The sequence below is a fragment of the Hemitrygon akajei genome, unplaced genomic scaffold, assembly GCF_048418815.1.
Source record: "Hemitrygon akajei unplaced genomic scaffold, sHemAka1.3 Scf000115, whole genome shotgun sequence".
Lineage (NCBI taxonomy): Eukaryota > Metazoa > Chordata > Chondrichthyes > Myliobatiformes > Dasyatidae > Hemitrygon > Hemitrygon akajei.
The window spans coordinates 212,449-273,396 of NW_027332001.1; the positions used below are offsets into that span (position 1 = coordinate 212,449).

General features: G+C 53.0%; 2 protein-coding genes across 2 annotated transcripts; both read right to left on the reverse strand.

The window, feature by feature from the left end:
- Positions 1-29,675: 29,675 nt before the first annotated feature.
- LOC140723497 (ribonuclease inhibitor-like) lies at positions 29,676-32,445 on the reverse strand. Its single transcript, XM_073038063.1, has 4 exons — positions 32,279-32,445; positions 31,953-32,123; positions 31,630-31,797; positions 29,676-31,465 (listed from the first exon to the last, which is right to left on the reverse strand). The coding sequence occupies exons 1-4, from the start codon at positions 32,443-32,445 to the stop codon at positions 31,378-31,380; spliced, it is 594 nt and encodes a 197-aa protein (XP_072894164.1). The 3' UTR covers positions 29,676-31,377.
- Positions 32,446-36,796: 4,351 nt separating this feature from the next.
- On the reverse strand, positions 36,797-60,676 carry LOC140723479 (NACHT, LRR and PYD domains-containing protein 3-like). The gene is made up of 5 exons (XM_073038051.1): positions 60,517-60,676; positions 57,570-57,741; positions 57,406-57,471; positions 52,139-53,888; positions 36,797-36,887 (listed from the first exon to the last, which is right to left on the reverse strand). Exons 1-5 carry the CDS (start codon positions 60,607-60,609, stop codon positions 36,797-36,799), a joined length of 2,172 nt encoding a protein of 723 aa, XP_072894152.1. The 5' UTR covers positions 60,610-60,676.
- Positions 60,677-60,948: the final 272 nt, after the last annotated feature.

The following is a 60,948-nucleotide window of genomic DNA, read 5'->3' on the forward strand; positions in this document are numbered from 1 at the left end:
CTGCCCAGACCACTTCCTTCGGCAGCTCCTTCCACAGACGGACCACACGTATCCCTCTAAATCTTTCCTATCCATGTTCCTGTCTGAGTGTCGTTAATGTACCTGCCTCGATCACTTCCTCTGGCAGTTCCTTCCACAGACGGACCCACCCGTATCCCTCTAAACCTTTCCTATCCGTGTCCCTGTCCGAGTGTCGTTAATGTACCTGCCCCGACCACTTCCTCTGGCAGCTCCTTCCACAGACGGACCACCCGTATCCCTCTAAACCTTTCCTATCCGTGTCCCTGTCCGAGTGTCGTTAATGTACCTGCCCCGACCACTTCCTCCGGCAGCTCCTTCCACAGACGGACCACTCGTATCCCTCTAAACCTTTCCTATCCGTGTCCCTGTCCGAGTGTCGTTAATGTACCTGCCTCGACCACTTCCTCCGGCAGCTCCTTCCACAGACGGACCACCCGTATCCATCTAAACCTTTCCTATCCGTGTCCCTGTCCGAGTGTCGTTAATGTACCTGCCTCGACCACTTCCTCCGGCAGCTCCTTCCACAGACGGACCACCCGTATCCCTCTAAACCTTTCCTATCCGTGTCCCTGTCCGAGTGTCGTTAATGTACCTGCCTCGACCACTTCCTCCGGCAGCTCCTTCCACAGACAGTCCACCCGTATCCCTCTAAACCTTTCCTATCCGTGTCCCTGTCCGAGTGTCGTTAATGTACCTGACTCGACCACTTCCTCCGGCAGCCTCTTCCACAGACGGACCCACCCGTATCCCTCTAAACCTTTCCTATCCGTGTCCCTGTCCGAGTGTCGTTAATGTACCTGCCCCGACCACTTCCTCCGGCAGCTCCTTCCACAGACGGACCACTCGTATCCCTCTAAACCTTTCCTATCCGTGTCCCTGTCCGAGTGTCGTTAATGTACCTGCCTCGACCACTTCCTCCGGCAGCTCCTTCCACAGACGGACCACCCGTATCCCTCTAAACCTTTCCTATCCGTGTCCCTGTCCGAGTGTCGTTAATGTGCCTGCCTCGACCACTTCCTCCGGCAGCTCCTTCCACAGACGGACCACACGTATCCCTCTAAATCTTTCCTATCCGTGTCCCTGTCCGAGTGTCGTTAATGGACCTGCCTCGTCCACTTCCTCCGGCAGCTCCTTCCACAGACGGACCACACGTATCCCTCTAAATCTTTCCTATCCGTGTCCCTGTCCGAGTGTCGTTAATGGACCTGCCTCGACCACTTCCTCCGGCAGCTCCTTCCACAGACGGACCACCCGTATCCCTCTAAACATTTCCTATCCATGTCCCTGTCTGAGTGTCGTTAATGTACCTGCCTCGATCACTTCCTCTGGCAGTTCCTTCCACAGACGGACCCACCCGTATCCCTCTAAACCTTTCCTATCCGTGTCCCTGTCCGAGTGTCGTTAATGTACCTGCCCCGACCACTTCCTCTGGCAGCTCCTTCCACAGACGGACCACCCGTATCCCTCTAAACCTTTCCTATCCGTGTCCCTGTCCGAGTGTCGTTAATGTATCTGCCCCGACCACTTCCTCCGGCAGCTCCTTCCAAAGTAGGACCACTCGTATCCCTCTAAACCTTTCCTATCCGTGTCCCTGTCCGAGTGTCGTTAATGTACCTGCCTCGACCACTTCCTCCGGCAGCTCCTTCCACAGACGGACCACCCGTATCCCTCTAAACCTTTCCTATCCGTGTCCCTGTCCGAGTGTCGTTAATGTACCTGCCTCGACCACTTCCTCCGGCAGCTCCTTCCACAGACAGTCCACCCGTATCCCTCTAAACCTTTCCTATCCGTGTCCCTGTCCGAGTGTCGTTAATGTACCTGACTCGACCACTTCCTCCGGCAGCCTCTTCCACAGACGGACCCACCCGTATCCCTCTAAACCTTTCCTATCCGTGTCCCTGTCCGAGTGTCGTTAATGTACCTGCCCCGACCACTTCCTCTGGCAGCTCCTTCAACAGACGGACCACCCGTATCCCTCTAAACCTTTCCTATCCGTGTCCCTGTCCGAGTGTCGTTAATGTACCTGCCTCGACCACTTCCTCCGGCAGCTCCTTCCACAGACGGACCACACGTATCCCTCTAAATCTTTCCTATCCGTGTCCCTGTCCGAGTGTCGTTAATGGACCTGCCTCGACCACTTCCTCCGGCAGCTCCTTCCACAGACGGACCACACGTATCCCTCTAAATCTTTCCTATCCGTGTCCCTGTCCGAGTGTCGTTAATGGACCTGCCTCGACCACTTCCTCCGGCAGCTCCTTCCACAGACGGACCACACGTATCGCTCTAAATCTTTCCTATCCGTGTCCCTGTCCGAGTGTCGTTAATGGACCTGCCTCGACCACTTCCTCCGGCAGCTCCTTCCACAGACGGACCACCCGTATCCCTCTAAACCTTTCCTATCCATGTCCCTGTCTGAGTGTCGTTAATATACCTGCCTCGATCACTTCCTCTGGCAGTTCCTTCCACAGACGGACCCACCCGTATCCCTCTAAACCTTTCCTATCCGTGTCCCTGTCCGAGTGTCGTTAATGTACCTGCCCCGACCACTTCCTCTGGCAGCTCCTTCCACAGACGGACCACCCGTATCCCTCTAAACCTTTCCTATCCGTGTCCCTGTCCGAGTGTCGTTAATGTATCTGCCCCGACCACTTCCTCCGGCAGCTCCTTCCAAAGTAGGACCACTCGTATCCCTCTAAACCTTTCCTATCCGTGTCCCTGTCCGAGTGTCGTTAATGTACCTGCCTCGACCACTTCCTCCGGCAGCTCCTTCCACAGACGGACCACCCGTATCCCTCTAAACCTTTCCTATCCGTGTCCCTGTCCGAGTGTCGTTAATGTACCTGCCTCGACCACTTCCTCCGGCAGCTCCTTCCACAGACAGTCCACCCGTATCCCTCTAAACCTTTCCTATCCGTGTCCCTGTCCGAGTGTCGTTAATGTACCTGACTCGACCACTTCCTCCGGCAGCCTCTTCCACAGACGGACCCACCCGTATCCCTCTAAACCTTTCCTATCCGTGTCCCTGTCCGAGTGTCGTTAATGTACCTGCCCCGACCACTTCCTCTGGCAGCTCCTTCCACAGACGGACCACCCGTATCCCTCTAAACCTTTCCTATCCGTGTCCCTGTCCGAGTGTCGTTAATGTACCTGCCTCGACCACTTCCTCCGGCAGCTCCTTCCACAGACGGACCACACGTATCCCTCTAAATCTTTCCTATCCGTGTCCCTGTCCGAGTGTCGTTAATGGACCTGCCTCGACCACTTCCTCCGGCAGCTCCTTCCACAGACGGACCACACGTATCCCTCTAAATCTTTCCTATCCGTGTCCCTGTCCGAGTGTCGTTAATGGACCTGCCTCGACCACTTCCTCCGGCAGCTCCTTCCACAGACAGTCCACCCGTATCCCTCTAACCCTTTCCTATCCGTGTCCCTGTCCGAGTGTCGTTAATGTACCTGACTCGACCACTTCCTCCGGCAGCCTCTTCCACAGACGGACCACTCGTATCCCTCTAAACCTTTCCTATCCGTGTCCCTGTCCGAGTGTCGTTAATGTACCTGCCTCGACCACTTCCTCCGGCAGCTCCTTCCACAGACGGACCACCCGTATCCCTCTAAACCTTTCCTATCCGTGTCCCTGTCCGAGTGTCGTTAATGTACCTGCCTCGACCACATCCTCCGGCAGCTCCTTCCACAGACGGACCACAGGTATCCCTCTAAATCTTTCCTATCCGTGTCCCTGTCCGAGTGTCGTTAATGGACCTGCCTCGACCACTTCCTCCGGCAGCTCCTTCCACAGACGGACCACACGTATCCCTCTAAATCTTTCCTATCCGTGTCCCTGTCCGAGTGTCGTTAATGGACCTGCCTCGACCACTTCCTCCGGCAGCTCCTTCCACAGACGGACCACCCGTATCCCTCTAAATCTTTCCTATCGGTGTCCCTGTCCGAGTGTCGTTAATGTACCTGCCTCGACCACTTCCTCCGGCAGCTCCTTCCACAGACGGACCACCCGTATCCCTCTAAACCTTTCCTATCCGTGTCCCTGTCTGAGTGTCGTTAATGTACCTGCCCAGACCACTTCCTTCGGCAGCTCCTTCCACAGACGGACCACACGTATCCCTCTAAATCTTTCCTATCCATGTTCCTGTCTGAGTGTCGTTAATGTACCTGCCTCGATCACTTCCTCTGGCAGTTCCTTCCACAGACGGACCCACCCGTATCCCTCTAAACCTTTCCTATCCGTGTCCCTGTCCGAGTGTCGTTAATGTACCTGCCCCGACCACTTCCTCTGGCAGCTCCTTCCACAGACGGACCACCCGTATCCCTCTAAACCTTTCCTATCCGTGTCCCTGTCCGAGTGTCGTTAATGTACCTGCCCCGACCACTTCCTCCGGCAGCTCCTTCCACAGACGGACCACTCGTATCCCTCTAAACCTTTCCTATCCGTGTCCCTGTCCGAGTGTCGTTAATGTACCTGCCTCGACCACTTCCTCCGGCAGCTCCTTCCACAGACGGACCACCCGTATCCATCTAAACCTTTCCTATCCGTGTCCCTGTCCGAGTGTCGTTAATGTACCTGCCTCGACCACTTCCTCCGGCAGCTCCTTCCACAGACGGACCACCCGTATCCCTCTAAACCTTTCCTATCCGTGTCCCTGTCCGAGTGTCGTTAATGTACCTGCCTCGACCACTTCCTCCGGCAGCTCCTTCCACAGACAGTCCACCCGTATCCCTCTAAACCTTTCCTATCCGTGTCCCTGTCCGAGTGTCGTTAATGTACCTGACTCGACCACTTCCTCCGGCAGCCTCTTCCACAGACGGACCCACCCGTATCCCTCTAAACCTTTCCTATCCGTGTCCCTGTCCGAGTGTCGTTAATGTACCTGCCCCGACCACTTCCTCCGGCAGCTCCTTCCACAGACGGACCACTCGTATCCCTCTAAACCTTTCCTATCCGTGTCCCTGTCCGAGTGTCGTTAATGTACCTGCCTCGACCACTTCCTCCGGCAGCTCCTTCCACAGACGGACCACCCGTATCCCTCTAAACCTTTCCTATCCGTGTCCCTGTCCGAGTGTCGTTAATGTGCCTGCCTCGACCACTTCCTCCGGCAGCTCCTTCCACAGACGGACCACACGTATCCCTCTAAATCTTTCCTATCCGTGTCCCTGTCCGAGTGTCGTTAATGGACCTGCCTCGTCCACTTCCTCCGGCAGCTCCTTCCACAGACGGACCACACGTATCCCTCTAAATCTTTCCTATCCGTGTCCCTGTCCGAGTGTCGTTAATGTACCTGCCTCGACCACTTCCTCCGGCAGCTCCTTCCACAGACGGACCACCCGTATCCCTCTAAACCTTTCCTATCCGTGTCCCTGTCCGAGTGTCGTTAATGTACCTGCCTCGACCACTTCCTCCGGCAGCTCCTTCCACAGACAGTCCACCCGTATCCCTCTAAACCTTTCCTATCCGTGTCCCTGTCCGAGTGTCGTTAATGTACCTGCCTCGATCACTTCCTCTGGCAGTTCCTTCCACAGACGGACCCACCCGTATCCCTCTAAACCTTTCCTATCCGTGTCCCTGTCCGAGTGTCGTTAATGTACCTGCCCCGACCACTTCCTCTGGCAGCTCCTTCCACAGACGGACCACCCGTATCCCTCTAAACCTTTCCTATCCGTGTCCCTGTCCGAGTGTCGTTAATGTATCTGCCCCGACAACTTCCTCCGGCAGCTCCTTCCAAAGTAGGACCACTCGTATCCCTCTAAACCTTTCCTATCCGTGTCCCTGTCCGAGTGTCGTTAATGTACCTGCCTCGACCACTTCCTCCGGCAGCTCCTTCCACAGACGGACCACCCGTATCCCTCTAAACCTTTCCTATCCGTGTCCCTGTCCGAGTGTCGTTAATGTACCTGCCTCGACCACTTCCTCCGGCAGCTCCTTCCACAGACAGTCCACCCGTATCCCTCTAAACCTTTCCTATCCGTGTCCCTGTCCGAGTGTCGTTAATGTACCTGACTCGACCACTTCCTCCGGCAGCCTCTTCCACAGACGGACCCACCCGTATCCCTCTAAACCTTTCCTATCCGTGTCCCTGTCCGAGTGTCGTTAATGTACCTGCCCCGACCACTTCCTCTGGCAGCTCCTTCCTCAGACGGACCACCCGTATCCCTCTAAACCTTTACTATCCGTGTCCCTGTCTGAGTGTCGTTAATGTACCTGCCCAGACCACTTCCTTCGGCAGCTCCTTCCACAGACGGACCACACGTATCCCTCTAAATCTTTCCTATCCATGTTCCTGTCTGAGTGTCGTTAATGTACCTGCCTCGATCACTTCCTCTGGCAGTTCCTTCCACAGACGGACCACCCGTATCCCTCTAAACCTTTCCTATCCATGTCCCTGTCTGAGTGTCGTTAATGTACCTGCCTCGATCACTTCCTCTGGCAGTTCCTTCCACAGACGGACCCACCCGTATCCCTCTAAACCTTTCCTATCCGTGTCCCTGTCCGAGTGTCGTTAATGTACCTGCCCCGACCACTTCCTCTGGCAGCTCCTTCCACAGACGGACCACCCGTATCCCTCTAAACCTTTCCTATCCGTGTCCCTGTCCGAGTGTCGTTAATGTATCTGCCCCGACCACTTCCTCCGGCAGCTCCTTCCAAAGTAGGACCACTCGTATCCCTCTAAACCTTTCCTATTCGTGTCCCTGTCCGAGTGTCGTTAATGTACCTGCCTCGACCACTTCCTCCGGCAGCTCCTTCCACAGACGGACCACCCGTATCCCTCTAAACCTTTCCTATCCGTGTCCCTGTCCGAGTGTCGTTAATGTACCTGCCTCGACCACTTCCTCCGGCAGCTCCTTCCACAGACAGTCCACCCGTATCCCTCTAAACCTTTCCTATCCGTGTCCCTGTCCGAGTGTCGTTAATGTACCTGACTCGACCACTTCCTCCGGCAGCCTCTTCCACAGACGGACCCACACGTATCCCTCTAAACCTTTCCTATCCGTGTCCCTGTCCGAGTGTCGTTAATGTACCTGCCCCGACCACTTCCTCTGGCAGCTCCTTCCACAGACGGACCACCCGTATCCCTCTAAACCTTTCCTATCCGTGTCCCTGTCTGAGTGTCGTTAATGTACCTGCCCAGACCACTTCCTTCGGCAGCTCCTTCCACAGACGGACCACACGTATCCCTCTAAATCTTTCCTATCCATGTTCCTGTCTGAGTGTCGTTAATGTACCTGCCTCGATCACTTCCTCTGGCAGTTCCTTCCACAGACGGACCCACCCGTATCCCTCTAAACCTTTCCTATCCGTGTCCCTGTCCGAGTGTCGTTAATGTACCTGCCCCGACCACTTCCTCTGGCAGCTCCTTCCACAGACGGACCACCCGTATCCCTCTAAACCTTTCCTATCCGTGTCCCTGGCCGAGTGTCGTTAATGTACCTGCCCCGACCACTTCCTCCGGCAGCTCCTTCCACAGACGGACCACTCGTATCCCTCTAAACCTTTCCTATCCGTGTCCCTGTCCGAGTGTCGTTAATGTACCTGCCTCGACCACTTCCTCCGGCAGCTCCTTCCACAGACGGACCACGCGTATCCATCTAAACCTTTCCTATCCGTGTCCCTGTCCGAGTGTCGTTAATGTACCTGCCTCGACCACTTCCTCCGGCAGCTCCTTCCACAGACGGACCACCCGTATCCCTCTAAACCTTTCCTATCCGTGTCCCTGTCCGAGTGTCGTTAATGTACCTGCCTCGACCACTTCCTCCGGCAGCTCCTTCCACAGACAGTCCACCCGTATCCCTCTAAACCTTTCCTATCCGTGTCCCTGTCCGAGTGTCGTTAATGTACCTGACTCGACCACTTCCTCCGGCAGCCTCTTCCACAGACGGACCCACCCGTATCCCTCTAAACCTTTCCTATCCGTGTCCCTGTCCGAGTGTCGTTAATGTACCTGCCCCGACCACTTCCTCCGGCAGCTCCTTCCACAGACGGACCACTCGTATCCCTCTAAACCTTTCCTATCCGTGTCCCTGTCCGAGTGTCGTTAATGTACCTGCCTCGACCACTTCCTCCGGCAGCTCCTTCCACAGACGGACCACCCGTATCCCTCTAAACCTTTCCTATCCGTGTCCCTGTCCGAGTGTCGTTAATGTGCCTGCCTCGACCACTTCCTCCGGCAGCTCCTTCCACAGACGGACCACACGTATCCCTCTAAATCTTTCCTATCCGTGTCCCTGTCCGAGTGTCGTTAATGGACCTGCCTCGTCCACTTCCTCCGGCAGCTCCTTCCACAGACGGACCACACGTATCCCTCTAAATCTTTCCTATCCGTGTCCCTGTCCGAGTGTCGTTAATGGACCTGCCTCGACCACTTCCTCCGGCAGCTCCTTCCACAGACGGACCACCCGTATCCCTCTAAACCTTTCCTATCCATGTCCCTGTCTGAGTGTCGTTAATGTACCTGCCTCGATCACTTCCTCTGGCAGTTCCTTCCACAGACGGACCCACCCGTATCCCTCTAAACCTTTCCTATCCGTGTCCCTGTCCGAGTGTCGTTAATGTACCTGCCCCGACCACTTCCTCTGGCAGCTCCTTCCACAGACGGACCACCCGTATCCCTCTAAACCTTTCCTATCCGTGTCCCTGTCCGAGTGTCGTTAATGTATCTGCCCCGACCACTTCCTCCGGCAGCTCCTTCCAAAGTAGGACCACTCGTATCCCTCTAAACCTTTCCTATCCGTGTCCCTGTCCGAGTGTCGTTAATGTACCTGCCTCGACCACTTCCTCCGGCAGCTCCTTCCACAGACGGACCACCCGTATCCCTCTAAACCTTTCCTATCCGTGTCCCTGTCCGAGTGTCGTTAATGTACCTGCCTCGACCACTTCCTCCGGCAGCTCCTTCCACAGACAGACCACCCGTATCCCTCTAAACCTTTCCTATCCGTGTCCCTGTCCGAGTGTCGTTAATGTACCTGACTCGACCACTTCCTCCGGCAGCCTCTTCCACAGACGGACCCACCCGTATCCCTCTAAACCTTTCCTATCCGTGTCCCTGTCCGAGTGTCGTTAATGTACCTGCCCCGACCACTTCCTCTGGCAGCTCCTTCCACAGACGGACCACCCGTATCCCTCTAAACCTTTCCTATCCGTGTCCCTGTCCGAGTGTCGTTAATGTACCTGCCTCGACCACTTCCTCCGGCAGCACCTTCCACAGACGGACCACACGTATCCCTCTAAATCTTTCCTATCCGTGTCCCTGTCCGAGTGTCGTTAATGGACCTGCCTCGACCACTTCCTCCGGCAGCTCCTTCCACAGACGGACCACACGTATCCCTCTAAATCTTTCCTATCCGTGTCCCTGTCCGAGTGTCGTTAATGGACCTGCCTCGACCACTTCCTCCGGCAGCTCCTTCCACAGACAGTCCACCCGTATCCCTCTAAACCTTTCCTATCCGTGTCCCTGTCCGAGTGTCGTTAATGTACCTGACTCGACCACTTCCTCCGGCAGCCTCTTCCACAGACGGACCACTCGTATCCCTCTAAACCTTTCCTATCCGTGTCCCTGTCCGAGTGTCGTTAATGTACCTGCCTCGACCACTTCCTCCGGCAGCTCCTTCCACAGACGGACCACCCGTATCCCTCTAAACCTTTCCTATCCGTGTCCCTGTCCGAGTGTCGTTAATGTACCTGCCTCGACCACTTCCTCCGGCAGCTCCTTCCACAGACGGACCACAGGTATCCCTCTAAATCTTTCCTATCCGTGTCCCTGTCCGAGTGTCGTTAATGGACCTGCCTCGACCACTTCCTCCGGCAGCTCCTTCCACAGACGGACCACACGTATCCCTCTAAATCTTTCCTATCCGTGTCCCTGTCCGAGTGTCGTTAATGGACCTGCCTCGACCACTTCCTCCGGCAGCTCCTTCCACAGACGGACCACCCGTATCCCTCTAAATCTTTCCTATCGGTGTCCCTGTCCGAGTGTCGTTAATGTACCTGCCTCGACCACTTCCTCCGGCAGCTCCTTCCACAGACGGACCACCCGTATCCCTCTAAACCTTTCCTATCCGTGTCCCTGTCTGAGTGTCGTTAATGTACCTGCCCAGACCACTTCCTTCGGCAGCTCCATCCACAGACGGACCACACGTATCCCTCTAAATCTTTCCTATCCATGTCCCTGTCTGAGTGTCGTTAATGTACCTGCCTCGATCACTTCCTCTGGCAGTTCCTTCCACAGACGGACCCACCCGTATCCCTCTAAACCTTTCCTATCCGTGTCCCTGTCCGAGTGTCGTTAATGTACCTGCCCCGACCACTTCCTCTGGCAGCTCCATCCACAGACGGACCACCCGTATCCCTCTAAACCTTTCCTATCCGTGTCCCTGTCCGAGTGTCGTTAATGTACCTGCCCCGACCACTTCCTCCGGCAGCTCCTTCCACAGACGGACCACTCGTATCCCTCTAAACCTTTCCTATCCGTGTCCCTGTCCGAGTGTCGTTAATGTACCTGCCTCGACCACTTCCTCCGGCAGCTCCTTCCACAGACGGACCACCCGTATCCATCTAAACCTTTCCTATCCGTGTCCCTGTCCGAGTGTCGTTAATGTACCTGCCTCGACCACTTCCTCCGGCAGCTCCTTCCACAGACAGTCCACCCGTATCCCTCTAAACCTTTCCTATCCGTGTCCCTGTCCGAGTGTCGTTAATGGACCTGCCCCGACCACGTCCTCCGGCAGCTCCTTCCACAGACGGACCACCCGTATCCCTCCAGACCTTTCCTATCCGTGTCCCTGTCCGAGTGTCGTTAATGTACCTGACTCGACCACTTCCTCCGGCAGCCTCTTCCACAGACGGACCACCGGTATCCCTCTAAACCTTTCCTATCCGTGTCCCTGTCCGAGTGTCGTTAATGTACCTGACTCGACCACTTCCTCCGGCAGCCTCTTCCACAGACGGACCCACCCGTATCCCTCTAAACCTTTCCTATCCGTGTCCCTGTCCGAGTGTCGTTAATGTACCTGCCCCGACCACTTCCTCTGGCAGCTCCTTCCACAGACGGACCACCCGTATCCCTCTAAACCTTTCCTATCCGTGTCCCTGTCCGAGTGTCGTTAATGTACCTGCCTCGACCACTTCCTCCGGCAGCTCCTTCCACAGACGGACCACACGTATCCCTCTAAATCTTTCCTATCCGTGTCCCTGTCCGAGTGTCGTTAATGTGCCTGCCTCGACCACTTCCTCCGGCAGCTCCTTCCACAGACGGACCGCACGTATCCCTCTAAATCTTTCCTATCCGTGTCCCTGTCCGAGTGTCGTTAATGGACCTGCCTCGACCACTTCCTCCGGCAGCTCCTTCCACAGACGGACCACACGTATCGCTCTAAATCTTTCCTATCCGTGTCCCTGTCCGAGTGTCGTTAATGGACCTGCCTCGACCACTTCCTCCGGCAGCTCCTTCCACAGACGGACCACCCGTATCCCTCTAAACCTTTCCTATCCGTGTCCCTGTCTGAGTGTCGTTAATGTACCTGCCTCGATCACTTCCTCTGGCAGTTCCTTCCACAGACGGACCCACCCGTATCCCTCTAAACCTTTCCTATCCGTGTCCCTGTCCGAGTGTCGTTAATGTATCTGCCCCGACCACTTCCTCCGGCAGCTCCTTCCAAAGTAGGACCACTCGTATCCCTCTAAACCTTTCCTATCCGTGTCCCTGTCCGAGTGTCGTTAATGTACCTGCCTCGACCACTTCCTCCGGCAGCTCCTTCCACAGACGGACCACCCGTATCCCTCTAAACCTTTCCTATCCGTGTCCCTGTCCGAGTGTCGTTAATGTACCTGCCTCGACCACTTCCTCCGGCAGCTCCTTCCACAGACAGTCCACCCGTATCCCTCTAAACCTTTCCTATCCGTGTCCCTGTCCGAGTGTCGTTAATGTACCTGACTCGACCACTTCCTCCGGCAGCCTCTTCCACAGACGGACCCATCCGTATCCCTCTAAACCTTTCCTATCCGTGTCCCTGTCCGAGTGTCGTTAATGTACCTGCCCCGACCACTTCCTCTGGCAGCTCCTTCCACAGACGGACCACCCGTATCCCTCTAAACCTTTCCTATCCGTGTCCCTGTCCGAGTGTCGTTAATGGACCTGCCTCGACCACTTCCTCCGGCAGCTCCTTCCACAGACGGACCACCCGTATCCCTCTAAACCTTTCCTATCCGTGTCTCTGTCCGAGTGTCGTTAATGGACCTGCCTCGACCACTTCCTCCGGCAGCTCCTTCCACAGACGGACCACACGTATCCCTCTAAATCTTTCCTATCCGTGTCCCTGTCCGAGTGTCGTTAATGGACCTGCCTCGACCACTTCCTCCGGCAGCTCCTTCCACAGACGGACCACCCGTATCCCTCTAAACCTTTCCTATCCATGTCCCTGTCCGAGTGTCGTTAATGTACCTGCCTCGATCACTTCCTCTGGCAGTTCCTTCCACAGACGGACCCACCCGTATCCCTCTAAACCTTTCCTATCCGTGTCCCTGTCCGAGTGTCGTTAATGTACCTGCCCCGACCACTTCCTCTGGCAGCTCCTTCCACAGACGGACCACCCGTATCCCTCTAAACCTTTCCTATCCGTGTCCCTGTCCGAGTGTCGTTAATGTACCTGCCCCGACCACTTCCTCCGGCAGCTCCTTCCAAAGACGGACCACTCGTATCCCTCTAAACCTTTCCTATCCGTGTCCCTGTCCGAGTGTCGTTAATGTACCTGCCTCGACGACTTCCTCCGGCAGCTCCTTCCACAGACGGACCACCCGTATCCCTCTAAACCTTTCCTATCCGTGTCCCTGTCCGAGTGTCGTTAATGTACCTGACTCGACCACTTCCTCCGGCAGCCTCTTCCACAGACGGACCCACCCGTATCCCTCTAAACCTTTCCTATCCGTGTCCCTGTCCGAGTGTCGTTAATGTACCTGCCTCGACCACTTCCTCCGGCAGCTCCTTCCACAGACGGACCACCCGTATCCCTCTAAACCTTTCCTATCCGTGTCCCTGTCCGAGTGTCGTTAATGTACCTGACTCGACCACTTCCTCCGGCAGCCTCTTCCACAGACGGACCCACCCGTATCCCTCTAAACCTTTCCTATCCGTGTCCCTGTCCGAGTGTCGTTAATGTACCTGCCCCGACCACTTCCTCTGGCAGCTCCTTCCACAGACGGTCCACCCGTATCCCTCTAAACCTTTCCTATCCGTGTCCCTGTCCGAGTGTCGTTAATGTACCTGCCCCGACCACTTCCTCCGGCAGCTCCTTCCACAGACGGACCACTCGTATCCCTCTAAACCTTTCCTATCCGTGTCCCTGTCCGAGTGTCGTTAATGTACCTGCCTCGACCAATTCCTCCGGCAGCTCCTTCCACAGACGGACCACCCGTATCCCTCTAAACCTTTCCTATCCGTGTCCCTGTCCGAGTGTCGTTAATGTACCTGCCTCGACCACTTCCTCCGGCAGCTCCTTCCACAGACGGACCACACGTATCCCTCTAAACCTTTCCTATCCGTGTCCCTGTCCGAGTGTCGTTAATGGACCTGCCTCGACCACTTCCTCCGGCAGCTCCTTCCACAGACGGACCACCCGTATCCCTCTAAATCTTTCCTATCCGTGTCCCTGTCCGAGTGTCGTTAATGGACCTGCCTCGACCACTTCCTCCGGCAGCTCCTTCCACAGACGGACCACACGTATCCCTCTAAATCTTTCCTATCCGTGTCCCTGTCCGAGTGTCGTTAATGGACCTGCCTCGACCACTTCCTCCGGCAGCTCCTTCCACAGACGGACCACCCGTATCCCTCTAAACCTTTCCTATCCATGTCCCTGTCTGAGTGTCGTTAATGTACCTGCCTCGATCACTTCCTCTGGCAGTTCCTTCCACAGACGGACACACCCGTATCCCTCTAAACCTTTCCTATCCGTGTCCCTGTCCGAGTGTCGTTAATGTACCTGCCCCGACCACTTCCTCTGGCAGCTCCTTCCACAGACGGACCACCCGTATCCCTCTAAACCTTTCCTATCCGTGTCCCTGTCCGAGTGTCGTTAATGTACCTGCCCCGACCACTTCCTCCGGCAGCTCCTTCCACAGACGGACCACTCGTATCCCTCTAAACCTTTCCTATCCGTGTCCCTGTCCGAGTGTCGTTAATGTACCTGCCCCGACCACTTCCTCCGGCAGCTCCTTCCACAGACGGACCACTCGTATCCCTCTAAACCTTTCCTATCCGTGTCCCTGTCCGAGTGTCGTTAATGTACCTGCCTCGACCACTTCCTCCGGCAGCTCCTTCCACAGACGGACCACACGTATCCCTCTAAATCTTTCCTATCGGTGTCCCTGTCCGAGTGTCGTTAATGTACCTGCCTCGACCACTTCCTCCGGCAGCTCCTTCCACAGACGGACCACCCGTATCCCTCTAAACCTTTCCTATCCGTGTCCCTGTCTGAGTGTCGTTAATGTACCTGCCCAGACCACTTCCTTCGGCAGCTCCTTCCACAGACGGACCACACGTATCCCTCTAAATCTTTCCTATCCGTGTCCCTGTCTGAGTGTCGTTAATGTACCTGCCTCGATCACTTCCTCTGGCAGTTCCTTCCACAGACGGACCCACCCGTATCCCTCTAAACCTTTCCTATCCGTGTCCCTGTCCGAGTGTCGTTAATGTACCTGCCCCGACCACTTCCTCTGGCAGCTCCTTCCACAGACGGACCACCCGTATCCCTCTAAACCTTTCCTATCCGTGTCCCTGTCCGAGTGTCGTTAATGTACCTGCCCCGACCACTTCCTCCGGCAGCTCCTTCCACAGACGGACCACTCGTATCCCTCTAAACCTTTCCTATCCGTGTCCCTGTCCGAGTGTCGTTAATGTACCTGCCTCGACCACTTCCTCCGGCAGCTCCTTCCACAGACGGACCACCCGTATCCATCTAAACCTTTCCTATCCGTGTCCCTGTCCGAGTGTCGTTAATGTACCTGCCTCGACCACTTCCTCCGGCAGCTCCTTCCACAGACGGACCACACGTATCCCTCTAAATCTTTCCTATCCGTGTCCCTGTCCGAGTGTCGTTAATGGACCTGCCTCGACCACTTCCTCCGGCAGCTCCTTCCACAGACGGACCACACGTATCCCTCTAAATCTTTCCTATCCGTGTCCCTGTCCGAGTGTCGTTAATGGACCTGCCTCGACCACTTCCTCCGGCAGCACCTTCCACAGACGGACCACCCGTATCCCTCTAAACCTTTCCTATCCATGTCCCTGTCCGAGTGTCGTTAATGTACCTGCCCCGATCACTTCCTCTGGCAGTTCCTTCCACAGACGGACCCACCCGTATCCCTCTAAACCTTTCCTATCCGTGTCCCTGTCCGAGTGTCGTTAATGTACCTGCCCCGACCACTTCCTCAAGCAGCTCCTTCCACAGACGGACCACCCGTATCCCTCTAAACCTTTCCTATCCGTGTCCCTGTCCGAGTGTCGTTAATGTACCTGCCCCGACCACTTCCTCCGGCAGCTCCTTCCAAAGACGGACCACCCGTATCCCTCTAAACCTTTCCTATCCGTGTCCCTGTCCGAGTGTCGTTAATGTACCTGCCTCGACCACTTCCTCCGGCAGCTCCTTCCACAGACAGTCCACCCGTATCCCTCTAAACCTTTCCTATCCGTGTCCCTGTCCGAGTGTCGTTAATGTACCTGACTCGACCACTTCCTCCGGCAGCCTCTTCCACAGACGGACCCACCCGTATCCCTCTAAACCTTTCCTATCCGTGTCCCTGTCCGAGTGTCGTTAATGTACCTGCCCCGACCACTTCCTCTGGCAGCTCCTTCCACAGACGGACCACCCGTATCCCTCTAAACCTTTCCTATCCGTGTCCCTGTCCGAGTGTCGTTAATGTACCTGCCTCGACCACTTCCTCCGGCAGCTCCTTCCACAGACGGACCACCCGTATCCCTCTAAACCTTCCCTATCCGTGTCCCTGTCCGAGTGTCGTTAATGTACCTGCCCCGACCACTTCCTCCGGCAGCTCCTTCCACAGACGGACCACTCGTATCCCTCTAAACCTTTCCTATCCTTGTCCCTGTCCGAGTGTCGTTAATGTACCTGCCTCGACCACTTCCTCCGGCAGCTCCTTCCACAGACGGACCACCCGTATCCCTCTAAACCTTTCCTATCCGTGTCCCTGTCCGAGTGTCGTTAATGGACCTGCCTCGACCACTTCCTCCGGCAGCTCCTTCCACAGACAGTCCACCCGTATCCCTCTAAACCTTTCCTATCCGTGTCCCTGTCCGAGTGTCGTTAATGTACCTGACTCGACCACTTCCTCCGGCAGCCTCTTCCACAGACGGACCACTCGTATCCCTCTAAACCTTTCCTATCCGTGTCCCTGTCCGAGTGTCGTTAATGTACCTGCCTCGACCACTTCCTCCGGCAGCTCCTTCCACAGACGGACCACCCGTATCCCTCTAAACCTTTCCTATCCGTGTCCCTGTCCGAGTGTCGTTAATGTACCTGCCTCGACCACTTCCTCCGGCATCTCCTTCCACAGACGGACCACAGGTATCCCTCTAAATCTTTCCTATCCGTGTCCCTGTCCGAGTGTCGTTAATGGACCTGCCTCGACCACTTCCTCCGGCAGCTCCTTCCACAGACGGACCACAAGTATCCCTCTAAATCTTTCCTATCCGTGTCCCTGTCCGAGTGTCGTTAATGGACCTGCCTCGACCACTTCCTCCGGCAGCTCCTTCCACAGACGGACCACCCGTATCCCTCTAAATCTTTCCTATCGGTGTCCCTGTCCGAGTGTCGTTAATGTACCTGCCTCGACCACTTCCTCCGGCAGCTCCTTCCACAGACGGACCACCCGTATCCCTCTAAACCTTTCCTATCCGTGTCCCTGTCTGAGTGTCGTTAATGTACCTGCCCAGACCACTTCCTTCGGCAGCTCCTTCCACAGACGGACCACACGTATCCCTCTAAATCTTTCCTATCCATGTCCCTGTCTGAGTGTCGTTAATGTACCTGCCTCGATCACTTCCTCTGGCAGTTCCTTCCACAGACGGACCCACCCGTATCCCTCTAAACCTTTCCTATCCGTGTCCCTGTCCGAGTGTCGTTAATGTACCTGCCCCGACCACTTCCTCTGGCAGCTCCTTCCACAGACGGACCATCCGTATCCCTCTAAACCTTTCCTATCCGTGTCCCTGTCCGAGTGTCGTTAATGTACCTGCCTCGACCACTTCCTCCGGCAGCTCCTTCCACAGACGGACCACCCGTATCCCTCTAAACCTTTCCTATCCGTGTCCCTGTCCGAGTGTCGTTAATGGACCTGCCTCGACCACTTCCTCCGGCAGCTCCTTCCACAGACAGTCCACCCGTATCCCTCTAAACCTTTCCTATCCGTGTCCCTGTCCGAGTGTCGTTAATGTACCTGACTCGACCACTTCCTCCGGCAGCCTCTTCCACAGACGGACCACTCGTATCCCTCTAAACCTTTCCTATCCGTGTCCCTGTCCGAGTGTCGTTAATGTACCTGCCTCGACCACTTCCTCCGGCAGCTCCTTCCACAGACGGACCAACCGTATCCCTCTAAACCTTTCCTATCCGTGTCCCTGTCCGAGTGTCGTTAATGTACCTGCCTCGACCACTTCCTCCGGCAGCTCCTTCCACAGACGGACCACAGGTATCCCTCTAAATCTTTCCTATCCGTGTCCCTGTCCGAGTGTCGTTAATGGACCTGCCTCGACCACTTCCTCCGGCAGCTCCTTCCACAGACGGACCACAAGTATCCCTCTAAATCTTTCCTATCCGTGTCCCTGTCCGAGTGTCGTTAATGGACCTGCCTCGACCACTTCCTCCGGCAGCTCCTTCCACAGACGGACCACCCGTATCCCTCTAAATCTTTCCTATCGGTGTCCCTGTCCGAGTGTCGTTAATGTACCTGCCTCGACCACTTCCTCCGGCAGCTCCTTCCACAGACGGACCACCCGTATCCCTCTAAACCTTTCCTATCCGTGTCCCTGTCTGAGTGTCGTTAATGTACCTGCCCAGACCACTTCCTTCGGCAGCTCCTTCCACAGACGGACCACACGTATCCCTCTAAATCTTTCCTATCCATGTCCCTGTCTGAGTGTCGTTAATGTACCTGCCTCGATCACTTCCTCTGGCAGTTCCTTCCACAGACGGACCCACCCGTATCCCTCTAAACCTTTCCTATCCGTGTCCCTGTCCGAGTGTCGTTAATGTACCTGCCCCGACCACTTCCTCTGGCAGCTCCTTCCACAGACGGACCACCCGTATCCCTCTAAACCTTTCCTATCCGTGTCCCTGTCCGAGTGTCGTTAATGTACCTGCCAAGACCACTTCCTCCGGCAGCTCCTTCCACAGACGGACCACTCGTATCCCTCTAAACCTTTCCTATCCGTGTCCCTGTCCGAGTGTCGTTAATGTACCTGCCTCGACCACTTCCTCCGGCAGCTCCTTCCACAGACGGACCACCCGTATCCATCTAAACCTTTCCTATCCGTGTCCCTGTCCGAGTGTCGTTAATGTACCTGCCTCGACCACTTCCTCCGGCAGCTCCTTCCACAGACGGACCACACGTATCCCTCTAAATCTTTCCTATCCGTGTCCCTGTCCGAGTGTCGTTAATGTACCTGCCCCGATCACTTCCTCCGGCAGCTCCTTCCACAGACGGACCACTCGTATCCCTCTAAACCTTTCCTATCCGTGTCCCTGTCCGAGTGTCGTTAATGTACCTGCCTCGACCACTTCCTCCGGCAGCTCCTTCCACAGACGGACCACCCGTATCCCTCTAAACCTTTCCTATCAGTGTCCCTGTCCGAGTGTCGTTAATGTACCTGCCTCGATCACTTCCTCTGGCAGTTCCTTCCACAGACGGACCCACCCGTATCCCTCTAAACCTTTCCTATCCGTGTCCCTGTCCGAGTGTCGTTAATGTACCTGCCCCGACCACTTCCTCCGGCAGCTCCTTCCACAGACGGACCACCCGTATCCCTCCAGACCTTTCCTATCCGTGTCCCTGTCCGAGTGTCGTTAATGTACCTGACTCGACCACTTCCTCCGGCAGCCTCTTCCACAGACGGACCACCCGTATCCCTCTAAACCTTTCCTATCCGTGTCCCTGTCCGAGTGTCGTTAATGTACCTACCTCGACGACTTCCTCCGGCAGCTCCTTCCACAGACGGCCCATCCGTATCCCTCTAAAACTTTCCTATCCGTGTCCCTGTCCGAGTTTCGTTAATGTACCTGCCTCGACCACTTCCTCCGGCAGCTCCTTCCACAGACGGACCACACGTATCCCTCTAAATCTTTCCTATCGGTGTCCCTGTCCGAGTGTCGTTAATGTACCTGCCTCGACCACTTCCTCCGGCAGCTCCTTCCACAGACGGACCACACGTATCCCTCTAAATCTTTCCTATCCGTGTCCCTGTCCTAGTGTCGTTAATGGACCTGCCTCGACCACTTCCTCCGGCAGCTCCTTCCACAGACGGACCACACGTATCCCTCTAAATCTTTCCTATCCGTGTCCCTGTCCGAGTGTCGTTAATGTACCTGCCTCGATCACTTCCTCTGGCAGTTCCTTCCACAGACGGACCCACCCGTATCCCTCTAAACCTTTCCTATCCGTGTCCCTGTCCGAGTGTCGTTAATGTACCTGACTCGAACACTTCCTCCGTCAGCTCCTTCCACAGACGGACCACCCGTATCCCTCTGAACCTTTCCTATCCGTGTCCCTGTCCGAGTGTCGTTAATGTACCTGCCTCGACCACTTCCTCCTGCAGCTCCTTCAACAGACGGACCACCCGTATCCCTCTAAACCTTTCCTATCAGTGTCCCTGTCCGAGTGTCGTTAATGTACCTGCCTCGACCACTTCCTCTGGCAGCTCCTTCCACAGACGGACCCACCCGTATCCCTCTAAACCTTTCCTATCCGTGTCCCTGTCCGAGTGTCGTTAATGGACCTGCCTCGACCACTTCCTCCGGCAGCTCCTTCCACAGACGGACCAGCCGTATCCCTCTAAACCTTTCCTATCCGTGTCCCTGTCTGAGTGTCGTTAATGTACCTGCCCAGACCACTTCCTCCGGCAGCTCCTTCCACAGACGGACCACCCGTATCCCTCTAAATCTTTCCTATCCATGTCCCTGTCTGAGTGTCGTTAATGTACCTGCCTCGATCACTTCCTCTGGCAGTTCCTTCCACAGACGGACCCACCCGTATCCTTCTAAATCTTTCCTATCCGTGTCCCTGTCCGAGTGTCGTTAATGTACCTGCCTCGACCACTTCCTCCGGCAGTTCCTTCCACAGACGGACCCACCCGTATCCCTCTAAACCTTTCCTATCCATGTCCCTGTCCGAGTGTCGTTAATGTACCTGCCCCGACCACTTCCTCCGGCAGCTCCTTCCACAGACGGACCCACCCGTATCCCTCTAAACCTTTCCTATCCGTGTCCCTGTCTGAGTGTCGTTAATGTACCTGCCCAGACCACTTCCTCCTGCAGCTCCTTCAACAGACCGACCACCCGTATCCCTCTAAACCTTTCCTATCCGTGTCCCTGTCCGAGTGTCGTTAATGTACCTGCCTCGACCACTTCCTCTGGCAGCTCCTTCAACAGACGGACCACCCGTATCCCTCTAAACCTTTCCTATCCGTGTCCCTGTCCGAGTGTCGTTAATGTACCTGCCTCGACCACTTCCTCTGGCAGCTCCTTCCACAGACGGACCCACCCGTATCCCTCTAAACCTTTCCTATCCGTGTCCCTGTCCGAGTGTCGTTAATGGACCTGCCTCGACCACTTCCTCCGGCAGCTCCTTCCACAGACGGACCCACCCGTATCCCTCTAAACCTTTCCTATCCGTGTCCCTGTCTGAGTGTCGTTAATGTACCTGCCCAGACCACTTCCTCCTGCAGCTCCTTCAACAGACGGACCACCCGTATCCCTCTAAACCTTTCCTATCCGTGTCCCTGTCCGAGTGTCGTTAATGTACCTGCCTCGACCAATTCCTCTGGCAGCTCCTTCAACAGACGGACCACCCGTATCCCTCTAAACCTTTCCTATCCGTGTCCCTGTCCGAGTGTCGTTAATGTACCTGCCTCGACCACTTCCTCTGGCAGCTCCTTCCACAGACGGACCCACCCGTATCCCTCTAAACCTTTCCTATCCGTGTCCCTGTCCGAGTGTCGTTAATGGACCTGCCTCGACCACTTCCTCCGGCAGCTCCTTCCACAGACGGACCACCCGTATCCCTCTAAACCTTTCCTATCCGTGTCCCTGTCTGAGTGTCGTTAATGTACCTGCCCAGACCACTTCCTCCGGCAGCTCCTTCCACAGACGGACCACCCGTATCCCTCTAAACCTTTCCTATCCGTGTCCCTGTCTGAGTGTCGTTAATGTACCTGCCCAGACCACTTCTTCCGGCAGCTCCTTCCACAGACGGACCACCCGTATCCCTCTAAACCTTTCCTATCCGTGTCCCTGTCTGAGTGTCGTTAATGTACCTGCCTCGATCACTTCCTCTGGCAGTTCCTTCCACAGACGGACCCACCCGTATCCTTCTAAATCTTTCCTATCCATGTCCCTGTCTGAGTGTCGTTAATGTACCTGCCTCGATCACTTCCTCTGGCAGTTCCTTCCACAGACGGACCCACCCGTATCCCTCTAAACCTTTCCTATCCGTGTCCCTGTCCGAGTGTCGTTAATGTACCTGCCTCGACCACTTCCTCCTGCAGCTCCTTCAACAGACGGACCACCCGTATCCCTCTAAACCTTTCCTATCCGTGTCCCTGTCCGAGTGTCGTTAATGTACCTGCCTCGACCACTTCCTCTGGCAGCTCCTTCCACAGATTGACCCACCCGTATCCCTCTAAATCTTTCCTATCCATGTCCCTGTCTGAGTGTCGTTAATGTACCTGCCTCGATCACGTCCTCTGGCAGTTCCTTCCACAGACGGACCCACCCGTATCCCTCTAAACCTTTCCTATCCGTGTCCCTGTCCGAGTGTCGTTAATGTACCTGCCCCGACCACTTCCTCTGGCAGCTCCTTCCACAGACGGTCCACCCGTATCCCTCTAAACCTTTCCTATCCGTGTCCCTGTCCGAGTGTCGTTAATGTACCTGCCCAGACCACTTCCTCCGACAGTTCCTTCCACAGACGGACCACCCGTACCCCTCTAAACCTTTCCTATCGGTGTCCCTGTCCGAGTGTCGTTAATGTACCTGCCTCGACCACTTCCTCCGGCAGCTCCTTCCACAGACGGACCACACGTATCCCTCTAAATCTTTCCTATCCGTGTCCCTGTCCTAGTGTCGTTAATGGACCTGCCTCGACCACTTCCTCCGGCAGCTCCTTCCACAGACGGACCACACGTATCCCTCTAAATCTTTCCTATCCGTGTCCCTGTCCGAGTGTCGTTAATGTACCTGCCTCGATCACTTCCTCTGGCAGTTCCTTCCACAGACGGACCCACCCGTATCCCTCTAAACCTTTCCTATCCGTGTCCCTGTCCGAGTGTCGTTAATGTACCTGACTCGAACACTTCCTCCGTCAGCTCCTTCCACAGACGGACCACCCGTATCCCTCTGAACCTTTCCTATCCGTGTCCCTGTCCGAGTGTCGTTAATGTACCTGCCTCGACCACTTCCTCCTGCAGCTCCTTCAACAGACGGACCACCCGTATCCCTCTAAACCTTTCCTATCAGTGTCCCTGTCCGAGTGTCGTTAATGTACCTGCCTCGACCACTTCCTCTGGCAGCTCCTTCCACAGACGGACCCACCCGTATCCCTCTAAACCTTTCCTATCCGTGTCCCTGTCCGAGTGTCGTTAATGGACCTGCCTCGACCACTTCCTCCGGCAGCTCCTTCCACAGACGGACCAGCCGTATCCCTCTAAACCTTTCCTATCCGTGTCCCTGTCTGAGTGTCGTTAATGTACCTGCCCAGACCACTTCCTCCGGCAGCTCCTTCCACAGACGGACCACCCGTATCCCTCTAAATCTTTCCTATCCATGTCCCTGTCTGAGTGTCGTTAATGTACCTGCCTCGATCACTTCCTCTGGCAGTTCCTTCCACAGACGGACCCACCCGTATCCTTCTAAATCTTTCCTATCCGTGTCCCTGTCCGAGTGTCGTTAATGTACCTGCCTCGACCACTTCCTCCGGCAGTTCCTTCCACAGACGGACCCACCCGTATCCCTCTAAACCTTTCCTATCCATGTCCCTGTCCGAGTGTCGTTAATGTACCTGCCCCGACCACTTCCTCCGGCAGCTCCTTCCACAGACGGACCCACCCGTATCCCTCTAAACCTTTCCTATCCGTGTCCCTGTCTGAGTGTCGTTAATGTACCTGCCCAGACCACTTCCTCCTGCAGCTCCTTCAACAGACGGACCACCCGTATCCCTCTAAACCTTTCCTATCCGTGTCCCTGTCCGAGTGTCGTTAATGTACCTGCCTCGACCACTTCCTCTGGCAGCTCCTTCAACAGACGGACCACCCGTATCCCTCTAAACCTTTCCTATCCGTGTCCCTGTCCGAGTGTCGTTAATGTACCTGCCTCGACCACTTCCTCTGGCAGCTCCTTCCACAGACGGACCCACCCGTATCCCTCTAAACCTTTCCTATCCGTGTCCCTGTCCGAGTGTCGTTAATGGACCTGCCTCGACCACTTCCTCCGGCAGCTCCTTCCACAGACGGACCCACCCGTATCCCTCTAAACCTTTCCTATCCGTGTCCCTGTCTGAGTGTCGTTAATGTACCTGCCCAGACCACTTCCTCCTGCAGCTCCTTCAACAGACGGACCACCCGTATCCCTCTAAACCTTTCCTATCCGTGTCCCTGTCCGAGTGTCGTTAATGTACCTGCCTCGACCAATTCCTCTGGCAGCTCCTTCAACAGACGGACCACCCGTATCCCTCTAAACCTTTCCTATCCGTGTCCCTGTCCGAGTGTCGTTAATGTACCTGCCTCGACCACTTCCTCTGGCAGCTCCTTCCACAGACGGACCCACCCGTATCCCTCTAAACCTTTCCTATCCGTGTCCCTGTCCGAGTGTCGTTAATGGACCTGCCTCGACCACTTCCTCCGGCAGCTCCTTCCACAGACGGACCACCCGTATCCCTCTAAACCTTTCCTATCCGTGTCCCTGTCTGAGTGTCGTTAATGTACCTGCCCAGACCACTTCCTCCGGCAGCTCCTTCCACAGACGGACCACCCGTATCCCTCTAAACCTTTCCTATCCGTGTCCCTGTCTGAGTGTCGTTAATGTACCTGCCCAGACCACTTCTTCCGGCAGCTCCTTCCACAGACGGACCACCCGTATCCCTCTAAACCTTTCCTATCCGTGTCCCTGTCTGAGTGTCGTTAATGTACCTGCTCAGACCACTTTCTCCGGCAGCTCCTTCCACAGACGGACCACCCGTATCCCTCTAAATCGTTCCTATCCATGTCCCTGTCTGAGTGTCGTTAATGTACCTGCCTCGATCACTTCCTCTGGCAGTTCCTTCCACAGACGGACCCACCCGTATCCTTCTAAATCTTTCCTATCCATGTCCCTGTCTGAGTGTCGTTAATGTACCTGCCTCGATCACTTCCTCTGGCAGTTCCTTCCACAGACGGACCCACCCGTATCCCTCTAAACCTTTCCTATCCGTGTCCCTGTCCGAGTGTCGTTAATGTACCTGCCTCGACCACTTCCTCCTGCAGCTCCTTCAACAGACGGACCACCCGTATCCCTCTAAACCTTTCCTATCCGTGTCCCTGTCCGAGTGTCGTTAATGTACCTGCCTCGACCACTTCCTCTGGCAGCTCCTTCCACAGACGGACCCACCCGTATCCCTCTAAATCTTTCCTATCCATGTCCCTGTCTGAGTGTCGTTAATGTACCTGCCTCGATCACGTCCTCTGGCAGTTCCTTCCACAGACGGACCCACCCGTATCCCTCTAAACCTTTCCTATCCGTGTCCCTGTCCGAGTGTCGTTAATGTACCTGCCCCGACCACTTCCTCTGGCAGCTCCTTCCACAGACGGTCCACCCGTATCCCTCTAAACCTTTCCTATCCGTGTCCCTGTCCGAGTGTCGTTAATGTACCTGCCCAGACCACTTCCTCCGACAGTTCCTTCCACAGACGGACCACCCGTACCCCTCTAAACCTTTCCTATCCGTGTCCCTGTCCGAGTGTCGTTAATGTACCCGCCTCGACCGCTTCCTCCGGCAGCTCCTTCCTCAGACCGACAACCCGTATCCCTCTAAACCGTTCCTATCAGTGTCCCTGTCCGAGTGTCGTTAATGTACCTGCCCCGATCACTTCCTCCGGCAGCTCCTTCCACAGACGGACCACTCGTATCCCTCTAAACCTTTCCTATCCGTGTCCCTGTCCGAGTGTCGTTAATGTACCTGCCTCGACCACTTCCTCCGGCAGCTCCTTCCACAGACGGACCACCCGTATCCCTCTAAACCTTTCCTATCAGTGTCCCTGTCCGAGTGTCGTTAATGTACCTGCCTCGACCACTTCCTCTGGCAGTTCCTTCCACAGACGGACCCACCCGTATCCCTCTAAACCTTTCCTAACCGTGTCCCTGTCCGAGTGTCGTTAATGTACCTGCCCCGACCACTTCCTCCGGCAGCTCCTTCCACAGACGGACCACCCGTATCCCTCCAGACCTTTCCTATCCGTGTCCCTGTCCGAGTGTCGTTAATGTACCTGTCCAGACCACTTCCTCTGGCAGTTCCTTCCACAGACGGACCACCCTCTGTGTGAAAAATTTTCCCATCGGGTCCCCTATTAAATCTCTAAAACCTGTGCCCTATGATTCAAGATTCCCCCCTACGCTCCAGGGAATGAAGTCCCTACCTGCCCGACCTCTCTCCATAACTCAGCCCCTCGAGTCCCGGCGACACCCTCGTAAATCCCTGTGAGCTCCCGCCTCCGGTACATGGTGCCCTGTCCGACAATGGCGGTCATGCCAAACGCCGCCTTCACCGCCCCGTCTGCCTGTGACCCCACTTCCAGGGAACCATAAATCTAGGAAAATCTAGGAATCTAGGAATAATGGTACATAGTTCCCTGAAGGTGGAATCTCATGTGGATAGGGTGGTGAAGAATGCTTTTGGTAGGCTGGCCTTTATAAATCAGAGCATTGAGTATAGGAGTTGGGATGTAATGTTAAAATTGTACAAGGCATTGGTGAGGCCAGAATTTGGAGTATTGTGTACAGTTCCGGTCACCGAATTATTGGAAAGATGTCAACAAAATAGAGAGAGTACAGAGGAGATTTACTAGAATGTCACCTGGGTTTCATCACCTAAGTTACAGGGAAAGGCTGAACAAGTTAGGTCTTTATTCTTTGGAGCGTAGAAGGTTGAGGGGGGACTTGATAGAGATATTTAAAATTATAGGGGGGTAGAGTTGACGTGGATTGGCTTTTTCCATTGAGAGTAGGGGAGATTCAGACAAGAGGACATGAGTTGAGAGTTAGGGGGCAAAAGTTTAGGGGCAACACGAGATGGAATTTCTTTACTCAGAGAGTGGTAGCAGCTTCCAGTAAAAGTGGTAGAGGCAGGTTCGATTTTGTCATTAAAAAAATGGACAGGAAAGGAATAGAGGGATATGGATTGAGTGTAGGTCGGTGGGACTAGGTGAGAGTAAGCGTTCGGCACGGACTAGAAGGGCCGAGATGGCCTGTTTCCATGCATTAATTGTTATATGGTTATAAACCAAAACTTGGTGTGTTCCGTGAATCGAAGGCTAAAGTTCTCCGTCTCTCACCCCTCTCCCTCTTTCACCCCTCTCCGCCTCTCACCCTGTCCATGTCTCACTCTCTCTGTCTCTGCCCCTCTCTGTTTTCCACCCTTCTCTGCCTTCCCTGTCCGACCTCTCTCATCTCCTGCCTCTCACCTCTCTCTCCCCCATCTGACTCTCATGTCTCTCCCTCGATCAACTGTCCTCTGCCACCTCTCTTCATTCTCCCCCTTCCCTACCCCCATCTCTCTCCCACTCACCCCCTCTCTTCCTCACCCATTGCCCCCCTTCTCTTCCTCCCCGTCTGGGTCTCTCCACCTCCGCCTACCCCAATACCCACTCTCCCTCACCCCTCTCTCTTCCCCGGCCATCTCCACCTATGCCCCTCCCTCCCTCTCTCTCTCTCCTCTCTGTCTCTCACCCCATTTCTCTTTGTCTCCCCCCCCCCACCCTCCACTCCTCTCTTTCCGTCTGGCTCTCTCCCCCCTCCCATGCTCCCTCCGCTCTGTCCCTCCGCCAAACACCGAATCTCGCAGAGGTTTGTCAGCGGGATCACGGTGATCTTGCTGGTCAACTGCCTGGTCTCGCTGGTGATGTCCGTCCTCACGGCCATCGCCAACTGCAGGGACCTCGAGTGCTGCGCCGCACAGCCTCCGGTGGTGAGTGGGATCTTCCTGTGCACGGGGTGTGTGTGTGTGTGTGTGTGTGTGGGCGGCGAGGGATGGGGCATGGTGACAAGAGATGGGGGAGGTGAACAGCGTGGGGAGGGAACAAGAGAGTGGAGGGGTAGAGAGAGATGGGGGCAGAAAAGGAATAAAAGGGTGGGGAGAGGGGTGGAAAGAGGAGGATGGGTGGAGGGGGTGGAGACAGGAGGATAGGGTGGGGAGAGGGGAGGAGAGAGGAGGATAGGGTGGAGAGAGGATGATGGGGTGGGGTGAGGAGGATAGGGTGGAGGGGTGGAGAGAGGATAGGGTGGGAAGGGTGGAGAGAGGAGGATAGGGTGGAGAGGGGTGGAGAGAGGAGGATAGGGTGGGAAGAGGGGTGGAGAAAGGAGGATAGGGTGGAGAGGGGTGGAGAGAGGAGGATAGGGTGGAGAGGGGTGGAGAGAGGATGATGGGGTGGGGAGAGGAGGATAGGGTGGAGAGGGGTGGAGAGAGGATGATGGGGTGGGGAGAGGAGGATAGGGTGGGAAGAGGGGTGGAGAGAGGAGGATAGGGTGGAAGGGGTGGAGAGAGGAGGATAGGGTGGGAAGAGGGGAGGAGGATAGGGTGAAGAGGGGTGGAGAGAGGATAGGGTGGGGCGAGGAGGATAGGGTGAGGAGAGAGAGGTGGGGGAAGAGATGGAGAGAGAAGAGGGGACAGAGGGGACTGAGAGGGTCTCATCTCCTCTCCTCACTTTATCTTTCTTCCCTCATCGATCTGACCCCTCCCTCTCCCCCACCCTGCAGAAAATGGTGGTGATCCACGCCAACCAGCCCGCACCGCCAGACCTCGCCTCCGTCTTCTCCGGCAAGCCGGCGCCCACTCCTGCCTTTGACGGGCCCCAGTGACGACACGTCCCCCTACTCTACGGGACAGCCTGAAGGATTCGGGCCGAACGATCTGAGGCTCAGCCCGAAAGAAAAGTCAAAGCAGGACTTTCGAGACTGAGGAGGGGAGGGGAGGGTAACGATGCTAGCCTCTTCCCGTAGTCATATTCCTCCCCCGTGGGAACCCCGCAGTTCCATCTCCCTTGTTACGAGCCGCCCTCTCCCACCCTCGGCTCCCGTCACTCCTGAAACACTCCGCTCTCTGTCCCCTCGCTCTCCCCTCTATCACCGCCCATTTCACCCTGGCTGGCGGCCATTTTGTGATGGTTACCATTGACAACCGCTCTCCCCGCATCATAGAATGGGGCAAACCCTTTTCCTCACCTTCCACTCACTTCCCTCCCTGTTTATTCAATCTCAACTCCTCATCCCTCCTCTCCTTCCCCTCGGTGCCCGCTCTCACATCTCTCCATTTAACCTTCTGCCGACTGCCATTGTGTGACAGACAGACCCTCCTTCCCACTCCCTCACACTCACCATCTTGTCACCCTCCTTCCCATCCCATCACTCGCAAACCCCTTCCCTACCTCCCCTCGCTCTCCTCTCCCCGCCATCTCGACGCTCTGCATCGTATGTTGGTTGGGGCTGCCATGTTGCGATGCCAATCTTCACCTCTCCTCATTGCCCTCTTTCTCTCTCTCTGTTACCCAGTGAGTCACTCCCGTACTCACCCCGTCACTCCTGACACCCTTTCCCCTCTCTGGCCCCTTGCCCTTTCTCCCGCCATCCACCACATTTTGGTGAACATTTTCTGATGGGAAATTTCGCTCCCCCACCCAATCCCTTCTCCCCCGTCCGTTGAGTGAGTCACTCCCCTCTCCCTCGTTGAGACAATGAACTCCCCGACCCATCAGCCCTGACCGCGTCCCCGACCCCCGCTCCCCCTTTCTCCTTCCGACGCCCCACTTTTTTGCTTCTCGTCTTATTTGTGAAGGGAATGTCACCACCCATTCATCCCCCACTATTGAAAACGTCACTACCCCACACCCCACATCCTGTCCAATCAGACCACTCCCTCCCGTCCCATCACTTCCCCTCTCTCCCCGTCCCATCACTCCCGCTCCCTTCCAGTCGTTTCACTCCTCCTCACCCCGTCGTTGTCTTCTCCACGTCGGCCACCAGTTTGTGACAGGAACTTTCGCCCCTCCCCTCTCCGTCCCCTATTGAGTCAGTGACTTCGCCACGCTCACCGTCTCATCAGTCCACTCCTCGTCCCGTCACTCCTCTTCCTCCCAAACCCCTCACCCCTCCTCCCCAAAACCCACATGTATATGTGTATGTGTGAATATCTGAGATATATACATTAGTTTATTCAATGACAACATCATTAGAATTAACATATATATACAGTACGCAAAACTATATAATACAAATTAAACACAAATTAAAATACTGTTATTACAAACAATTACACACTCGATCCCGGGATTGTATCCATGGGCACCGCATGTTCCTTCGCCATAGATTCTGAGTGCGACAGTGGCCATTGTAAGTCAGTGGCTCACTCCATCCCTGGCGGCCACATTAACCAAGGATTCGCCCATTTTAAATCAGCGCGTCCCTCCCTCTCTTGTGCTCACTTCTACCAAAGCCGTCACTCCCTCCCCAGCGGCCATTTCAAGTGAAGCGTCGGATATCCCACCTCTCCCGGATATTGATAGCGGCTCCCTGACGCCCGCGAATTATATACAAGATCCCGCAAATCGTTTTTTTTTGAGAACGAGAGAGAGAGAGAATTGAATACTCTGCCATGGCAGAGTAAAAAAATATAAAACGTACTTCACCTCAGACTACACTAAAGTGTTCCCCTGCCTAATAGGGGTCAGGAATAATGACAGTGTTGCTCGCTGCACTGTCTGCAACATTGTGTTTTCTATTGCCCATGGGGGGTTAAATCACTGTTGAGGTGAGTTTAATGGGTGTCATTCGTTCATTAGCATAGCTAACGCTATTTAAACTAGCTGGCTGGCCGCTAAGGAGCTACACTATTGCAGACATCCCACCTCTCCCGGGAGTTCCGGGAGTCTCCCGCAAATTGATGGTGTCTGCTTCCCTGAAATGAGATTTTGCAGGGTGGAATTAATTGAGTGATGGAATGGTGCAGACGGAGCTTCACTGTGTGTTTGGCATTGCAAGTGTGTGATGGGACGGTGTGGAGGGAAATTCACTCTGTGTCTGACCCCGGGAGTGTGTGATGGGACGGTGTGGAGGGAAATTCACTCTGTGTCTGACCCCGGGAGTGTGTGATGAGACGGTGTGGAGGGAGAGTCACTCTGTGTCTGACCCCGGGTGTGTGTGACGGGACTGTGTGGAGGGAGATTCACTCTGTGTCTGGTCCCGGGTGTGAGTAAATTTACAAATGTAAATTAAACAATGTGTGAGCTGCTGACGTGCGGGAATAAATAAGCTCCTCCCGACTCACTCACAGTCACACACAATTAACTGACCGGCGACAACGAGTGACAGTTTGAATAATCAGTCCCGTTTCTCACCGTCACTCTGCATCGGGGAACCGATGATTATAAAATCACACTTCAGGGTCGTGCCCGAGATCGCTGCAGATCCAGGGTCACTGCCGAGGGATTTGTCAATTTAACATCATTATATCGGCCAGGCTGCCGAATGCACCGTCCTCAGCAAAGGGAGCAAAAGGATTCTCTCCCGGGATCATCCCCCCCACCCCGGGACACCGGTGTCCCAGACTGAGCCCCGGACCCCGGGCTCTTCCTGTCCGGGTAATTCCCCCGGGTGTCACGTGGGGAGTCTCGAACACGCACATCCGGCGGAAGCTGCCCCGCCGGACAGTAGGCGGAAACGCGTCACTGCGGGACCGCTGCGAGCGACGCACACAGCGCGAGGCCCGAGCCGGTTCCGTTAAAACCGTTGGGAATCAGCCCCGGCGCGCGGCCGTTAAAGGTAAGGGCGGGAGTTAAAGGGGAGGGCGGGGAGTCGGCCAAATGTCCCCATCCCGCGGGCGGGGATGTTCACACAGTCAGATGTTCACTGTCAGTCCGGGTCTGAATCCCCGCAGAGGTCTCAGTTCCTTCCTCCCGGTCTCACTGAACCGATTCCCGTACAGCCTGAAACAGATGGGAGAATAAAGATGAAATAAACAGATTACACAACAGTGTCAGTAACAGGGGACCGGGGTTAATGTTTCAACAACACTCACAGACAAATATCACCAGAAAACCCGCGGATCCGCTGATATTTTATCACATTGAACATTAACACAAACACTCACAGGATCCACTTCAGACTCGGGTGGGTCAGTATGAGGCGGCGGAGAGCGGGGACAGATCGGTCTGTCAGAGAGTTTGATCCCAGGTCCAGATCCGTCAGGGATGGGTTTGTACTGAGAGCGGAGACGAGATCCTCGGCACCAGAATCTGTGAGACCGACACAGTACAGCCTGGAGATGAGAGAGAGTGAGGGTGAAGGACACAGAGAGACAGGAGACGGTAGAAATCCCCAGTGTTTATCAGTAACACAATTACTGATCACATTAATGTTCAGTGTCAGACACCCAGTGACTGTAAACACAATCTCCCACAGTCTGGTACTTACTCCAGTTTCTGTATTTTACACTCCGGGTTCATCAGAGCCGCAGACACCAGTTTCACTCCTGAATCTCCCAATTTATTAACACTCAGGTCCAGATCCGTCAGTGATGGGTTTGTACTGAGAGCGGAGGCGAGATCCTCGGCACCAGAATCTGTGAGACCGACACCCATCAGCCTGGAGATGAGAGAGAGTGAGGGTGAAGGACACAGAGAGACAGGAGACGGTACAAATCCCCAGTGTTTATCAGTAACACAATTACTGATCACATTAATGTTCAGTGTCAGACACCCAGTGACTGTAAACACAATCTCCCACAGTCTGGTACTTACCACAGTTTCTGTATTTTACACTCCGGGTTCCTCAGAGCCGCAGACACCAGTTTCACTCCTGAATCCCCCAGTTTATTCTCACTCAGGGTCAGCTCCGTCAGTGATGGGTTTGTACTGAGAGCGGAGGCGAGATCCTCGACACCAGAATCTGTGAGACCGACACCCATCAGCCTGGAGATGAGAGAGAGTGAGGGTGAAGGACACAGAGAGACAGGAGACGGTACAAATCCCCAGTGTTTATCAGTAACACAATTACTGATTTTTTTTCTTCAGCACGACTGTGCAAGTCGGCCAGTGAGAAGAGCGAGAAGAGTTTAAAATGAAGACAGATTTACAGAGCGAGCGTCAGAGGAGCGGGAGACAGAGTAGGAAGGCTTTGGATCGACGGGGCTTCGGCGATAAAGGGTCGAGGCGAGGTAGGTTATCTGTTTACAATACAGACAGAGAGTATGTGTGTGAGGCTGGTTTTCTGTGCTCGGTGTCAGATGTGGGAGATCCTGGAGACTCCCAGCCTCCTGGACGGCAACATCTGCACCCGGTGTGTCGAGCTGCAGCTCCTGAGGGACCGAGTTAGGGAACTGGAGATGCAGCTCGATGACCTTCGTCTGGTCAGGGAGAGTGAGGAGGTGATAGAGAGGAGTTACAGGCAGGTGGTCACTCCGGGGCCACGGGAGACCGAGAAAGTGGGTCACAGTCAGGAGAGGGACGGGCAATAAGCAGGTACTAGAGAGTACCCCTGTGGCTGTACCCCTTGACAATAAGTACCCCTGTTCGAGTACTGTCGGAGGGGGGTGGCCTATGGGTTGGGGAGCATCAGTGTCAGTGCCTCTCTCACAGAGTCTGGCCCTGTGGCTCAGGAGGGCAGGAAAAGGAAGAGGAAGGCAGCAGAGATAGGGGACTATAGTCAGGGGGTCAGACAGATGATTCTGTGGATGCAAGAAAGAAACTCGGATGCTAGTTTGCCTCATAGGTGCCAAGGTCTGGGATGTTTCTGATCACGTCCAAGATATCCTGCAGTGGGAGGGAGAACAGCCAGAGGTCGTGGTACATATTGGTAGCAGTGACATAGGTAGGAAAAGGGAAGAGGTCCTGAAAACAGAGTACAGGGTGTTAGGAAGTAATTTGGGAAGCAGGACCTCAAAGGTAGTGATCTCGGAATTACTGCCTGTGCCACGTGACAGTGAGAATAAGATTAGGATGAGGTGGAGGATGAATGCGTGGCTGAGGGATTGGAGCAGGAGGCAGGGATTCAGATTTCTGGATCATTGGGACCTCTTTTGGAGCAGGTGTGACCTGTACAAAAAGGATGGGTTGCACTTGAATTCCCTGGAGGACCAATATCCTGGCAGGAAGGTTTGCTAAGGCTACTGGGGAGAGTTTAAACTAGAATTGCTGGGGGGAGGGAACCAAATTGATGTGATGGAGGAGAGGGAGGTTGGCTCACAAATAGAGAGAATTTGGAGACAGTGTGAAAAGGAGGATACGCAGGTGATAGAGAAGGGAGGCACTCAGTCCGATGGTTTGAGATGTGTCTATTTTAATGCAAGGAGTATGATGAATAAAGCGGATGAGCTTAGAGTGTGGATCAGCTCTCGGAGATATGATGTTGTGGCCATTACAGAGACTAGGATGGTGCAGGGGCAGGAATGGTTACTTCGAGTGCCAGAATTTAATTGTTTCAGAAAGGACAGGGAGGGAGGCAAAAGAGGTGGGGACGTGGCACTGTTGATCAGAGGTAGTGTCATGGCTACAGAAAAGGAGGACACTACGGCATCTCTGGGTGGAAGTTAGGAACAGGAAGGGGTCAATAACACTACTGGGTGTTTTGTATAGACCACCCAACAGTAACAGGGACATCGAGGAGCAGATAGGGAGACAGATTCTGGAAAGGAGTTTTAATAACAGGGTTGTTGAGGTGTGAGATTTTAATTTCCCAAATATTGATTGGTATCTCCCTAGAGTGAGGGGTTTAGATGGAGTGGAGTTTGTTAGGTGTGTTCAGGAAGGTTTTCTGACACAATATGTAGATAAGCCTACAAGAGGAGAGGTTGTACTTGATCTGCTATTGGGAAATGAACCTGGTCAGGTGTCAGGTCTCTCAGTGGCAGAGCATTTTGGAGATAGTGATCACAATTTTGTCTCTTTTACCACACCTTTAGAGAGGTATGGGTCAGTTAAGTTAGGGAAACCTTTAATTGGAGAAAGGGGAACTATGGGGCTATCAGGTTGGAACTTGTAAGCATGAATTGGAAACAGATGTTGTCAGAGAATAGTACCGAAGCAATGTAGAAAATGTTCAAGGGATATTTACATGGGGTTCTCAGAAGGTGCGTTCCAATGAGACAGGGAAAGGATGGTAGGGGACAAGATCTGTGATGTACAAAGGCTGTTGTAAATCTAGTCAAGAAGAAAAGAAGAGCTTACAAAAGGTTCAAAAACGAGGTAGTGATATGAATCTGGAAGATTATAAGGCTAGCAGGAAGGAGCTTAAGAATGAAATCAGGAGAGCTAGAAGGGGCCATGAGAAGGCCTTGGCGGACAGGATTAAGGAAAACACTAAAGTATTCTGCAAGTACGTGAAGAGCAAGAGGATAAGAATTGACAGAATAGGACGAATCAAGTGTGACAATGGAAAAGAACGTATTGAACCGGAGGAAATAGCGGAGATATTTAATGAACCATTTGCGTCAGTATTCATGACGGAAAAGGATCTTGGCAATTGTAGGGATGACTTGCAGTGGACTGAAAAGCTTGAGAATGTAGATATTAAGAAATATGTGGTGGAGCTTTTGGAAAGCATCAAGTTGGATAAGTCACCACGACCGGAAAAGGTGTACACCAGGCGACTGTTGGAAGCAAGGGAAGAGATTGCTGAGCCTCTGGCAATGATCTTTGCATCATCAATGAGGACATGAGAGTTTCCGGAGGATTGGAGGGTTGCGAATCTCGTTCACTTAAAGTAAGAAGTAAGTAAGGAGGCATGGGATCCAAGGGGACATTGCTTTGTGGATCCAGAACTGGCTTGCCCACAGAAGGCAAAGAGTGGTTGTAAATGGGTCATATTCTGCATGGAGGCCGATGACCAGTGGAGTGCCTCAGGGATCTGTTCTGGGACCCTTAATCTTTGTGTTTTTTATAAATGACCTGGATGAGGAAGTGGAGGGATGGGTTAGTAAATATGATGATGACACAAAGCTTGGGGGTGTTGTGGATAGTGTGGAGGGCTGTCAGAGTTTACAATGGGACATTGATAGGATGCAAAACTGGGCTGAGAAGTGGCAGATGGAGTTCAACCCAAATAAGTGTGAAGTGGTTTACTTTGGTAGGTCAAATATGCTGGGAGAATATAGTATTAATGGTAAGACTCTTAGCAGTGTGGAGGATCAGAGGGATCTTGGGGTCTGAGTACATAGGACACTCAAAGATGCTATGCAGGTTGACTCTGTAGTTAAAAGGGCGTACAGTGTATTGGCCTTCATCAGTCGTGGGATTGAGTTTAAGAATCGAGAGGTAATGTTTAACAGTTGAGAGATTATGAGGGGGGATAGATCGAGTTGACGTGGATAGACTTTTTCCATTGAGAGTAGGGGAGATTCAAACAAAATGACATGATTTGAGAGTTAGGGGGCAAAAGTTTAAGGGTAACACGAGGGGGAATTTCTTTACTCAGAGAGTGGTAGCTGTGTGGAGCGAGCTTCCAGTAGAAGTGGTAGAGGCAGGTTCGGTATTGTCATTTAAAGTAAAATTGGATAGGTATATGGACAGGAAAGGAAAGGAGGATTATGGGCTGAGTGCGGGCCAGTGGGACTAGGTGAGAGTAAGCGTTCGGCACAGACTAGAAGGGCCGAGATGGCCTGTTTCCGTGCTGTAATTGTTATATGGTTATATGTTGCAGCTATACAGGACCCTGGTCAGACCCTACTTGGAATACTGTGCTCAATTCTGGTCGCCTCACTATAGGAAGGACGTGGAAACCATAGAAAGGGTGCAGAGGAGATTTACAAGGATGTTGCCTGGATTGTGGTGCATACCTTATGAGAATAGGTTGGGTGAACTCGGCCTTTTGTCTTGGAGTGACGGAGGATGAGAGGTGACTTGGTAGAGATGTACATGATAATGAGAGGCATTGATCATGTGGATAGTCAGAGGCTTTTCCCCAGGGCTGAACTGGCTAGCATGAGAGGGCATAGTTTTAAGGTGCTTGGAAGTAGGTACAGAGGAGAGGTCAGGGGTAAGTTACACAGAGAGTGGTGAGTGCGTGGAATGGGCTGCTGGCGGCGGTGGTGGAGGCGGAAACGATTGGATCTTTAAACTCCAGGAAGGCTACATGGAACTTAGAAACATGGAGGGATATGGGTAAAACCGAGGTAATTCTAAGGTAGAAACATGTTCAGCACAACTTTGTAGGCTGAAGGGCCTGTATTGTCCTGTATGTTTTCTATGTTTCTTTGTTTCTACTGATCACATTCAGTGTCAGACACCCAGTGACTGTAAACACAATCTCCCTCAGTCTGGTACTTACCCCAGTTTCTGTATTTTACACTCCGGGTTCCTCAGAGCCACAGACACCAGTTTCACTCCTGAATCTCCCAGGTCATTCTCCCCAAGTCTAAACACAAACAGACAGATTGATGAACAAAGTGATTCAAACTGTGGGTTTGGGGGAATTTCTCTCACTTGGATATTTCAGGAAACATTAAACTCTTCAGTAAATCACTGATCGCAGTTCCCATCACTATCAATGTCCCTCACTGACCAGCTCCAGCATATTCACCAAATGTCGGTAATTTAGTCTGTCGGTGTGACCCTGTAAACTCCACATATACTCTCTCATTTCCAGATGGCTAAACAAAATGTTCCTGACAGAAATGAAGAAATGTCAATGGGACACAGTGAAATAGACCCAACCGAGCTAAAGGGATGGTGAATAGAGATCCCACAGGAAGAAAGGGAGTGCGGAAGATAAATCCCACAGGAGGAAGGAGCATGGGCAAGAGAGATCTGATAGGAAGGGGGGGGACGTGGAAGAGAGATCATACAGGAGGATGGCGGATGAGTAGGAGAGATACCTCAGGAAGTGGGGACATGGAACAGAGGAACCACAGGAGGAAGAGGAGTGGGGAAGAGAGATCCCACTAGGAGAAGGGGGATGGGGAAGAGAGATCCCACCAGAGGAAGGGGGATGGGGAAGAGAGATCCCACTGGAAGAAGGGGGATGGGGAAAAGCGATCCCACCGGAAGAAGGGGGATGGGGAAAAGAGATCCCACCGGAGGAAGGGGGATGGGGAAAAGCGATCCCACCGGAGGAAGGGGGATGGGGAAGAGAGATCCCACAGGAGGAAGGGGGATGGAGAAGAGAGACCCCACAGGAGGAAGGGGGTTGGGGAAAAGCGATCCCACCGGAGGAAGGGGGATGGGGAAGAGAGATCCCACCGGAGGAAGGGGGATGGGGAAGAGAGATCCCACAGGAGGAAGGGGGAAGGGGAAGAGAGATCCCACAGGAGGAAGGGGGAAGGGGAAGAGAGATCCCACAGGAGGAAAGGGGATGGGGAAGAGAGACCGCACAGGAGGAAGGGGGATGGAGAAGAGAGATCCCACAGGAGGGAGATGGGGAAGGGATGTCCCACAGGAGGATGTGGGAAGGGGAAGAGAGAACTCGCAGGGGGAAGGGAGATGGAGTAGGGAGAACTTGCAGGGGGAAGGGGGATGGGGTAGAGAGATCCCACAGGAGGATGTGGGAAGGGAAGAGAGATCCCACAGGAGGAAGGGGGATGGGAAGGGATACCACAGGAAGAAGGGGATGGGGAAGAGAGATCCCACCGGAGGAAGGGGGATGGGGAAGAGAGATCCCACAGGAGGAAGGGGGATGGGGAAGAGAGATCCCACCGGAGGAAGGGGGATGGGGAAGAGAGATCCCACCGGAGGAAGGGGGATGGGGAAAATCGATCCCACAGGAGGAAGGGGGATGGGGAAGGGAGATCCCACAGGAGGAAGGGGGAAGGGGAAGAGAGATCCCACAGGAGGAAAGGGGATGGGGAAGAGAGACCGCACAGGAGGAAGGGGGATGGAGAAGAGAGATCCCACAGGAGGAAGGGGGATGGGGGAGAGAGATCCCACAGGAGGGAGATGGGGAAGGGATGTCCCACAGGAGGATGTGGGAAGGGGAAGAGAGAACTCGCAGGGGGAAGGGGGATGGGGTAGAGAGATCCCACAGGAGGATGTGGAAGGGGAAGAGAGAACTTGCAGGGTGAAGGGGGATGGAGTAGGGAGAACTTGCAGGGGGAAGGGGGATGGGGTAGAGAGATCCCACAGGAGGATGTGGGAAGGGAAGAGAGATCCCACAGGAGGAAGGGGGATGGGAAGGGATACCACAGGAAGAAGGGGATGGGGAAGGGAGGTCCCATGGGAGGAAGGGGAGAGAAGAGAGAGGGATTAAACAGGATGAAGGGGGAAGGGGTTGAGAGAACGGCCAGGAGGAGGGATGTGGAAGAGATGTCCCGCAGGAGGAGGGGGGTGTGAAAGAGAGATCCCACAGGATGAAGGGGGATGGGGATTAGGGAAACCACAGGAGGAAGGGGGATGGGGAAGAGAGATCCCACAGGAGGAAGGGGAAAGGGGAAGAGAGATCCCATGGGAGGAAGGGGGAAGGAGAGAGAGGGATTAACCAGGATGAAGGGGGATGGGGTTGAGAGATCCCACAGGAGGAGGAGGGATGTGGAAGACAGTTCCCACAGGAGGATGTGGGATTGGGAAGAGAAATCTCACAATAGGAAGGAGGTTGGGGAAGAGAAATTCCACATGACAATGGGGCATGCCAAAGAGAGATCCGACAGGAAGTGGCAGGTATTCGAAACAAGGCCCTACAGGAGTAAGGGAATGGGGAAAAGAGATCCCACAGGAGGAAGTGGGATGGGGAAAAGAGATCCCACAGGAGGAAGGGGGATGGGGCAGAGAGATCCCACAGGAGGAAGGGGGATGGGGAAAAGCGATCCCACAGGAGGAAGGCGATGGGGAAGAGAGATCCCAGAGGATGAAGGGGGATGCGGAAAAGAGATCCCACAGGAGGAAGGGGGATGAGGAAGGAAGATCCCACAGGTGGATGGGGCGTGGGGAAGAGAGATCCCACAGCAGGATGTTGATGGGGAGCAGAGAGTGCACAGGTGGAAGGGGATGGGGAATAGAGATCCCACAGAAGTAAGGGGATTGGGGAAGGTATATCCCTAGGAAGAAAGATGGTGGGGAGGAGATATCCCACAGTTGGAAGGAGAATGGGGAAGAGAGATCTGACAGGAGGATGTGGGATGGGGAAGAGAGATACATGTGGAGGGACAAGACAGATCCCACAGGAAGAGGGGGCATTATGATGACCCACAGGAGGAATTGGGATGGGGTAGAGCAATCCCTCGGAAGGAAGGGAGGTGGTGACAATAGATCCCACAGAAGGAATGGGAATGGGGAATACAGATCCCATAGGATGATCAGGCATGGGGACGAGAGATGGGACAGGAGGAAGTGGGTGGGGAAGCGAGATCATACAGGAGGTTGGGGGATGAGTAGGAGAGATCCCATAGGAGGAAGAGTGATGGGGAAAATAAATGCCACGGGAGGAAGGGGGACGGGGAAGAGAGATCCCATCCGATGTAGGGGATTGGGAAGAGAGATCCCACAGGAGGAAGGGGGATGGGGAAGAGAGATCCCACAGAACGAAGGGGGATGGGGAAGAGAGATGTATAGGAGGAAGGGAAATGGCGAAGCAAGATCCCGTAAGAAGTGGAGGGATGGAAACGGAGCCCCCACGGGGGTCAGGTGGATGGGGAAGAGAGATCCCACTGTAGGAAATGGGATATTGAAGAGAGATCCCACAGGAAGAAAGGGGTGGGGAGTTTAAATCCCACAGGAGGAAGGGAGTTGGGGAAGACAGATCCAACAGATGGAAGTGGGATGGGAACAGAGGCCCCAGAGGGTGAAAGGGGATGCGGAAGAGAGATCCCACAGGAGCATGGGGGTGGAGAAGAGAGATTCCACTGTAGGAATGGGGATGGGGAAGAGAGATTCATCAGGAGGAAGGGAGCTGGTGATGAGAGATCCCACAGGAGGAAGGTGTATAGGGAACAGACAGCCCACAGGAGGAAGGGAGATGGGTAGAGAGATCTCACAGCAGGAAGAGGGATGGGGAAGGGAGATCCCACAGGAGGAAGGGGGATGGGGTAGAGAGACCCCACAGGAGGAAGGGGGATGGGGAAAAGCGATCCCACCGGAGAAAGGGGGATGGGGAAGAGAGATCCCACAGGAGGAAGGGGGATGGGGAAAAGCGATCCCACCGGAGGAAGGGGAATGGGGAAGAGAGATCTCACAGGAGGAAGGGGGATGGGGAAGAGAGATCCCACAGGAGGAAGGGGGAATGGGGAAGAGCGATCCCACCAGAGGAAGGGGGATGTGGAAGAGAGATCCCACCAGAGGAAGGGGGATGGGGAAGAGAGATCCCACAGGAGGAAGGGGTAATGGGGAAGGGCGATCCCACCAGAGGAAGGGGGATGGGAAAGAGAGATCCCACAGGAGGAAGGTGGAATGGGGAAGAGAGATCCCACCGGAGGAAGGGGGAGGGGAAGAGAGATCTCACAGGAGGAAGGAGGATGTGGAAGAGAGAGCCCACAGGAGGAAGGGGGATGGGGAAAAGCGATCCCACCGGAGAAAGGGGGATGGGGAAGAGAGATCCCACAGGAGGAAGGGGGATGGGGAAAAGCGATCCCACCGGAGGAAGGGGAATGGGGAAGAGAGATCTCACAGGAGGAAGGTGGATGGGGAAGAGAGATCCCACAGGAGGAAGGGGGAAGGGGAAGAGAGATCCCACAGGAGGAAGGGGGAAGGGGAAGAGAGATCCCACAGGAGGAAAGGGGATGGGGAAGAGAGACCGCACAGGAGGAAGGGGGATGGAGAAGAGAGATCCCACAGGAGGGAGATGGGGAAGGGATGTCCCACAGGAGGATGTGGGAAGGGGAAGAGAGAACTCGCAGGGGGAAGGGAGATGGAGTAGGGAGAACTTGCAGGGGGAAGGGGGATGGGGTAGAGAGATCCCACAGGAGGATGTGGGAAGGGAAGAGAGATCCCACAGGAGGAAGGGGGATGGGAAGGGATACCACAGGAAGAAGGGGATGGGGAAGAGAGATCCCACCGGAGGAAGGGGGATGGGGAAGAGAGATCCCACAGGAGGAAGGGGGATGGGGAAGAGAGATCCCACCGGAGGAAGGGGGATGGGGAAGAGAGATCCCACCGGAGGAAGGGGGATGGGGAAAATCGATCCCACAGGAGGAAGGGGGATGGGGAAGGGAGATCCCACAGGAGGAAGGGGGAAGGGGAAGAGAGATCCCACAGGAGGAAAGGGGATGGGGAAGAGAGACCGCACAGGAGGAAGGGGGATGGAGAAGAGAGATCCCACAGGAGGAAGGGGGATGGGGGAGAGAGATCCCACAGGAGGGAGATGGGGAAGGGATGTCCCACAGGAGGATGTGGGAAGGGGAAGAGAGAACTCGCAGGGGGAAGGGGGATGGGGTAGAGAGATCCCACAGGAGGATGTGGAAGGGGAAGAGAGAACTTGCAGGGTGAAGGGGGATGGAGTAGGGAGAACTTGCAGGGGGAAGGGGGATGGGGTAGAGAGATCCCACAGGAGGATGTGGGAAGGGAAGAGAGATCCCACAGGAGGAAGGGGGATGGGAAGGGATACCACAGGAAGAAGGGGATGGGGAAGGGAGGTCCCATGGGAGGAAGGGGAGAGAAGAGAGAGGGATTAAACAGGATGAAGGGGGAAGGGGTTGAGAGAACGGCCAGGAGGAGGGATGTGGAAGAGATGTCCCGCAGGAGGAGGGGGGTGTGAAAGAGAGATCCCACAGGATGAAGGGGGATGGGGATTAGGGAAACCACAGGAGGAAGGGGGATGGGGAAGAGAGATCCCACAGGAGGAAGGGGAAAGGGGAAGAGAGATCCCACAGGAGGAAGGGGGATGGGGAAGAGAGATCCCATGGGAGGAAGGGGGAGGGAGAGAGAGGGATTAACCAGGATGAAGGGGGATGGGGTTGAGAGATCCCACAGGAGGAGGAGGGATGTGGAAGACAGTTCCCACAGGAGGATGTGGGATTGGGAAGAGAAATCTCACAATAGGAAGGAGGTTGGGGAAGAGAAATTCCACATGACAATGGGGCATGCCAAAGAGAGATCCGACAGGAAGTGGCAGGTATTCGAAACAAGGCCCTACAGGAGTAAGGGAATGGGGAAAAGAGATCCCACAGGAGGAAGTGGGATGGGGAAAAGAGATCCCACAGGAGGAAGGGGGATGGGGCAGAGAGATCCCACAGGAGGAAGGGGGATGGGGAAAAGCGATCCCACAGGAGGAAGGCGATGGGGAAGAGAGATCCCAGAGGATGAAGGGGGATGCGGAAAAGAGATCCCACAGGAGGAAGGGGGATGAGGAAGGAAGATCCCACAGGTGGATGGGGCGTGGGGAAGAGAGATCCCACAGCAGGATGTTGATGGGGAGCAGAGAGTGCACAGGTGGAAGGGGATGGGGAATAGAGATCCCACAGAAGTAAGGGGATTGGGGAAGGTATATCCCTAGGAAGAAAGATGGTGGGGAGGAGATATCCCACAGTTGGAAGGAGAATGGGGAAGAGAGATCTGACAGGAGGATGTGGGATGGGGAAGAGAGATACATGTGGAGGGACAAGACAGATCCCACAGGAAGAGGGGGCATTATGATGACCCACAGGAGGAATTGGGATGGGGTAGAGCAATCCCTCGGAAGGAAGGGAGGTGGTGACAATAGATCCCACAGAAGGAATGGGAATGGGGAATACAGATCCCATAGGATGATCAGGCATGGGGACGAGAGATGGGACAGGAGGAAGTGGGTGGGGAAGCGAGATCATACAGGAGGTTGGGGGATGAGTAGGAGAGATCCCATAGGAGGAAGAGTGATGGGGAAAATAAATGCCACGGGAGGAAGGGGGACGGGGAAGAGAGATCCCATCCGATGTAGGGGATTGGGAAGAGAGATCCCACAGGAGGAAGGGGGATGGGGAAGAGAGATCCCACAGAACGAAGGGGGATGGGGAAGAGAGATGTATAGGAGGAAGGGAAATGGCGAAGCAAGATCCCGTAAGAAGTGGAGGGATGGAAACGGAGCCCCCACGGGGGTCAGGTGGATGGGGAAGAGAGATCCCACTGTAGGAAATGGGATATTGAAGAGAGATCCCACAGGAAGAAAGGGGTGGGGAGTTTAAATCCCACAGGAGGAAGGGAGTTGGGGAAGACAGATCCAACAGATGGAAGTGGGATGGGAACAGAGGCCCCAGAGGGTGAAAGGGGATGCGGAAGAGAGATCCCACAGGAGCATGGGGGTGGAGAAGAGAGATTCCACTGTAGGAATGGGGATGGGGAAGAGAGATTCATCAGGAGGAAGGGAGCTGGTGATGAGAGATCCCACAGGAGGAAGGTGTATAGGGAACAGACAGCCCACAGGAGGAAGGGAGATGGGTAGAGAGATCTCACAGCAGGAAGAGGGATGGGGAAGGGAGATCCCACAGGAGGAAGGGGGATGGGGTAGAGAGACCCCACAGGAGGAAGGGGGATGGGGAAAAGCGATCCCACCGGAGAAAGGGGGATGGGGAAGAGAGATCCCACAGGAGGAAGGGGGATGGGGAAAAGCGATCCCACCGGAGGAAGGGGAATTGGGAAGAGAGATCTCACAGGAGGAAGGGGGATGGGGAAGAGAGATCCCACAGGAGGAAGGGGGAATGGGGAAGAGCGATCCCACCAGAGGAAGGGGGATGTGGAAGAGAGATCCCACCAGAGGAAGGGGGATGGGGAAGAGAGATCCCACAGGAGGAAGGGGTAATGGGGAAGGGCGATCCCACCAGAGGAAGGGGGATGGGAAAGAGAGATCCCACAGGAGGAAGGTGGAATGGGGAAGAGAGATCCCACCAGAGGAAGGGGGATGGGGAAGAGAGATCTCACAGGAGGAAGGAGGATGTGGAAGAGAGAGCCCACAGGAGGAAGGGGGATGGGGAAGAGAGAGCCCACAGGAGGAAGGGGGATGGGGAAGAGAGATCCCACAGGAGGAAGGGGGAAGGGGTAGAGAGACCCCACAGGAGGAAAGGGGATGGGGAAAAGCGATCCCACCGGAGGAAGTGGATGGGGAAGAGAGATCCCACAGGAGGAAGGGGGATGGGGAAGAGAGACCCCACAGGAGGAAAGGGGATGGGGAAAAGCGATCCCACCGGAGGAAGTGGATGGGGAAGAGAGATCCCACAGGAGGAAGGGGGAATGGGGAAGAGCGATCCCACCAGAGGAAGGGGGATGGGGAAGAGAGATCCCACCAGAGGAAGGGGGTGGGGAAGAGAGATCCCACAGGAGGAAGGGGGAATGGGGAAGAGCGATCCCACAGGAGGAAGGGGGATGGGGAAGAGAGATCCCACAGGAGGAAGGGGGATGGGGTAGAGAGACCCCACAGGAGGAAAGGGGATGGGGAAAAGCGATCCCACCGGAGGAAGTGGATGGGGAAGAGAGATCCCACAGGAGGAAGGGGGATGGGGAAGAGAGACCCCACAGGAGGAAAGGGGATGGGGAAAAGCGATCCCACTGGAGGAAGTGGATGGGGAAGAGAGATCCCACAGGAGGAAGGGGGAATGGGGAAGAGCGATCCCACCAGAGGAAGGGGGATGGGGAAGAGAGATCCCACCAGAGGAAGGGGGTGGGGAAGAGAGATCCCACAGGAGGAAGGGGGAATGGGGAAGAGCGATCCCACAGGAGGAAGGGGGATGGGGAAGAGAGATCCCACAAGAGGAAGGGGGATGGGGAAGAGCGATCCCACCAGAGGAAGTGGGATGGGGAACAGAGATCTCACAGGAGGAAGGGGAATGTGGAAGAGAGAGCCCACAGGAGGAAGGGGGATGGGGAAGAGCGATCCCACCAGAGGAAGGGGGATGGGGAAGAGAGATCCCACAGGAGGAAGGGGGAATGGGGAAGAGCGATCCCACCAGAGGAAGGGGGATGGGGAAGAGAGATCCCATAGGAGGAAGGGGGCATGGGGAAGAGCGATCCCACCAGAGGAAGGGGGATGGGGAAGAAAGATCCCACCAGAGGAAGGGGGATGGGGAAGAGAGATCCCACCAGAGGATGTGGGATGGGGAAGAGAGATATGACAGGAGGAAGGGGGAATGGGGAAGAGCGATCCCACCAGAGGAAGGGGGATGGGGAAGAGAGATTCCACAAGAGGAAGGGGGATGGGGAAGAGCGATCCAACAGATGGAAGTGGGATGGGAACAGAGGCCCCAGAGGGTGAAAGGGGATGCGGAAGAGAGATCCCACAGGAGCATGGGGGTGGAGAAGAGAGATTCCACTGTAGGAATGGGGATGGGGAAGAGAGATCCCACAGGAGGAAGGGGGAAGGGGAAGAGAGATCCCACAGGAGGAAAGGGGATGGGGAAGAGAGACCGCACAGGAGGAAGGGGGATGGAGAAGAGAGATCCCACAGGAGGAAGGGGGATGGGGGAGAGAGATCCCACAGGAGGGAGATGGGGAAGGGATGTCCCACAGGAGGATGTGGGAAGGGGAAGAGAGAGCTCGCAGGGGGAAGGGGGATGGGGTAGAGAGATCCCACAGGAAGATGTGGAAGGGGAAGTGAGAACTTGCAGGGTGAAGGGGGATGGAGTAGGGAGAACTTGCAGGGGGAAGGGGGATGGGGTAGAGAGATCCCACAGGAGGATGTGGGAAGGGAAGAGAGATCCCACAGGAGGAAGGGGGATGGGAAGGGATACCACAGGAAGAAGGGGATGGGGAAGGGAGGTCCCATGGGAGGAAGGGGAGAGAAGAGAGAGGGATTAAACAGGATGAAGGGGGAAGGGGTTGAGAGAACGGCCAGGAGGAGGGATGTGGAAGAGATGTCCCGCAGGAGGAGGGGGGTGTGAAAGAGAGATCCCACAGGATGAAGGGGGATGGGGATTAGGGAAACCACAGGAGGAAGGGGGATGGGGAAGAGAGATCCCACAGGAGGAAGGGGAAAGGGGAAGAGAGATCCCACAGGAGGAAGGGGGATGGGGAAGAGAGATCCCACAGGAGGAAGCAGGACGGGGAAGAGAGATCCCACAGGAGGAAGGGGGATGGGGAAAAGAGATCCCAGAGGATGAAGGGGGATGCGGAAAAGAGATCCCACAGGAGGAAGGGGGATGAGGAAGGAAGATCCCACAGGTGGATGGGGCGTGGGGAAGAGAGATCCCACAGCAGGATGTTGATTGGGAGCAGAGAGTGCACAGGTGGAAGGGGATGGGGAATAGAGATCCCACAGAAGTAAGGGGATTGGGGAAGGTATATCCCTAGGAAGAAAGATGGTGGGGAGGAGATATCCCACAGTTGGAAGGAGAATGGGGAAGCGAGATCTGACAGGAGGATGTGGGATGGGGAAGAGAGATACATGTGGAGGGACAAGACAGATCCCACAGGAAGAGGGGGCATTATGATGACCCACAGGATGAAGTGGGATGGGGTAGAGCAATCCCTCGGAAGGAAGGGAGGTGGTGACAATAGATCCCACAGAAGGAATGGGAATGGGGAATACAGATCCCATAGGATGATCAGGCATGGGGACGAGAGATGGGACAGGAGGAAGTGGGTGGGGAAGCGAGATCATACAGGAGGTTGGGGGATGAGTAGGAGAGATCCCATAGGAGGAAGAGTGATGGGGAAAATAAATGCCACGGGAGGAAGGGGGACGGGGAAGAGAGATCCCATCCGATGTAGGGGATTGGGAAGAGAGATCCCACAGGAGGAAGGGGGATGGGGAAGAGAGATGTATAGGAGGAAGGGAAATGGCGAAGCAAGATCCCGTAAGAAGTGGAGGGATGGAAACGGAGCCCCCACGGGGGTCAGGTGGATGGGGAAGAGAGATCCCACTGTAGGAAATGGGATATTGAAGAGAGATCCCACAGGAAGAAAGGGGTGGGGAGTTTAAATCCCACAGGAGGAAGGGAGTTGGGGAAGACAGATCCAACAGATGGAAGTGGGATGGGAACAGAGGCCCCAGAGGGTGAAAGGGGATGCGGAAGAGAGATCCCACAGGAGCATGGGGATGGGGAAGAGAGATTCATCAGGAGGAAGGGAGCTGGTGATGAGAGATCCCACAGGAGGAAGTTGTATAGGGAACAGAGAGCCCACAGGAGGAAGGGAGATGGGTAGAGAGATTGGCTAGGAGGAGGAGGGATGTGGAAGAGAGTTCCCACAGGAGGATGTGGGATTGGGAAGAGAAATCTCACAGGAGGAAGGGGGTTGGGGAAGTGAAATTCCACAGGACAATGGGGCATGCCAAAGAGAGATCTGGCAGGAAGAAGTCGATGGGGGAGAGAGATCCCACAGGGGGAAGGTGTATGGAGAAGGGACATCCCACAGCAGGAAGGGGGATGGGGATGAGAGATCCCACAGCAGGACGGAATGGGGAAGGGAGATCCCACAGAAGGAAGGGGGATGGGGAAGAGGGATCCCACGGCAGGAAGGGGGATGGGGATGAGAGATCCCACAGAAGGAAGCGGGATGGGGAAGAGAGATCCAACAGGAGGAAGAGGGATGGGGAATAGAGATCCAACAGAAGGAAGGGGGATGGGGAATAGAGATCCCACACGAGGAAGGGGGATGCTGAGGAGAGATCCAACAGCAGGAAGGTGGAGTGGGAACAGAGAGCCCAGAGGATGAAAGGGGGATGGAAAAGTGAGATCCCGCAGGTGGATTGCTACCCGTGCCACGTGCTAGTGAGGCTAGAAATGGGAAGATAATGCAGCTAAATACGTGGCTGAGGGGATGGTGCATGAGGGTGGGGTTCATGTTTCTGGACAATTGGGCTTTCTTCCAGGGGAGGTGGGACCAGTTTGAATTGGACAGTTTGCACCTGAACTGGAGGGGACTAACATCCTTGCCGGTAGGTTAGTAAGTTCTGCTCCGGGGGTTTTAAACTAGTTTGCAGGGGGAGGGGGCAGAGTGTTAGAGCAGATAGTGAGCTGGAGGAGGATAAGGGTCATGCGAGGACTGCCTGTATAGACAGATATCAATGGTTTGTCCGTGATAGAAATGTTCTCAGGTGCATCTATTTTGATGCAAGGAGTATTGTAGGTAAGGCAGATGAGTTTAGTGCGTGGATTGGCACGATAATGATATCGACATTATTGCTATTAGTAAGACTTGGTTTGCAGGAGGGGCAGGGCTGGCAGCTTCATGTTCCGGGTTTCCGTTGTTTCAGAGGTGATAGGGCGGAGGGATGAAAGGGGGAGAAGTGGCATTACCAGTCAGGGAGAATATCACAGCTGTGCGTAGATGGGACAGCCCGGAGGACTCGTCTACAGAGGCCGTATGTGTGGAGCTGAGGAACGGGAAAGGTGCGACCACACGAATAGGGTTGTATTATAGACCGCCCAATAGTCACAGAGAATCGGAGGAGCAAATCTGTAGAGAGTTAGCAGACCAATGTAAGAAACAGAAAGTTGTAATCGTAGGGGATTTTAACTTTCCACATATTGATGGGGACGCCCACTCTGAGAAAGGGTTAGATGGCGTGGAGTTTGTCAAATGTGTTCAGGAAAGTTTTCTAAATCAATATATTGAGGTACCAACGAGAGAGGGTGCAGTACCTGATCCCCTATTAGGGAACCAGACAGGTCAGGTGACAGAAGTATATGTAAGCAAACATTTTGGGTCCAGTGACCATAATGTCATTAGTTTCAAGATAATTATGGATAAGGATAGGACTCATCCACCAGTTAAGGTTCTGAATTGGAGAAGGACCAATTTTGTGGAAAAGAGGGAGGATATGGGAAGTGTGGATAGGGTTAAGTTGTTTTCTGGCAAGGATGTGTTTAGTAAGTGGAACGCCTTCAAGGGTGAAATTTTGAGAGTGCAGAGTTTGCATGTTCCTGCCAGGATTAAAGGCAAAGTTAACAGGCATAGGGAACCTTGGTTTACAAGTGATATTGGTGATCTGGTTAAGTAGGTGTTTAGCAGGTATAGGCAGCAAGGAAGAAATGAGGTACTTGAAGAGTATAGAAAATGTAAGCGAATACTAAAGAAGGAAATCAGGAAGGCAAAAAGGAGACATGAGGTTGCTTTGGCAGATAATGTGAAGGTAAACCCAAAGGGTTTCTACAAGTATATTGAGAGTAAAAGGATAGTAAAGGACAAAATTGTTCCCCTAGAAGATCAGAGTGGTCGTCTATGTGTGGAGCCTCACGAGATGGGGGAGATCTTAAACAGGTTTTTTGCATCAGTGTTTACTCAGGAAACTGGCATAGCGGATATGGAATTAAGGCAAACAAACAGTAGTGTCATGGATCATATAGAGATTAAAGAGGAGGAGCTGCTTGCTGCCTTACAGTGAATACAGGTAGTTAAATCCCCCGGGCCTGACATGGTATCTCCTCAGACCTTGAGAGAGACTAGTGTAGAAATTGCAGGGGCCCTGGCAGAAATATTTAAAATGTCCTCAGCCACGGGTGCGGTGCCGGAGGATTGGAGGGTAGTTCATGTAGTTCCGTTGTTTGAAAAAGGCTCCAAAAGTACACCAGGTAATTACAGGCCAGTGAGCCTGACATCAGTAGTAGGTAAATTATCAGAAGGTGTTCTGAGAGATCGGATATACAAGGATTTGGACAACCAAGGGCTGATTAAAGATAGTCAACATGGCTTTGTGTGTGGTAGATCATGTTTAATGAATCTTGTAGTGTTTTTCGAGGAGGTTACCAAGAATGCATATGAAGTAAAGGCTGTGGATGTTGTCTGCATGAACTTTAGTAAGGCCTTTGACAAGGTCCCACGTAAGAGGTTAGTTCAGAAAGTTCAGACACTAGGTATCCATGGAGAGGTTGTAAACTGGATTCGAATTGGCTGTGTGGGAGAAGACAGAGAGTGGTAGTGGATGATTGCTTCTCAGACTGGAGACCTGTGACTAATGGTATGCCTCAGGGATCTGTGCTGGGACCATTGTTGTTTGTTGTCTATATCAATGATGTCGATGATAATTTGATAAATTGGATCAGCAGGTTTGTGGATGACACTAAGATGGATGCGTTGTGGACAGCGAGGAAGGCTTTCAAAGCTTGCAGAGGGATCTGGACCAACTGGAAAAATTGGCCAGAAAATGGCAGATGGAATTTAATGCAGACAAGTGTGAGGTGTTCCATTTTGGAAGGACAAATCAATGTACGACATACACAATAACGGTAGGGCACTGAAGAGTGCGGAGGAACAGAGGGATCTGGGGGTTCAGATACATAAGCCCCTGAAAGTGGCATCACAGGTGGACAGGGTTGTAAAAAAGGCTTTTGGCATCCTGGCATTCATAAATCAAAGTACTGAGTATAGGAGTTGGAATATTATGGTGAGGTTGTATAAGGCATTGGTGAGGCCAAATTTGGAGTATTGTGTGCAGCTCTGATCACCGAACTGTAGGAAGGATATCAGTAAGTTTGAAAAAGTGCAGAGAAGACTTACTAGGATGTTGCTGGGTGTGCAGGAGTTGAGTTACAAGGAAAGATTGAACAGGTTAGGACTTTATTCCTTGGAGCGTAGAAGAATGAGGGGAGATTTGATAGAGGTTTACAAAATTATGAGGGTATAGACAGGGTAAATGCGAATAGGCATAGATTAGGAGAGATACAAATGAGAAGACATGGCTTCAGTGTGAAAGGGGAAAGGTTTAGGGGGAGCATTAGGAGGATCTTCTTCACTCAGAGGGTGGTGAGAGTGTGGAACGAGCTGCCATCTGATTTGGAAAATATGGACTCACTCTTAAGCTTTAAGAATAAATTGGATAGATACATGGATGGGAGAGGACTGGAGGGTTATGGACTGGGTGCAGGTCAATGGGACTAGCGGAATAAGGTTTTGGTACAGACTAGAAGGACTGAATGGCTTGTTTTCTGTGTTGTAGTGGTCTATGATTTTATGATTCTATGGGGAGGAGAGTTCCCACAGGCGAAATGGGGATGGGAAAGAGAGATCACAAAGGAGGAAGGGGATGGGGAAGTGAGATCCCACAGGAGGAAGGGGGATGGGGAAGAGAGATTCCACAGGATGAAAGGGGGATGGGGAGAAGAGATCTTACAGGAAGGCGGGGGGGTGTGTGGGTTGTGTGGAAAAGACATCCCACAGGAGGATGAGGAAAGAGTAATAGAGAGCCTACAGGAGGAATGGGGGTGTGTGCAAGATTCCAATGAATGGAAGGGGGATTGGGATGAGAGGTCCCACGGGAGGATTCCAAGGGTAAATGATAATCCTACAAGACGAGAGGATGCAGAAATTTTTTGTATGTGTGTGTTGGGTCTGAACAGAGGCCCAGAGGAGATGCGCCCTCGCTCTTTGCGTATCTGGAAGTGAGCAAAGTCACACACGGGGAAGGGCAGTGGGAGGACAATCTCACAATGGTATTTCTTTCCTTCTCACTGGGACAGTCTGCTGACAGTCTCTTGTCCCTCACCAGGAAGGGGGTGTGAATCTCTGACCCACCTGCTGCAGTCAGTGTCGGTCTGGGTGTCAGTAACAGTGAGAAGGAACATTGTCAATGGACGGGTCACAGGCAGCGAAAAACACGGCCATTCCTGTGATTTACTACCATTAAACCAATGGTCGTTGTTCACTGATCTGATGAAGTCTCCAACATCCCTTCACAAGGAACCAAAGAACCCTCCTGTCCTTGGGGAATTACTGACCGATCCCCTGGGCATTTGTCATATTTCTTCACAATCTGATTTACTACAAATTTACCGAAATTCCTTTCCATTGAAACAACACAATGGAACAGTTTCACAGTTCAGAGTGAGAGATAAATCAAGTTACCTCAACTCCTGGCACTTGTGCAGCCCGGGTCCCAGCCGTTGGATTCCTTCACACTGAATGTGACAGCCCTGCAGGTCGAGGTGTTTTATTGTATCACAGAGTCCGATGACATGAGACAGGACCGCGCAGTCAATCGGGGTCAGTGTCATTCCACTGAATGAAAGTGTTTCCACAGATCCCAGTATGGCCTGAGCCAGGCCACGATTCTGAGACTCAAACAGGTAGTGCAATGTGTTCAGGAGGCTCCTTTTACCAGCTTCATTCCTCGTGTTTCCACTTTGGCGTTTAACCTCCTCCTTCACCCAGTCAATCACCCGGCAGGTTGTTTGATGAGGAAATGGACCCAGAAACTCCTCCAGGCCCCGAGCTGTCATTGGGGAGGAGAGACCAGCAACAAAACGGAGAAATACCTCAAATCGCCCATCTGTCGTGTTGTGGGCTTCAGTGAGGAACTTCAGGATATCCCCGGGATGTGGATTCAGGAATTGTGCGACTGCAGCTACAAACTCTTGGATGGTGAGGTGTGGGAATGTGTACACCACACTCTGGGCAGAATCCTCTCTCTCCAAAAGCTCCATCAGGAATCCGGACAGGAACTGGGAAGGCTGCAGATTGTAGTTGATCAAATCTCCATGTGTAAACACAATCTTCTTCTCAGACACTCCTCTGTAGGCCATCTGACCAACCCTGAGTAACACATCACGGGGGCTCTCAATCTCACGGCCGTGGTTTTTCAGGATGTTGTAAATATAGTAGGAGTACAGTTGGGTGATGGTTTTGGGAACTCGCTGTGGGTCCCTGACTCTTTGTGTGAAGAAGGGGCCCAGTGCCAGAGTGAGGATCCAGCAGTAGGAGGGGTTGTAGCTCATGGTGTACAGGATCTCGTTCTCCTTCACGTGTTTGAAAACAGCTTCTGCCACCGTCCGATCTTCAAAATACCTGATGAAATATTCCTTCCGTTCTTCATCAACAAATCCCAGGATTTCAGCCCAGACACTGATGTCTGCCTTTTCCAATAAATGTAACGCAGTGGGACGGGTTGTCACCAGCACTGAACACCCTGGGAGCAGCTTGCCCTGGATTAAACTATACACAATGTCAGACACGTTGCACTTGAATTCAGGATCTGTGTACTGTGATTCTGTGTCTCTCCGACCATCAACAAAGTTAATTTTGTCCTTAAATTCATCCAATCCGTCAAATATGAACAGCAGTCCCTCTGTGTGTTTCCAGACCTTTCCCAGAATATTCCCAAAGTAAGGATACTGATGCAGAATCAGTTCTTTCAGGTTTATTCTGCAGTTAATGGAGTTTAAATCCCGGAATTTGAAACTGAAGACAAACTGGAATTGTTGGTATATCTTCCCCGTGGCCCAGTCATAAACAATCTTTTGTACCATTGTTGTTTTCCCAATCCCCGGGACTCCGGCCACTGCTGCAGACATCCCGGATTTGTTTCTAAAGACAGATCTTTTAAATTTTTGAACAAAGCTCTTCTTGAATAACTGATCAGTCCGGATTTTTTCCAGCTTACCACGGAGATCTTTTTCTCTCCACTCCTCGTGGTCTCTGCCTCTTGCCAGCAGCTCATGTTCCACCTGTCTCCGATCTCGAACAGTAGAAATGACCGTGAGCTCAGTGTATCGATCAACCAGCTGGAAAACCTTCACCTTCTCCCTCATCAGGATCGTGTTCACTCTCAGTGTTTCAGTTTGTGCCCACAGAGTCTCCTGGTGTTTCCTTCGAACATCTTATGATGGACAGAAATAGGTTGTCAATGCCTCATCTGGTGAACATGGAGCTCACGACATATTTTCTTTAATAAAAAAATACCTGTGAAAGACACTGTTTGTGTGAAATCGGGTGATCAGAGATTAGAGTGTCTGAAAGTGAAAGACGGCCCAGAAACATTTCTGATCTGATTCAGATCCGCTGTTAAAGGCTCCACTCTCCCCTCTGTTGGTAGTTTGCAGATTCCCCGGTGTTCCAGCGAGCACCAAGTGCACACGTGATTCTGGAGAGGAGAGTGTTGTGTGGAGCGGGTGGTTTCACTGCTCAGCTTCTGCTGAACTGTGCAACCCTGCAGAGGGTAACAGTGGGGGGGGGGCATTTACTTGCTCTACTGACTTTTACTTCTCTCACAATGGACCCCATGTTCTTGACACTCCTTTAGGATGAAGCTGTCAGTACTGAGCCACAGAAAAGGAATTTCCCAGGCTGAGCCAGTCACAATGTGACACACCCCACACTGGTCTACAGTCTCTTACTCTCCGAGGAGCCGGTACATGAACTCCGGCAATTCGCTGATGATGTGCGGAAGAGCAGGAAGCTGAAGAGGATGGCAGCGGTAATAGGGAACTCTAAAGTCAGGAGGACAGGTAGGCGATTCTGTGGACACCGATGGTACTTTGCCTCTCAGGTGCCATTGTCCGAAATGTTTCTGGACGCGTCCACAATATCCTGAGAAGGGAGGTTGAGCAGCCAGAAGTCGTGACAAACATTGGTAACAACGACATAGGAAAAGCAAAGGGAGGAGGTCTGGAAAACCGAACACAGGGGGTTAGGAAAAAAGCTGAGGAACAGGAGCTCAAAAGTAGTGATCTCAGGATTGCTGCCTGTGCCACCCGACAGTGGCAATAGGAAGAGAATGAGGTGGCAGAGAAATGTGTGGCAGAGCATTTGGAGCAGGGGGCAGGAATTCAGATTTCTGGATAATTGGGACCACTTCCGGGGTTGGTAGGACCTGTACAAAAGGCACGGGTTACACGTGAATCCGATGAGGACCAATATTCTTGCGGACAGATTTACTGGAGCTGTTGGAGTGTTTTAACCTAAAATGGCCGGGGGACTGGAACTAGGATGATAAAGCTGTGGATGAACCAGCAGTCTTACAAGTAGATGATGGGTTTAACATGAATGTAAGGAAGGACAAGCCAATGACTGGGTTCAAATACAGACAGAGCACAGTGTTAAATTGTACTGCATAGACAACATTCAAAAAGGCGGAGATGCAGGACTAAACGCATTGCACTTAAATGCACGCAACATTGAGAATAAGGTGGATGAACTTTTGGCGCAATTAGAGATTGGTTGGTATGACGTTGTGGGCATCACTGAGTCGTGGCTGAAAGAAGACCATAGCTGGGAGCTTAACGTTAAAAGATTTACGTCTTATCGAAAGGACAGGCAGGAAGGCATAGGCGTTGGTGGTGTGGCTGTGCTGGTTCGAGGTGGAATCACATCTTGATAAAGAGGTTACATAGGGTTATTGAATGTTGAATCTTTGTGGGTGGAGATAAGAAACTACAGGGGTTAAAAAAAGCTTTATGGGAATCTTATATTGGCCTGCAAATAGCAGCGAAGGTGTGGGGTTGAGATTGCAAAGGGAGCTGGGAAAGGCGTGTCAGCAAGGTGATGACATAATTCAATATGCACGGGGAATTAGAAAATCAAACAAACTTCAGGAGTCGGATCACAAGAGAGGGAATTTATTGAATACCTACGAGAGAGCGTTTTAGAGCAGCTTGTGCTTGAGACTACTCAGGAAAATTCTGTCTTTGATTGGGTGTTATGTAATAGCTCGGATCTTATAAGGAAGCTTAATGTAAAAGAACCCTCAACTGGTAGTGATCATAATATGAGTGAATTCATACTACAGTTTGAGAGGGAGAAGCATAACTTATGGTATCAGTATCGCAATGGAATAAAGTGAATTACAGAGGCACGAGAGGGAAGCTTTCCCAGGTAGATTGGAGAAGGATACCAGTGGAGATGACGGCACAGCAGAGATGGCTGAAGCTTCCGGGAAAAGGTCTCAAGTTGCAGGATAGATACGGCCCACGGAGGAAGAAGTTCTCAAGTGTCACGTGCAGGCAACCATGGTTGACAAAGGAAGTTAAGGATTGCACAAAAGCCAAAGAAAGGGCATGCAAGATAACAAAAGTGAGGGAAAGTTGGATGAATAGAAAACTTTTAAAATCCAACAAAAGGCAACTAAAATAGCGATAAGAAGGGAAAGGATGAAATATGAGGGCAGAAAAGCCAATAATATACAGCAGGATATTAAGCACTTTTTTCAGTTATATGAAGAGTAAAAGGGAGGTGAGAGTTGATACTGGAACACTGAAAAGTGATGTTCGTGAGATAGTAATGGTGGACAAACAAATGTCAGAACTTAATGTGTACTTAGCATATATCTCTGTGAAAGCCGCTAGCAGCATGCAATGGTCTGCGAGTGACAGGCAGTACGAGTGAGTGCCATTGCTATTACAAAAGAAAATAGTTCTCGGCATACTGAAAGCTCTTAAGGTGCAACGTCACCTGGGCCAGATGGACTACATCCAGAGTCCTGAGAGAGGTTGCTGAAGAGGAGTCAGTGGATGCCATTTACTTGGATTTTCAGAAGGCATTTGATAAGGAGCCGCACACGAACCTGCTTAAGCAGATAAAAATCTATGACGTCACAGGAAAGATACTGGCCCGTGGAGCGGAATTGCTGACAGGCAGCAGGCAGCGAGTGGGAATAAAAGGGGCCTTTTTCTGATTGGCTGCCAGTGACTGGTGGTGTTCCTCAGGGATCAGTATTGGGACCGCGGCTTTTCAGATTGTTTGTCAATGATTTAGATGATGCAATAAATGTATTTGTGGCAAAGTTTGCGGATGATACAAAGATAGGTGGAGAGGTAGGTACAGCGATTGCAACAGAACAGAGGCCGACGGGAATGTCTGTTTATCAAACTCACAGAGGCCTCCGGGTACAGATCCCGAGACCGGGAAGGTGCCGGGTGTTGTGACAAATGCAAATTGCTTCCTGTCCTCCAGCCACAGCAACAAAAACCTGTCTCACAGATTCTGACAGTCTCTAAACAGGCCTCTAAAGAGACGTATTCAGACTCTCAGAGTGAAATAACAACAAAAACCTGTCTCCCAGACTCTGACAGTCTCTACACAGGCCTCTAAAGAGACGTATTCAGACTCTCAGAGTGAAATAACAACAAAAACCTGTCTCCCAGACTCTGACAGTCTCTAAACAGGCCTCTAAAGAGACGTATTCAGACTCTCAGAGTGAAATAACAGCAAAAACCTGTCTCCCAGACTCTGACAGTCTCTAAACAGGCCTCTAAAGAGACGTATTCAGACTCTCAGAGTGAAATAACAACAAAAACCTGTCTCCCAGACTCTGACTGTCTCTAAACAGGCCTCTAAAGAGACGTATTCAGACTCTCATAGTTAAATAAAGGCTTTGAGCTTTCCAGTCCATCACTTACCTTTCAGATGCGCGGGCACTTCAGATAAACCCCGCTCAGTGTCCATGTAGGCGAACTGGCCGTCACCTGTTCAAACAGATTAACCTGCATGAACTCTGTTCTGTGTAATACTGTAAATTCATCAGCATTTACATCTGTAACACACAGTGTACTGTTCACCGTACCTCGTTCCCGTATTTCCTTCAATATTCTGCTCAGCTTTGGTAAATGGTGATGTAGTTTCACAAAGGATTCCCACATCACCCTCCGGGCCCCGGAGCCCTTCTCCATCACCAGATCCAGGAAGAGTTTGGAAGCGCCCGCTCGGTTTCCCTTCTCCGCGAGCTCAGTCACGCTCTGTAACGAACAATGGGGAATATATTGAGGAGCGGAGGGATGGGTTCAAATCTACCCTGAACATGGACTGACCCAGCACGTTCTGCTCGTCACAGATCACTGACAGCAATTGTTCGTAGCAGGAAAAATAAATTAAAAGAAGTTAGCATGGCCAGTGATGACTTTCTGAACGCCACAGATTGCGGGGTACTTATCCACTTGGCAAGGTTTAAAAGGAGCAGACATAGTGTGAGTGAGCCAGAGATAGAGTAGGTTATTGAGGCTTTGTGTCAGAGAGGGTTCAGTGAGGAGAGGCGGAGGATTTAGGTAGATCTTGGGTAATATTTCCCTTCTCTGTTTCACTGTTAGAACAGTGGGAATGCCAGGCAGCATAGTGGGATGCTCTTCCTACAGGGTGCGGCAAGTCAGGGAGAACTCCAGTGTCCCTGACAACTGCACCTTCGGGAATTTCATCCAGCTGCAGCTTCTTACATACTGTGCTGAGGAATTGGAGCTGGAGCTGGATAAACCCGGGATCACTCGGGAGACTGAGAGGTTGACTGACAGACTTTACAGGGAGGGAGCTATACCCAAGGCGCAGAACACAGGAAACTGGGTGACTGTCAGGAGGGGGAAGGGAACAGGCAGCCACTACAGGAAACTCCTTGTAACAGGTATACGGCTTTCTGTTTCGGGGTATGGCCTCGCAGAGGAAAGACATGGTGATTATGCCTCTGGCTCTGAGTTTGGCTTTGTGACTCAGAAGGGATGAGAATTGCTGATCTGCACTGACAGGGGGAATTCAATGGTCAGGAGAACAGACTGGAGATTCTATTTACGAGAACATGATTTTTGGATGGTGTGTTGCCAAGGTCAGTGATATCTCGTATCGACTCTGAAACTTTCTTAAGGGCAGGATGAGCAGGTCTTGGTCCACGTTGGTACCAATGACAAGAGTAGGAAGTGTGATGAGATCCTGCAAAGTGATACAGATCCAAAATTTCTTGAAAGTGTTATCGAAGGTAGATGGCGTTGTAAAGATTTTCGGACATGGGGCTTCATGAAACAAAATATTGAATACAGAAGTTGGGATATTATGTCGAAGTTGATGTTGCAGAGGCTAATTTGAAGCAATGTGTGCACCTACCTCCCGGAAGGATATCAATAAGATTGAACGAATGCAGAATAAAATACAGATTGTTGCCAGGACTTGAGGATCTGAGATATAGAGGAAGTGTGAATAGGCTAGGACATTATTCCATAGAGTGTAGGAGGACCATGAGAGATGTGAAAGAGGTATACACGTTTATAAAAGGTATAGAGAGCGTTAGTGCAAAAATGCATTTATTATTGAAGTTGGGTGGGACTGGATTTAGAGATCATAGGGTAATGATATCAGGTGAAAGGCAATATGAGAGGGAACTTGTTCACTCAGAGGTTGCTGAAGAGCGCGGAACGTGCTGCCATCTTAATTAGTTGATGTACATTCGAGTTGATTATTTAAGATCAGTTTGGATAAGTTCATTCAATGGGGGAGTTATGGACGTCTCCAGTCCGGGTTCAGTTCAATGGGACTAAGCAGATAATAGGTCGGTGTGGACGAGATGGGCAGAAGAGCCTGTTGCTGTACTGTAGGGTTGGATGACTATGACTAGGTGTAACTATGGCCGGGTCAGTGTTGCTTTTTGCCAGGGTAATCCCTGGTGAACCACAGCAGCTTCACCCTTCACTGCCAGGCTCCACGAGGGGTCCAGTGCCAGCCAACAGCTGGAAACTGGCAGTGAGGAGCAGCCAACAAACTCAGGACTATTGTGCGTGTGTGACAGACCAAAGCCAACAGCTGGAAACTGGCAGTGAGGAGCAGTCAACAAACTCAGGCCTATTGTGCGTGTGTGACAGACCAAAGCCAACAGCTGGAAACTGGCAGTGAGGAGCAGTCAGCAAACTCAGGACTATTGTGCGTGTGTGACAGACCAAAGCCGACTGGTGGGAATGTTGAGTAAGAAGTTTGGACTGAAATTGTCAGCTGCCTCACGTGGAATGTCGTGTTCAGTATGGTGTCTGGCTCTTCACTAATATTCATCCTGGGTGGCAATAGGTGAATGCACTCCAGTAGCACGAGGACCAGTTCGTTTCTTTGTAATTCTATGTTAGCTGTAGATGTTTGGAATATTTTCAGTGGCACTAATGTTGCACTTCCCATGTTAACAGTATATGCTGTGGTAATTACAAACTCAAATTGTAAGTCACAAGGAACAGATGGTAACAGAAACATGAGGCATGTTGGGATATTGATAAAGAAAGGGTCAGCAGTTCAAATGAGAGACGGGTCAGTGTTGCCTGAGTTGAAAATAGGGTTGAAGGTAGACTGAGAATGAGCTGAGAAATATGTCACTATATATTTGATTTGTGGGAAACCCGTCGGTCATCAGGAGAACACAGATTGGTGAATGGCCATTAAGGTCGAACATTGGGAACATGATGTGATGTCAGACTGAGTGGTGTAGAGTGGTTCTCTGTCCACTTGCAATGTCCGTCAAGTGTCACATCACTAAATTCACCTCTCAATCATTGCCTGTATCCTAATCTGTCTAAAAATGAATGTGATCAGAAAACTGGAGAGAGGCTTGTATTGGTTAATAAAAGTTCAGGGTTTTCGCAGATGAAAATTCTTTTCTTGATGTTCACCACAAGCATTACAGGATTTTCACTGCCCAGAGGTGCCGTTACACCGGTTCTGTCGGTCTGTGATTGATTCAGTTGAATCTACATTCAGTCTATGTCCCTTCCACTTACGTGATACTCTCGCTCATTGAAATGATGATCATGAGTTAACATGAAACCGACTCCCTCCACACCCTCCTCAATCGCCTGCTCCAGTCGCTCCATGTAGAATCTCGTCAACTGGAACAGTTGGTGTTCGTCACAATTTGACAGGAAGGCGGAGATGGCGGAGTTCAGAACTGTCATAGAACATAAAATAGTAGATGTACCATGCGGATGCAGACACGATGCCAATTTAAACCAATCCCATCTTCAGGAACATGATCAATATCCCTCCGTCCCCGGCCTACTCATGAGCTCAAACGCCTCTCAGACGCTGCAGAGTATCTGTTTCCAGTCCCTCCCTCGGCAGCTCATTCCAGACACCGATCACTCTCTGTGGAAAACATGCATCCTAAATCCCCTTTAAACTTTACCATCTAAACTTAAACCTGTTACCTCAGG

Bases quoted from the DNA above. Each gene is read 5' to 3' on its own strand.
- LOC140723497 (XM_073038063.1), bottom strand. From the start codon at position 32,445: ATGGGTGTCGGTCTCACAGATTCTGGTGTCGAGGATCTCGCCTCCGCT. The intron at 32,124-32,278 runs GTAAGTACCAGA...TCTCATCTCCAG, and splicing joins TGTAAAATACAGAAACTGTG to GCTGATGGGTGTCGGTCTCA. The intron at 31,798-31,952 runs GTAAGTACCAGA...TCTCATCTCCAG, and splicing joins TGTAAAATACAGAAACTGGA to GCTGTACTGTGTCGGTCTCA.
- LOC140723479 (XM_073038051.1), bottom strand. From the start codon at position 60,609: ATGGAGCGACTGGAGCAGGCGATTGAGGAGGGTGTGGAGGGAGTCGGT. The intron at 57,742-60,516 runs GTAAGTGGAAGG...TGTTCGTTACAG, and splicing joins TCAATGAGCGAGAGTATCAC to AGCGTGACTGAGCTCGCGGA. The intron at 36,888-52,138 runs GTAACTTGATTT...GTTTGTGTTTAG, and splicing joins CACAAGTGCCAGGAGTTGAG to ACTTGGGGAGAATGACCTGG.